Source organism: Lactuca virosa, chromosome 6, assembly GCF_052849685.1.
Source record: "Lactuca virosa cultivar CGN04683 chromosome 6, Lactuca_virosa_CGN04683_v6, whole genome shotgun sequence".
Classification (NCBI taxonomy): domain Eukaryota; kingdom Viridiplantae; phylum Streptophyta; class Magnoliopsida; order Asterales; family Asteraceae; genus Lactuca; species Lactuca virosa.
The window spans coordinates 250,189,537-250,261,625 of NC_136431.1; the positions used below are offsets into that span (position 1 = coordinate 250,189,537).

The following is a 72,089-nucleotide window of genomic DNA, read 5'->3' on the forward strand; positions in this document are numbered from 1 at the left end:
CCTGAAGACCTCCCGGGAATACCCCCTGAACGACAGGTCAAATTTCAGATTGACCTGGTACCCGGAGCTACACCAATTGCCAAATCACCGTATAGATTAGCCCCTGCAGAAATGTAAAAGCTCTCCAGCCAATTGAGTGAGTTACTAGACAAAGGGTTCATAAGACCGAGCTTCTCTCCTTGGGGAGCTCCGATCTTGTTTGTCAAAAAGAAAGATGGTTCCTTTCGCATGTGTATCGATTATCGTGAACTTAACAAGCTCACTGTCAAGAATCGATACCCTCTTCCTAGGATCGATGATGTATATGACCAGTTACAAGGAGCCAGTTACTTCTCGAAAATAGATCTGAAGTCAGGATACCATAAACTGCGAGTCCAAGAAGAAGATGTTCCCAAAACCACCTTCCGAACTCGTTACGGGAACTATGAATTCGTGGTAATGCCCTTTGGTCTAACGAATGCGTCTGCAACATTTATGGACCTGATGAACCGAGTCTGCCAACCCTATCTTGATAACTTCGTGATTGTGTTCATTGACGACATACTAGTTTATTCTCGGAGCAAGGAGGAACATAGCCAACATATACGGAAGGTTTTGGAGACTCTAAGGGCGGAGAAGTTATACGCGAAATTCTCCAAGTGCGAATTTTGGATCCACTATGTGGATTTTCTGGGGCACGTGGTCAGTGAAGAGGGAATACACGTGGAACCATCCAAGATCAAAGCAATTGAGGGCTGGGCAACCCCAAGAACCCCGACGGAGATCAGGAAATTCTTGGGCTTCGCTGGTTATTACAGGAGGTTCATTCAGAATTTCTCCAAGATCACCAAGCCACTCACCGCTCTAACCCAGAAGGGTGTACCCTTCACCTGGGATACGAAACAAGAAGATGCCTTCCAAACCCTGAAACAAGCCCTCTGCAGTGCTCCGGTGTTGTCTCTTCCAGAGGGAACGGAAGATTTTGTGGTATATTCTGATGCATCGAATCAAGGGTTAGGCTGTGTGCTTATGCAGCGCGGGAAGGTTATAGCCTATGCATCCAAACAACTGAAGACCCATGAAATAAACTATACCACTCACGATCTCGAGCCGGGAGCTGTGGTCTTCGCTCTAAAGATTTGGAGGCACTACCTCTACGGTACGAAGTGCACCATTTTCACAAACCACAAAAGCCTCCAACATATCCTGAACCAAAAAGAACTAAACATGATGCAGCGACGATGGGTTGAGCTGCTGAATGACTATGAATGTGAGATCAGGTACCATCCGGGCAAGGCCAATGTGGTGGCCAATGCCCTAAGCAGAAAGGAATACTCGGGTCGCCGGGTAAGAACACTAACGATGACCATCCATTCCCACTTGTCTTCGCAAATCAAGGAGGCTCAAATGGAAGCCTTGAAGCCGAAGAACATCGCAAACGAAGCCTTGCATGGGGTGGACAAGAATCTCACAATCAAAGAGGACGGAGCTTACTATCTCATGGACCAGATCTGGACCCCAAAATTTGGAGGATTCAGAGACGTGGTGATGAATGAAGCACACAAGACAAGGTACTCCGTCCATCTAGGTTCCGACAAAATGTATTTAGACCTCAAACATCAATATTGGTGGCCGAATATGAAGGCAGAAATTGCTACCTACGTGGGCAAGTACCTGACTTGTGCCAAGGTGAAGGTAGAATATCAAAATCCCTCAGGACTCCTTCAACAACCGGAGATACCTGAGTGGAAATGGGAGAGAATCAAAATGGATTTTATAACCAAATTTCCCAACACCACATACGGATTGCATGCCATCTGGGTGATTGTCGATCGGTTGACCAAATCCGCCCATTTCCTACCAATTAAGGAAATGTATAAAATGGAAAAGCTGACCCAGATCTACATAAAAGAGGTTGTGAGATTACATGGCATGCCAATATCTATTATCTTGAACAAAGATAGTAGGTTTACATCCCAGTTTTGGCAGACGCTACAGAGGTCGTTGGGAACCCAACTCGATATGAGCACCACCTACCATCCCCGGACAGATGGGCAAAGTGAGAGGACCATCCAAACCTTGGACGATATGCTCCGAGCCTGTGTGATAGACTTTGGAAAAGCATGGGATACCCATTTGCCCCTAATCGAATTTTCGTATAAAAATAGCTATCACACAAGCATCAAGGTAGCTCCCTTTGAGGCCCTTTATGGACGAAAATGCCGATCACCTCTCTGTTGGGCGGAGGTAGGAGACACACAATTGGAAAAAGGGAAGGTACCAAACAACACTCTAATTGGGCCCGAGATTATTAGGGAAACAACTGAGAAGATTGTTCAGATCAGGGAACGACTCTAGGCATCTCGAGACCGACAGAAGAGCTATGCTGACAGACGACGGAAGCCCCTAGAATTCCAAGTCAGCGATCGCGTACTGCTAAAGGTATCTTCATGGAAAGGGATGATACGCTTTGGAAGGCGGGGAAAATTGAATCCAAGATACATCGGACCATTCGAAATCCTTGCCAGGGTTGGTTTGGAGGCTTACAAGCTGCAGTTACCACCAGAGCTCAGCAATGGACACCCTGTCTTTCATGTGTCAAACCTAAAGAAATGCTTATCTGACGAGACTCTCGTTGTCCCGCTTGACGAAATCGAGGTGAATGAAAACCTCCAATTCGTATAGGAACCATTTGAAATCATGGATAGAGAAGTGAAACAAACAAAGCAAAGCCGCATTCCCATTGTGAAGGTCTGATGGAGCGCCAAGCGAGGACCATAGTTCACGTGGGAATGCGAAGATCAAATGATGCAAAAGTACCCCCATCTTTTCCCTAGTTCTTGAAGGCTGCTCGAGAACAAATTTCGGGACGAAATTCCCTCTAACGGGGGGATGATGTCACAACTAGCAAAATTAGGGTTGAAAGGAGTGATTCATGTGTAAAACCATTTCCTCTGTGTAACTTTATAACATCAAATTTGCAAAATTCAAACTACAATGTTATTGAGTTCATACTTACATACGTTGTGATTCAAGTCGGAAAAAACCTCGTACAAGTCCAAAAACTTGATCCTATATCTAAGTCCAATCAATTTTGGGCCTTAGCCCAAGAATTCTCGACCCAAAACCCCTATTGGACCAAGACTTTTTCATTGGTCCCTATTGGGCCGATAACTCCTTCTTTGGGCCTTATTGGACCGAAAACCTTTTATTGAGCATTAGTGGGCCGAAAACCACTATTGGGCCTTCCATTGGGCCGAAAACACATCAATGGGCCTTGTTAGGCCGAAACCCTCTGTTGGACTCTCCTATTGGGCCGAAAACTCCTATTGGGCCAAGTCAAAACCTAACACCACTCTTTTTGGGCCACCCTTTTGGGCGAGAACCCTAGGGTTCGGTTAAGTAAAAAAAAAAGGAAAAGGATGGGGATTAAGGAGTTGCCACCTCCTTATTACCCAACATACTCCCATGCCTTTAAACCTCCATGCAACCATGCAAATCCCATCAACCTTGATGAAGGTCAACTCTCTTTTCCCTCTCTCTTCCTTATGTGCGACCGATCACACACACACACACTTCACAACTTCAATTTCCTCACTTAGCTCTCAAGCACATCCTCCTTCTTCTCTCCAAAAATCTTGAGTTCATCATCATCAAAAATCGATTCTAGGATTCTTGGTAAGTCCATGTTAAACTCAAAGTGTTTTATTTCATGTTTATGCTAAGAACATTCCATTTACACACTCATTTTGTTGTGTGTTAGGCCTTTATAACAACACTTTCGAGTGACCACTCCAAGACAATCTAGGCTCAAAATTTCCTTCTTATCCTTCTTCTACATCTCGAAAATCAACCAAGGTGAGCTTCATACCCACTATTTTCGTGATTTTCATCCTTTGGGGGGGGGGGGGAATACAAGTCAAGTTCTGTTTAAATCTTTGGATATTTGCATGCACTTGTGTGTTTATGTAGCTACTTGTGATTGAAATGTTGATTACCTCATGCTAACACTCCATAAACTCGAGATTTACAAGTTCTCAAATAAAAGTGGGCTTCATGTATGTTAAAAATCAAAGAGAATGTTAATAACATATTTGTGTTGTAAAAGTTTGTAAAGTCATGTTAAAACACCTAAAATGGCAAAAATATGGGTGTTACACTAAAAAATTGTTAACTTTTGGACATATGCATTTTTTACACTTATATTTATACAAATATTTGGATGTAACAAATTTCAAGACTTTATGTGTATTTTGTGGACAACGTGACATATTAATGTCACAACAAAATAGAATATATTATTTTACAAAATTCTCAAACAAATTTTGGTACGGTGAACAAATTACAAAACTTGTTATTTTACTAAAAATGATTTTTCTAGTAAAATACTCGTAATATGTTGTCATCATTTTAAGGGTTTAAAAACTTATAGGATTATGCTATTTACACAACATATATTTCAAGTAGATAATCTCATTAATGATTATTTATAAAAAGTGTTATAAATAATTTAACCAAAACGGTATACAAAACAGAAATATTACGACAGAAATATTTGCGTGTCATAATCTGTCCATCATAAAGCTTTTAAAAGTACAAGTTATAAGCTGTATGTCATAAAGCTGTAAAACGCGTGTCATAAAACTCCAGTCACGAATTTACACTAGTAATGTTATTTTCATTATTCAATAATGGGAGTCAAAGTTCGCGAAAATCTGTCAAGTCACTTGTGAGACTTTCCTTCGCCGTATCTACCTCGCTGTATCTACCTAGCGTACATCGTAAGTCCTGTAGTTATAACCAGAGTCTCCTGGAGGGAGAACGAGGTAATTGTGTATAGATCTATATGGAGCTGACACCCCCACACCTGAGTTGTTCGCTACAGCTAGACGAGGCCAGTCTAGGGTGACAAATATCTTACCGAAACCGACGCCTGAAGAACCTCATGACAGACATTTTAGTCGTATCAAGCATGGTTGTAATGACTCACATAGGGATTAACAATGTTACTTTGGATTTACGAAATTATACACTTCACTGGTTTTATAAAATATAAAACTATGCTTCACTTTTGTACCTTACTATCACCACTCCAATCTTAGGGTTCTAAGACTACAACTTTTCATAAAACATGAAATATGGGATTTTCTGGGAACACACACTCTTTTTAAATACAAACAAAAGAAAACAAAGGACACACATGCAATTACTCACAGTTTTAGAACGAGACATACAAACCATTTTTCACGGAAAATATTGGATTTTTTGGAGTTTTACAAATTATTACAATCAAAGATGTTACAAAGCTTTTTATACAAATATGCTTATGAACTCACCAACTTGTTAGTTGACGCTTTTCATAACGACTTGTATTCTTAGGGACTCAGTGAGCAGGTATTTGGGCTATGGATTTTGGATATTTGCTACATTTTGGAGCATCATATTTTATGTCACTTTTGTGTACATTTGTGAACATATACAATATGTAAACAATGTATGTTGGTATCTTTTAATGTATGATGTTGGTTGCTGTGTTTCATTCATATTCAATTGTTATGATACTATACAATGATGTCATCCGCTCCCAGACGTTTCCGCCGTCCTGGTTCGGGGGTGTGACAGAAGATGGTCCTGTAGCGTGAGCTCCTTATCGATTAGCGCCTTCAGAAATGGAAGAGCTATGTAAGCAGTTACAAGTGTTGAAAGATCAAGCTTTTATACGCCCTAGTTCATCACCGTGGGGTTGTTAAAACCGCTGTCGTTCACGATTTCAACAAATAAAAATGTAAATAAAACTGCTCTTTTGCACTAACAGGTAGTACGGGTAAGCAGGGTCGGATCCTCAGGGACACGTCCTAAAGTCTTTGCCTCTTCGCGAAAGGCACAAACTAATTTTTGACAAACGAATAAAACATAAAATGGGGGGGGGTGTTTAATCTTGAAAATACTAATAGAAGTCGAAAATCATAAAAGAATAACTAAATTTAAAGTGGTGAAAATTCAAATAAGAGAAAGCAATTCCAGTTTCGCGGTGACTCCCCTGATCATATAATTAACCTTTAACACAATATTTGACTGTGCACTTGTTTAAACTGGTATTAAAGTTCATTAACAAGCTCTAATGACCTTTATTACAAAAATCATTTAATCAAAATAAGTTCTTTGAATTAAATCTAACTTTTTACCAAATTAACCAAACAAGCTCTTGATTAACAAAGAAAAGTTGCATTAGACACAGTGTAATTTCCCAGTAAAGTCCAATACCTCTCACAAGCTCGGAGGCGTTAAAACTTGTTTGATCATTTCATATTAGAGTTAACCCTAAACTCAGAATTAATCTAATATTTGTCACTTTTACTAATTCGTCTAGACAATTACGAATCTAAATAATTAGATAACTAGAATGATTCACAAACAATTCAAGTGGCCAACAGAAATTGAAATCAAAATCAAACACTCAATTAAACACAAAATTGATCAAACTAAACAGTAATCACAGTCAAACATAGTGCCTAATGATTAATCATACGAAAAGGTTACGTCTTTGCGAAACTGAAATCTGAGTTTTTGGCCTGACATGGCTAAAAACGGATTACAAATAGTAGAAAATAGAGTCTAAATGATAAATCTTACTAAAATAATGAAAAGAAATTGAATCGTCCCCTTTAGATCTGCGTTCTTCACTTGAAACCCTCTAAAAATCGCCTTAGAATCACCAAGAATCGCCAATTAGGGTTACTAGACAAGTCTATGGTTCTATTTATACGTCCAACTATAAAAACGTTGTGCATGCGATCGCATAGGGACAACCTGCAATCGCATGTATTACCGAAAACGTGTCACGAGCCTTTTAAATGAAGTACGATACCATTTCGAGACTTTTTGGCCAACCTGCGATCGCATGGGCACAACCTATGATCGCATGAAGTGGGTTTTCTCATCCTTGTGAATTGTTTTGCATGAAAAATCTCCGAAACGAAGCTGCGACCAAACCTGCGATCGCAAGGACAAAGCTGCAATCGCATAGGGACAACATGCGATCGCATGTTGTCATTTTCGTGTCTTTTGATCGTCGTTCCTCCTTCCAAGCAGTTCTTGATCATTCCTCGGCAGCCTTCCTTAGTCTAGACTCCAATTAAGCTCTGAAACATCCATTAACGCATCCCGAACACACGTAATCATCCATGTGCTCCAAATTACCCTGAAAAATCATAACAAACGTGAGCAGTACGGGCATTCTACAAAATAATCACGAAACACACAACACATAATAATAATCGGGAGTTAGTTAGCATTTTATGACAAAATACCAAGGAAATCGTGCTAAAAGATGCATATAAAATGCATCTAACAGGGGTGCACCTATTTTATTTGTTAAGAAGAAGGACAGTACCATGCATATATGTATCGATTACCGCGAGTTAAATAAGATCACAATAAAGAATCGGTATCCATTACCACGTATTGATGATTTATTCGATCAATTAAAAGGTCCTTCATTATTTTAAAAAATAGATTTGAGATCGGGATACCACCAGCTGAAAGTGAAAGAGTCAGACATCTCGTAAACGGCTTTTCGAACCCGGTACGGTGATTATGAATTTTTTGTAATGTCGTTCGGATTAACGAATGCACCGGCAACCTTTATGGACTTGTTGAATAGAATTTGTCATCCATTTTTAAATAAATTCGTAATTGTTTTTATAGACGATATTTTGATTTATTCAACAAGTCAAGATGAGCATTAGGAGCATTTGCGACATATTTTAGAGACGTTACGTAAAGAGAAGTTAAATGCTAAATTTTCTAAATGTGAGTTTTGGCTTCGAGAAGTTCAATTTCTAGGCCACATTATTAGTGAATATGGCATACAAGTGTACCCTGCCAAGATCAAAGCAGTAATGAAGTGGGATCCTCCAAAGACTCCATCAGAAATTTGTAGCTTCCTCGAACTAGCAGGTTATTACTGACGATTCGTAGAGAAATTCTCTTCAATTGCAACCCCATTAACAAAACTAATGAGAAAATATGATAAGTTTAATTTGACAGAAGTACAAAAACAAGCATTCTGGCGATTAAAGGAAACATTGTGTCAAGCTCCGATATTAGCCTTACCACGAGGTGAAGAAGATTTTGTTGTTTATACTGATGCTTCTTGAATTGGCCTTTGATGTGTTTGAATGCAGAGAGATTGAGTAAATTCCTATGCTTCGAAGCAATTAAAACCGGCAGAACAATTATACCATGTTCATGATTTAGAACTTGTTGCGGTAGTTTTTTCTTTGAAAATTTGGCGACACTAACTTTACCGAGTGAAGTTCCAGATTTTTACCGATCATAAGAGTTTGAAATATTTATTTGATCAAAAGGAGATGAATATTCGACAACTAACATGGATGGAGTTACTTAAGGATTATGAATGTGAGATTCAATATCATCCTGGAAAAGCTAATGTGGTGGCTGATGCATTAAGTCGAAAAGAAAAACCAATCAAAATTATCTTCGCACGAATGGGAATTACTAGTCACCTACCATATTTGATTAGAAGAGATCAAAAAGTAGCTTAAAGATTAGAGGATTTGAAACAAGAAGATATGGTTAATTATATTAACCAATTAACTAAGAACTCACAAGGCGTAAAGACATTTATGAAGCGTATTTGGATTCTAAAATATGGCGAAGCGCGAAAGTTAATACTTGATGATGCTTATTGTACGCGTTATACAATATACATCCCAGTTGTACAAAAATGTACCGAAATTTGAAGAAGATATATTGGTGGCCCGGGATGAAAAGAGATGTTGGAAAATATGTCGAAAATTGTCTAACTTGTTTAAAAGTGAAAACAAATCACAAAAAACCTGGAGGAGAAGTCCAATCGTTAGCTATTCCTGTGAGAAAGTGGGACGATATCACTATGGATTTTGTTAAAAAATTACCACGAACCACAAGACGACATGACTCCATTTGGGTTGTGGTCGATTGCTTGACCAAATCTGATCGATTTATACCCATAAAGGAATACTTATCTGTTGATCGATTAGTTGATGTATACATCAAAGAAGTAGTCAAGTTTCACGATATACCGACTTCTATCATGTCAGATCGATATAGTTGATTTACATCTCGATTTTGGAAGAGTTTCCAAAAACATATGGGGTTCTAAGATACTGATGAACACGACATATCACCCTTAGACTGACGGGAAAAGCAAAAGAACAATTCAAACATTTGAAGATATGCTACAAGCTTGTATAATTGATTTTGGTGTTAACTGGGATGAGCACTTACCGTTGGTAGAATTTGCATATAATAATAGTTATCATTCTAGTAATCAAATGGCACCTTTTAAAGCACTATACGAAACACCGTGTAGGACTCCCACATGTTGGACAGAGGCTCGAGAAAGACCACTAACAAAACTAGAGATTGTAGAAGAAAATAAAACTAAGATCAAGGATATTAGGGAACATAGGAGAGTTACTCAACTTTGCCAACAACAATATGCGAACAAGAGACAAAAGCCGTTATAATTTAAAGTTGGTGAGATGGTGATGTTAAAAGTTTCACCATGGAAAGGTATGATTCATTTTGGTAAACAAGGGAAATTGAGTCCTTGATATATTGAACCTTTCCAGATATTACAGAGGGCCGGAAAAGTTGCGTATCAATTATATTTACTGTGACAACCCGAAATTTTTTTGCTTTGAAAGCCCAGTCAGTCAACTCAACAGAGTGTCAGACTCATTGGTAATGAGTTCTAGCCTGGTTAAAGGTCATTCTAAGGAGTCTTAAGCCTAGTACACTTAAGGAATGAGTGTTAGAATGTACCTGCTAGAGACACTGTACAACAAATCCAGCCTTAACCTCATCATAAGGAGTTCACGGCCACAATGCCAATGAGTTTACGGCCGTAAACTCATGTGGCCGTAAACTCAAGTCCATATATATGGCTCTTGATCATTTCTAGCCATTCTTTCACTTCCAAACTCAAGAACTTCCATTTCTCTCTCAACTATCATCCCGAGTTTCATCTTAGATCATCAAAAACGTAAGTGTTCCTTCCTTGATTTGTTGTTAGACTTCATCTCCTAGTTACACTCTTTGATTTCATCCATGAAAATCAACTTTTCTTAGATCTTCAAGTTTCACCAAGAACACACACTAGTGTTCTTGTCCAAGATCGACCATTTCAAGCCTCTATATCGTAAGTACTCTTCCCTATACTTGATATCTAGTTAAGACTCATGCTTAGAGCCTTGAAATCATCAAGAATGAAGGACCAAAAGGAGTTTACGGCCATGCCATCTCCCATGGCCGTAAACCCCTATAAGTATGCCATTTGAGCCTTAAACTCTTCCTAAGGCTTGGACTTGAGACTAGAACACTCCCTTGTGCTTTGTAAGACCTTGAATCATCACCAAACTCATCATTTAGAGAGTTTACGGCCCAAGAGTAAACACCCTTGGCCGTAAACTCCAAGTACGGTCAAGTTTTGGACCTTAAACACATCTAGACTCTTGCTAAACCTTAGAACACTTGAACCCTCGAGACTCCTTACCTTTAAGACCCTAAATGTGACCATTAAGAGAGTTTACGGCTATGAGTAAACCCCCTTGGCCGTAAACACCTCAACACTCTCCATAGAGTTGGTCTTTCACATCCTTGTGTAGAGCAAAAGTCCCTCAAGCTTCCCTAGCCTTCAAACACCCTCATATGCATCTTTGACCATGAGTTTACGGCCGTAAACTCCCTTGGCCGTAAACACATGGCCGTGAACACCAAACCATGGCCATAAACATCCTTTAGGTCAATCACATGTGATTCCAAAACTTGGTCAAAGTGTTTCCTAGTCCCGTGAGGTGTTTCCTTGCATTTGGTTGCTTCCAAGCGCTATATTTATGTCAGTATATGCCAATGTATGTCATTTAGGACTTGTTGTATCTCGGGACTTCATTCGTGGAACTTCTCATCCTTACACGCGTACTCGTTGAATCACCCACATCAGGTGAGTTCATACCCCATAATGAATCTTTTAACTGTTTTTAAATGCTTTTAAGGAGGGGAATACAAGTTGAACACAATGATAATTGTGTAAATGTTTGCTATAAACATCTTTCAAAAGATTGCTTATGTCTTTTATAAGTGATCAAAACATTTCAAAAACTGTTTTAAAGTTATGTTACTTTATAGTTTTACAAAACTCCGTTTTTAAAGTACAGGCATAACTTAGTAGATAAAAGACTCTTTTCAATAATAGTTCAATTAAAACACTAGTAAACTATAATAAGTATAGTTTAGGAAGACACTACTCATTACTTCCAGTACAATGAAGCATACAAAGATTCATTTCATACATGAGTCAGAACACACTATTTTGAGAAGCATTTCACACTATACACTATACAAGAGAGTATACTATACACTAGTATGGAAAAAACATTACTACACTATAACTTACTATACAAACACTGTTATACGATAAATTAATGTGACACACTATTTAAGGATACAACAATACAGTGTTGTATCATATTGTAACCAGAGTCTCCTGGAGGGAGAGCGGGCATCTTGTGTATAGATCTATACGGGACAGACACTCCCACACCCTGACTGCTAGCTACAGTCCCAGCCGATAATGCCAAGGGGTGACAAATGTCACCTCACTACATATGACACCGGAGGGTCATCTTTTATTCAGTCGTCGATCAGCATGGTTACATACGGGTTCACATTTAAACCTTTAATTAACCAACTTGGGATTAAAGGCAAAACGACTCCCCGAGGTGTATTGTACATTTAATACTACCCGGAGTCTGTATTTTATCACTTATTAGCCAGCAGTGTCACTGCTGAGGAAAAACATTATTTTCCCTATTGCATTTACTTTGTGATCTTCTCACATATTCATTAATGTATAAACTATATTTAGTTAATGATAGTCTCATTTGGGAAAATACACACTCATACAAGAAACAAACATACATAACATTTGATGCCTTGGTAGAAGGTTGCGTTTAGTAGAAAGGACCATAATGCTAACCTTATGATTCCTTAATGTATACATCAAAGGATACATATATATCAATAGGATCCGACAGATAATAGGATGTGTGCTCTCCGCTTCATTTCCTGTTCCTTGTTTGGTTGTGGGCTTGGAACAGATTCACCCAGTCTATTATCTATTCGATTCTAGATATATATGTCCAGTATACATTGAGTCATCATAAGGGTACCAGGTATGGGTCAAGTCATAGGACACAGAGTCAATGCACAGTTTTCTAGTACAAAAAATACTTTCCAAATCATAACTTTTTGTATACAAAACTAGAAACTTACCAGTTGAGGGTTTAATCCATTTTATTAAACCAGTATAAACTTAAAGGAGCTTAGGTGATTAACTCTATAATACATTAGTTTATACATCATGGTTATATATCATTAATACCCAATAGGTAGTTGGATGTGTGCTTTCCGCCTTACTTCTTGTTCCGTGTTTGGTTGTGGGCTTAGGGTAGATTCACCCAATTAACTCTCTATCCGATATTAGATCATATATAGCCAGTAAAAACTAAGTGATTATAGAAGTAATCACTGTGGTCACCATTTTCTTATAAGAAACAAGGGTTTTCTTAAAGAATCTTTTCATTAAATATAAAGGAACCTTTACAATTAACTCCATGAGTAACAAGTGAATACGCCAGAGTTATATACAACAATAATCTAACAAACAATGGGATGTGTGCTATTCGCCTTACCTCCTGTTCCTTGTTTGGTTGTGAGCTTAGGGCAGATGCGCACAGTCGATTGTTTGTTTACTCTGAGTTTTATATCACTTGTATCCGTTTAGTACTCATAGAAAGGATTGTAGGATCATTTTTACGTATCTTTCATCAAAGTAGGAAATATAGGATTTCCTAAGAGGAACAAGCGAACTTTTCTAAACAGAACTTACAACTTACTACATTTTTCAACTACATTTTCAACAACATTTTACAACAACTTTCTACAACGTACTTACATCACTAAAATCTTATGAAGTCACCAGCTTAATTGCTGATCAACTCTTTCAAATAACTTGTATTCTCAGGAGCCTAGTAGACAGGTACTCGTGCTGGGATTCAGAAGATGGAGCAGTATAGCTTCAAGTATTGTTTGTTATTTGCTTATGCATTCTATGTTTTGTGAACACACACTTTGTAAAAACTTTCTTTCTAATGAAATGGTTGTTCATTACTTTGCTTACTATGATGCATGTCTTGTGATACTAAACATGACGTCCTCCACCCCAGAACGTTTCCGCCGTTCCGGTTTTGGGGGGTGACATTTACTACAAGAATTACCAGGTATCCATAATATCTTTCATATCACTTTTTTAAGAAAAACCTTGTTTGATAATGCACAAATGGTACCAATGACTAAGATTGAAGTGGAAAAGAAATTGAGGTATTCCGAGTAAACCGAGAAAAAATTAGATCAGAAAATAAAGAAATTAAGAAATAAAGAACTTGTATTAGTGAAAGTACAATGGCGTCACCATAGAGGTTCTGATGTAACTTGGGAAACAAGGTGAAGTGTAAAGTCCCAAATCCAAGGAACCAAACCAGTGATCAAACAATGAACAATCAAAATGAATAAGAATGGAGTAGAAGAAGGATTTAATCAAGCAATGCACACGTTTATTGATCAAAACGTCAAGTACACCTTGAGACCGAACACAGTTCACGGCCGCAAACACTAAAGCAACAGGACCAAAACCCTACCAAGACTTATACATAAAGAAACCTAGCCCCAAACCAAAGGGGAGATTGTTAGGTTACATTTTATGGTTTGGGCTAGGTTTCTTTATGTATAAGTCTTGGTAGCGTTTTGGTCTTGTTGCTTTAGTGTTTGCGGCCGTGTAGGTGTTCACGGCCGTGAACTTGTTCACGGCCATGAACTGTGTTCGGTCTTGGTCCTTTATATAGTGTCAGAATGTGTCAGTGCTGAGGTTAGCGAGTCAAACAGTCGTGTGTGTGTATCTCAAGGTGTAAAGTCCCATATCCAATTGTAAAGTCCCAAATCCAAGGAACCAAACCAATGATCAAACAATGAACAATCAAAATGAATAAGAATGGAGTAGAAGAAGGATTTAATCCAGAAATGAACACTTTTATTGATCAAAAAGTCAAGTACACCTTGAGATACACACACATGACTGTTTGACTCGCTAACCTCAACACTGACACATTATGACACTATATAAAGGACCAAGACCGAACACAATTTACGGCCGCAAACACTAAAGCAACAAGACGAAAACCCTACCAAGATTTATACATAAAGAAACCTAACCCCAAACCAATGGGGAGATTGTTAGGTCACATTTTATGGTTTGGGCTAGGTTTCTTTATGTATAAGTCTTGGTAGGGTTTTGGTCTTGTTGCTTTTGTGTTTGCGGCCGTGTAGGTGTTCACGGCTGTGAACGGTGTTCGATCTTGGTCCTTTATATAGTGTCAGAATGTGTCGGTGCTGAGGTTAGCGAGTCAAACAGTCATGTGTGTATCTCAAGGTGTACTTGACGTTTTGATCAATAAACGTGTGCATTGCTTGATTAAATCCTTTTTCTACTCCATTCTTATTCATTTTGATTGTTCATTGTTTGATCACTGGTTTGGTTCCTTCGATTTGGGACTTTACACGAAGTTTAGAGAAAAACACCCTTATCTTTTTTGTTAACCAATAATAGATTTTAGAGACAAAATCTTTTGAAGGAGGGGATAACTTGTAATGCCTGTTTTTGTGTATTTTTAACTTAATCTATGTTATGCTTAAGTAGAGATATGTTATGTTGTAATTACTTGAAATTGAGTATTAATGTATGAAAGTTTAGACATTATAGAATTATGATTATATGGAAGTTGTGTAACACATTTGAATGAGAAAAACTAAATGAACGATTCTCATGACGTGAGCAATGAAGCTCACGACATGAGCGAGAACGGTAAAACGAGATACACAAATGAACAATGAGGGCCTTCTACTTTGGAATGTCACGACGTGAGGGAAGATAAATCACGACGTGGGAAAGTATGTTACCTTATATTATTAGTGACGGATCCCATTTTGTTGTATTAAATAAATGTCACGAATAAATCTCACAACGTGATTCATAAAGCCCACGACGTGAATAATAATCTCAGGATGTGAAAAATAAAGTTCACGACGTGACGACGCATAAAAGGTTAAAATGAGTTTCATCCTTAAACAGGGTAATTCAATTCCAGCTCTCTAGAAACACATACTATAGTGGCGATTTACACCTAGTAAACCCTCCTGAGTCCGGTTTTGAAGAGATTAAAGGCATAGAACTCCAAATTGTTGAATCAAGGTAAGAATAATCATCTATATCATATTTGTTGTGAAATTAAGGCAAAGTTAGAAGGTTATGGTTGAACCCCTATATGAAAAGTTTGAGTTCAATTGATGAAATTAGGATGTTATACGACATATTATAACTTGATTTCAGCTTAATACCATGTTATTGAACCTTGTATGTCAATTTTGGTTCATGAGGATTCGGGTTCATGAGTAAAGAAATATGACTTAATGAATTAAGTCTTCTAATGTTTAGAGTTTATGTAACAAGTAAATTAAACTTGATATGAGTATCTATTGATTTATATACTTATAGATTCTATTCATGATGAATAAATGATATAGTTTCACAATTGAGAATTAATGTTTATGAGTTGAAATGTGTAATGAATTTTGTTAATAACATATATGAGATAATTGTGATTAGGAAATCGAGAAGAAGGGACGAGCATGGAAGTTCCAAGGTTGGGATATCATCCAAATAATCCATAAAGAATAAGGTGAGTAAACTTTGATTTCCTCATATATTGATTTTGGTGATTAATGGTATGCTTAACTAAATTCCATGAAGGTATAATTATATTCTCATGTTAAGAATATATGTGATTTTAAAAGAGAGTGATTGATAGAGGATGGAGTTTGATACTAGTAACCCATGAGAGGTGATTGGGTGGTGTCATGTATGAGAAGTTAATTGAGATGATTTGATGAAATCTTGATAATATACAAGATGAGATTGAACGAGATAATAAATTTTTGATATGAGATAGTATTGCTAAATGGAGTTGATTAAGAATACATGAGAAATATGTATTATACCCACGAGGGGTATATGATTTTTTTTATATATATAAAAGATGATCTTGTGATTATAATATCTTATAGATATAAAGAAAAAGTTACTCATTAAGCATTGAACTTAATTTTATGAACTTCTTAATGATTTTAGGTACAAGCATTATGGATATGGGAAAGAGCCTAATGGAGTAGCCATAGTGTGTTTCTTTTGATAACTAAACTTTAGAATGTTTTGTAAAGTTGTAAACCCGGCTCGAACCCTAACATGTATAGCTATCTTTTGTTGTAAACGATAACGACTTGTATGATGGATTTTATGAAGTACATATTTAAAAAAAAAATTGTGTACTTTATTTTTTGTTGGGTGTTACAAAAATGAACGTAAACTTAAGCTTAAACAAGATCTAGCAAAGCAAGCCTCAAGGTATGAACTTTATACCTTCTAGAGATAATGAGGTGTAGATTCTGGATCCAAGAACTTCAGTGCACCACCATTTCTTCAATGATCTTCCTTCACCACCAAGAACACTAAAAAATCACTCAAATGCTTCAAAACTCACACTCAATAGCTAGGGTTTTAATATTAAGGCTAAGAGGGATGGAGGTTAGTCATAAGAAGGTCCAAAGGGGAATAAGATGCTTATATAGTGGACACATCCCTAAAAATTTAGGGTTTGGGAACAACACGAGTACGCCCAGCATACTAAGGTGTATGCCCAGCGTAGTCACGTGTACGCCCAAAGTACTTAACCTCCTTCACGGACCTTTTTAGAGACTTACGCCCAGCGTACCGACAGACTCCCTTTTTCAAGCTTAACTTCAAACAACCATAACTTCTTCGTTTCAACTCCGTTTTCGATGATCTTTATATCTACGGAAAGGTATCATCGAGCTCTCTAATTATATCTTTACACTTATGACTAAATATATCTCGAACTAAATTCCTTAATTTATGCAAGAAGCCTGAAACACAACCTTTCCCATTTTACCCTTCATTTTCCATTGAACAATCCAAGGTCTAGATCACTTATCCAACATCATACACCTCCAATAGAGTCTAAACTGAATTATATAGAATCCCAAGGCCTTTATATGGTTGCATTACGGTTCTCAAATCTTTAATTAAGAAACGTCCTCAAACATGATGTTACAACTCTCACCCATTTGAATTTGATTAAGCCCCCAAAATCATTCCTTACCACTTCCCCTGCAATACCAGAAATCATCTCATACCGAAGACCGATCACCACACTGCTATCAAAGCCAACCTTAGAAGAATCAAATAACCTAACTAAGAATGAACCATAATATTCTATCCTTAGACAATAAAAGAATAACCAACCGTTATGCCTGGAAACTAGAAACTCGACGCAATGTTTAACTTCCAAACAGATAGGACTATTCCAACCACTCCCGTAATCAATCAACTATGCAACCCGAACTGAACAAAACCATCTTATCTGAACTATTCCACTGATATCCGGAAAAACATAAATCTCGACCATCCACCGATGCTGGAAATCCTGTTTCGAATACCCAATCGACTCCCAACTTTAAGATCTGAACCGATAAAGGTTATCCTGACCCATATGCCAATACGAATCCATCAGTCATCCATTCCAAATAAAAGAAAAATCAACCAACCAACGCACGAACGATCACCAACTCTGCTTCACTCCAGTGATTGCTACAAACCAAACTGTATTCTCACATTACATTCAGCACCAACCCAACCCATGATCTACCCAAGTATTACAAATGTTGCGGCCCACTCACAACTTTCAACCAAACCTGGGATGATCTAAATCATCCTAGAGAATTCCACGAGCCAAGTCATAGACTTCCATCACTGTCACGACCGCCTACCAACCTAATGAATGCTACGTCTGCTCCGCAGTCTTACAACACTTCTACAACCGCATACTAACCTAGTGAATTCTGTGGATGCTCCGCAATATTACATCACTCCCACAACCACATACAAACCTAGTATATGCTAATGATGCTCCAGAGTCTTACATCACTTCCACTACCGCATACTAACCTAGTGAATGCTACGGCTGCTCCGCATTCTTACAACACTTCCACAACCGCATACTAACCTAGTGAATGCTATAGTTGCTCTGCAGTTTTACATCGCTCCCACAACCGCCATGGGCGTAGCCCATGGTCTTGCCAATTACACAGAAGAATGCCTAACCGAAATCACTACGAGTTAAAACCCCATCCTACTATACTCTATCAGGTGTTCGGGTCATGCTTCAAACCCTAAAGCCTTCATCGGAGAAGAACACACAAAGAGGTCGTAACACAACCCTTGACCTGAACCTAGCCATGAATCCATATCATTTGCTACACAGCTCACCACTGAGCAAAGAACACTATTCCTTGCTTAACCGGGAACCCTATCGCAACTAGAACTGGCTCTCTAGTTATCTTAGGATGATACCATGATGAATGGACTTCCCAATTAATCCTTAATCAAAAAATATCTTATCCGCGCCACCTGATGAGACGATCAAGGCCTCGCCGACCAACGGTAGTTTGCTCCACACTCACAACCTGACCTATCTTGGATTCTCCTGACCTCAAGTAAATTTGGCACTCCCACAAGATATACCAATCCAAATCCCCGACGTGGATACATTCTGATTGATTATTTCCCCACCTTGATTCATCTACATTCTGATAACCTCATAATCACTGGATTACCGAGCTATCCCACAGTCTTCCAACCCAACCACCACCACACCGAGCTTAATCGACTAAGGTCCCATGATCAAACGATATCGGGTGCCCACACCCCAAACTAGGTGAAGCACTTTACTACTCTCGACGAAATATTTATGTATCCATAGTACCTTCCTTTGATACTATTCCACATCCTTGTACAATCCCATTTGATGACAATGAACCCATAGACCCACAATCAGAACATATAGATGATCACGTCAATGCTCTACTTACTACCGAGTCAATCCGAGTCTGCTATAAACAATAATTCCAAAATCCAACAATATAGGATAATCGTACTGATATTGCAATATTTATACATACTTTTAGGCAATATTTGAATACATTTTGACTAATAATTTGGTTATTTGCATAGATAAATGATACTTATAAGATTAAATTGTATTTTGTAGCCAAAAGAAGTCATTTTGAAGAATAAGGACTGAAAATGACAAGAACCAGAACTTTGGAGGTTAAAAGCTTAAGAGATGAAAAATTCAACACAGAGGCGTACTCACGACGTGAGAAGCAAAGGTTCACGACGTGAGCATGTGATTCTAGAAGATAAACATCTGGAAGCAAAATAATTCATGTTAGATATGGATACATTCGAGCTCACGACGTGAGGAGGGCAAAATCAGAAGCTATAAATATCCTTGATCCTCACGATTTTGGGAGGTTGGCTGGCTAGAGGAGAGTTTCAGAAGTCGTTTTCCAGAAGTTTAGAGGATAGAAACTTGGTAACAGCTCCAAGGAAGAAGGAGAAAATCATAATTAGATTTCTAGTTTGGTATTTTACTATGCTTTCAATTATGAATTGTTTTTGTTTGATTGTTAGTATGAGTAGCTAAATCTAGTTGCTTCTGTTAGCTAGATAAAGTTGGAACTCATGGTTAGGTTATATTAATTGAGACTTTTCTAGTTGGTTAATGTCTTGTGTTTGATTGTTTATACCTAGCATGCTTAATTTGATACTAGATTGCTTTAACTCATATTTTGTGTAGTTTAGTGACCATTAATCTGCATGAATTTGATTACCTAGTAATTTAGTGAACATTAGATTATTAGAGCTAATATTGAACCAATCTTAGATAAGTAATTGAAGTATTGAATTTGGCCGTGTTGGAGAACTCATATTATGAACATAATTGTGTTTGTTAACTCAATCTTACATAACTCCAATATATTTAATAATTGATTATGTGTTAAAATATGTATAACCATGCATAGCTCTACATGACTTAATTTAATATTAGTAAATTTGGAATTGAATTGCTAACAATACATTAATTGGTAACCAACGAGAATTGTCATAATTAATAGTTAAACCATTAAGGGAAAGTGGATTCAAACTAACAGAAGTGTTCTTATTACTTGATTGAATTGTGTTTGAGAATTTAAGTTTGTCTAAACTTTGCAAAATTAGATAAAAACCATTTAATTTGCTAGAATTTTAGATTAATTTAATAGTAAGTAGATTAATTAATTAAAACCGTTCCCTGAGTTCGATACCCTACTTTTGTGCTATACTATACGCGAAAGGGTACACTGCCCTGGGTCGAATAGCTAGTAGATTAGGAGGTAAAATTAGGTGTAGCTGTTTTAGACGCATCACGTACCCACAAGCCAAGATATACCATAAATAGAACTTGACGATAGGTTGTCACTTCCACTGACCTCCAACCTGTACAGCTCAAAACCTTCGAAGCATCCCAACAATTGACGAGAAACAACCAACGGTCGAGAATGCACTGACAACAACCCAACAATCCAATTTCTACTAAACTAACCCACGTGGAAGTACACATAACAAATTCTGAAGTTGATTGACAGATCAACCACTGCTTATCGTAGACGATAGGTATCAATATATACCTTGAGTTGACAAATCCTTCAACAACCGATACTCAACCCGAGTGACCTAACCACCTCTTGATCAGTTCATCAGCATTCCCGAAAGGGACCACTAGCTACAACGAGCTCCTTGGCCAACAACGTCCTGCCATGAAAACAACTCATGTATTCCCGAGCACCTACATCTGATGTCAATCTGCTCTGCACCCTCGTATCAAACCAAAGTCTCTCATACTCGAACCGCCGGTCCTTATAACCCATTCTTCTAGAACCATGAACTTGAACAGATCGATGATCTTCCAAGTAGCATACCCAATTCTCCCTTTCTTGGGTTCAAACTATCACCCAAGAACCCCATGCATAATCGCCTCTATCATCAAGAACCCCATGCATATGCACAAGTAATAACTCTGATAGTCCATTCATAGCACTTGTTCTCTATCCAGGAACAAATGGATTACTATACACTTCGCATCTAAATCCCTAACCATCACTTCATCGCGAGAATCAATCATAAAACAAGATGCATGATCTTCACAGTCGAGATACACTGTAGATAATGAAAGTTTTCGTTCCCGATTCACTTCTTCTGATAACCTGGAACCACCTGCTAAAACACGCTCTAACTAAACTCAAAGAATGCATATCCTTATTCCTATCTTTTACAGTCTCTACGAAAATGACTCTCTTTCCACATATGAAATTTTCTCGAGGCGATCAAACCACAAGTATCCTTTCGTGCATCTTCACCTTTGTTGCACATACCGTAACCATCTAGTTTCCCTTATTGGGTCTTCCTCCAAGTTCTAAAATCATATGTTCGCTCTCTCTTTCCCCCAACACAAAAAACTGGAATAAAAGAATCGTTGTCATAGAAAACGACAACATAAGCCATCGACCGATCACTCATCCTCAGGCTGAAATCCTCAAGCCGCGCATCCTAATCGCTCCCTTCTTGAGTCCCGTGACTCCGACTAGCACTTCCTAAAGCAAGGCCCCCAATACCTCAAATCAACTACTCATATAGATCTGCATCATTCAACCCCAAACTGACATGGCCACTAAGGCCGAAACTGATGGGTTTTGAGCATTCTAACACTCCTATGGTGTACATGCAACCCTAGAAACCTTGGATCTATGTTTGACTAAGATACATGCAAATAATTATTTTTCCAAGGTTCTTATCCTAACTAGCAACTAGCATGGCATGGGGTACTTGAATCAAATAAAACTAGTAGAATTACTTACCTTGTAGTAGTAGTTGATTGCTTGGAGTTTGAGAGCCTAGCACCAATAATGTGGATGCCTCAAATGGAAGTCACAAATCACCACAAACTTGGAAACTTGAGAGAATAGTCACAAACTTCTTGAAATCGGCCCTCTTAGTTTACACACATCAACTAGTGCTATTTTAAGAACCAAAACCTCATTTATATAGTGTGGTGGATTAGGGTTACATCCATGTAAACCCTAATACCCATGTCTTTTCATTTCCATGAGATCCATGGGTTAAAGCTCCATGGAGTATCCATGGACTTTCCATGCAAGCCTAGCCCATTCCAAATAAGCATTAGCCCACACTATATAAATACAAGAGTCCATATTTAATTAGTCATACTTTTGATCTCTAAATTAATTCTAAATTAATTATAGATCAATACTAATTAAATAATATAATTTTATATTAATATATTAGGACTTATAATATATTAATAAATCATAACTTATACTATTCTCAAACGATTATCCATAAATTGTTTGGGTGAAGTGCAACCCAAATGGACCATGCCGGGTCGGGTCAAGTACATACCAAATATAGTTATAGACTTAGACACTATATCGAACAGTCTCCCACTTGGATAAGTCTAATAACTATAGTTGCAAGTATGACTTCAGGAACCGATCAGCAATCGTAGCTCTTTAAACTCTGTTGAACTATGAAGCTCCATTTTAGATAAGTGATCATATAATCCTCTGTTCTAGATATCAGCCGGACAAATACATGGAACATGGTCTTGCTTATTGTCCAACATTTGTTTCCTGATTTCTGATTTGTTTGACATAGAACTTAACTGAACACATCAATTTAGTTCTGACCGGGCCCGGTACATAGGTCAAAACAAAATCATCGAGGGGCCCAGATATCGCTTTTTAATCCTAGAAGGAACAGATAAACTTCGACTCATATGTTTGCTCTACTACTTGTTGAACTACACACAAAGGCACGGTTTATAACATCAAGTTACCAATGCGTTTTCGTGCAATCAATGCATGACCAACTCATAGGCAACAAATCATATCTCTAGGTTTGAAGACTTATATGATATTACCGTCTCACGATCACTCGAGATAAATTCCATGAAGTGATACAAGTGAGCGTGGGTTGAATCCAATACTCAGAACTTATGAGCACTCATGAGTGCTGTAGGCCCGCTTTGTCTAACATCTTAGACCTCTACAAGCCAACCCATGACAGTTTTGATTCATATCTACTTCCAACATATGACCGACTGTGGAGAGTTTGAATAATATGATATAAACCATAACATAATTATTCTGGAAGTCAAAACATGCAAAAAGAAATAATAGTGAACGATTGACAAGAGATAGCAACACTTTACTCATAAATAACAGCTTTTATTTATCATCAAATGTTAATTACATTTTACAAATTTCAAGATTATCTAACTACTAAAACTAATATCATCCTTCAGCCCTATGCTCCGAGCATGCTGGAGATGCTTAGCCCGAGTCAGTCCCTTCGTGAGGGGATCTGCTGGGTTCTCATCCGATGATAACCTCTTTGCCACGAGGATTCCTTCTTCTATTCGATGTCTGATGAAGTGATATTTTCTGTCAATGTGTCTGGATCTCCCATGATCTCTTGGTTCCTTGGCTAAGGCAACCGCACTATTGCTGTCACAGAAAATCTCGATTGGCTCCTTTATAGCTGGTACAACTCCAAGGTCTCCGATGAAGTTCTTTAGCCATATAGCCTCCTTTGCTGCCTCGCTTGCTGCTATATACTCTGATTCACAAGTGGAATCAGCCACTGTCTCCTGCTTGGAACTTTTCCAAGTAATTGCCCCTCCGTTTAGAGTAAAGACCCAGCCCGACTGAGAGCGGAAATTATCCCTGTCAGTCTGAAAGCTAGCATCACTGTACCCTACAACTCTCAAGTCCTCACTGCCACCGAGGGTAAGGACCCAGTCCTTAGTCCTCCGTAGGTACTTGAGGATATTCTTTACCGAAGTCCAGTGTGACTTGCCAGGGTTCCCCTTATACCTGCTAACCATGCTCAAAGAAAAGGCTACATTAGGTCGAGTACACGTCATAGCATACATGATCGATCCTACAGCTGAAGCATAAGGTATTCGACTCATTTCTGCTATCTCAGCCTCAGTACTAGGGCTTTGTGTCTTACTAAATCTGGCATTACTCTGGATGGGTAACTCTCCTTTCTTGGAGTTATGCATGTTGAACCTTTTCAACACTTTCTCCACATAGGTGCTTTGACTAAGTCCAATTAGTCTTTTACTCCTGTTTCTCAAAATCCTTATCCCTAGGACATAGGCAGCTTCTCCAAGGTCCTTCATAGCGAAACACTTCCCAAGCCAGGACTTTACTTCCTGCAGGGTTGGGATGTCATTTCCTATGAGTAGTATGTCATCCACATACAGTACCAAAAAGCTGACTATACTCCCACTAGCCTTGATATAGACACAAGATTCATCTTCACTCCTTGAAAAGCCAAATTCTTTGACGTTCTCATCAAAGCAAAGATTCCATCTGCGAGGTGCCTGTTTTAATCCATAAATGGATTTCTCGAGCTTACACACTCTACTGGGGTACTCTGTACTGACAAAACCCTCTGGATGAACCATGTAAACATCTTCAGCCAACTTTCCATTAAGGAAAGCGGTTTTGACATCCATTTGACATATTTCATAATCATGAAATGCAGCAATGGCTAACAGAATCCTAATAGACTTAATCTTGGCCACTGGTGAAAAGGTCTCATCATAATCAACTCCCGGAGTTTGAGAATAACCCTTTGCAACCAGTCGTGCCTTATAAGTGTGTACATTACCATCCATGTCGGTCTTCTTCTTGAAGATCCATTTGCACCCAACTATCTTACGATCAGGTACAATGTCAACCAAGTTCCAAACTTGATTGTCATACATGGACTGTTATTGGAAGACATCTGAGAGAGAAGGAGCTAGTAGGGTTTGAGCCAGAAGCATTGTTATTGGAAGACATCTGAAAAGAATAGGGAATAGATTAGATTAGATATAGAGATAGTCCTTAACAAAACACCCAAATGTAATATTAAGGCTAGGACCCAACACAATATTTTATAACTTAGAAGAGGGATGCCGTAATCTAAGCTATAAGATATTTGAAGGTAGGTGAATGACGATTCACCAATTTCCACCATGAAAAACGAAATATTTAATTAGGTTTTAATTGGTTTAGAAACTCCTAGATTCTTTGAGATTAATTGAACATTCTTCAATGGCATGTTTCAATCTCGAGTGTGCCCTTCAAGTTTTGTGACTGGGATGCCGAGGATCACAAAACAAGGTGTGAAGTAACCATGCAAATTACTTGGTACCCTTAATGTATTACCCCTCAATCGATGTGCCGGTTAACCACACACGCTCCATCGATACTATGATAAACATTAAGTCACCCTTTACCTACCTTGTTAAGTTCAAGTTAGTGTGCCGGTTAACCACACACGCTCCACTAACGACTTAAACAAAGTGTAAAGTGTAATTTCATGGATTAGCACCTTATTCACATTTTCCTAAAATAACTAAGATTGGGAATTCAATAAAGTTTAGTTACTTTAGTATTATCATTATACTTTTAATGAGAATTTATAAGTCCTTGTCCTACCCGTTCGGCTAACGACCCTCCACCGATCAAGGAAGCGGTGGGTGAGAGTGGACACCCATTAAGTTGCCATTTTATAGGCAACAACCTTATACCCCCCTTATAGACCGGTTTCGTGAATGAGGCGTACTAGCGGTAAGACGACTTGATCTTATACATATATAAATATTATTAAACTTATAATATTATAAAGTATAAGGGTTGAATTTTGACTTTTAAAATTCTAGGGGTTGGAACTAAAGTTTTTAGTATGACTTTACATGTTCCAAAACTTGAGGGCAAGTTTTGTAAACTTTCAAAACTTTTCATTTCTCATAACTTATGAGTTAATGGTTATTAAAAATGAAGACTCTTCATTTTTTGTAACCTATGTGTTCTTTTAATGGTTATTTATAAATGTGACTTTTGGTTATCCATAACTTAAGAACTAGTTATGGACTCCATTAAAACACATAAAGATCAAGAATTAATCTAATCAATTATTAGCAAATAATTTCTATGATCTTCTAAACTCATATGTTTATGAGTGTTCATATCAAAAATTTCAAGAATCGTAAGTACATATACAAAACTTGAAATTTTGATACGAGCTTTTGAACAAAACTTCGATTTTTCAAGTTTTTTTTTTTTTTGCATCAAGTATCAAATAAACAAACCAGGCTCTGATACCACTGATGGGTTTTGAGCATTCTAACACTCCTATGGTGTACATGCAACCCTAGAAACCTTGGATCTATGTTTGACTAAGATACATGTAAATAATTATTTTTCCAAGGTTCTTATCCTATCTAGCATGGCATGGGGAACTTGAATCAAATAAAGCTAGTAGAATTACTTACCTTGTAGTTGTAGTTGATTGCTTGGAGTTTTAGAGCCTAGCACCAATAGTGTGGATGCCTCAAATGGAAATCACAAATCACCACAAACTTGGAAACTTGAGAGAATAGTCACAAACTTCTTAAAATCGGCCCTCTTGGTTTACACACATCAACTAGTCCAATTTCAAGAACCAAAGCCTCCTTTATATAGTGTGGTGGATTAGGGTTACATCCATGTAAACCCTAATACCCATGTCTTTTTATTTCCATGAGATCCATGGGTTAAAGCTCCATGGAGTATCCATGGACTTTCCATGCAAGCCTAGCCCATTCCAAATAAGCATTAGCCCACACTATATAAATACAAGAGCCCATATTTAATTAGTCATACTTTTGATCTCTAAATTAATTCTAAATTAATTATAGATCAATAATAATTAAATAATATGATTTTATATTATTATATTAGGACTTATAATATATTAATTAATCATAACTTATACTATTCTCAAACGATTATCCATAAATTGTTCGGGTGAAGTGCAACCCAAATGGACCATGCCGGGTCGGGTCAAGTACATACCAAATATAGTTATGGACTTAGACACTATATCCAACAGAAACATTCACCAGACCCATCTTCTTCCTGGACAGCCATAACCGAAAAGCTAATAAATACCAAAATGTTGCAACAGATTCATGGTGACAAACCATGTTCCTACCCTCAACCAACTCCTTCAATTTTCTGAGACTTTCCTTATATGCCCGTTCTTTCTTCCCCCCAACACAGAAAACTGGAAGAACATAATCGTCGTCATAGAAAATGACATCATAACTCATCAGTCGATCACTCATCCTCAGCCTCAAATCCTTAAGCCACTCATCCTAATCGCTCCCTTCTTGAGTCCCGCGACTCTGACTGGCACTTCCTCAAGCAAGGCCCCCAACACCTTGAAATCAACTACTCATCTAGATCTGCACCATTCAACCCCAAACTAACATGGTCACTAAGGCCCAAACAATCACCAGGCCCGTCTTCTTCCCATACAGCCATAACCGAAAAGATAATAAATACCAAAATGATGCGATGGATTCATGGTGCCAAACCATGTTCCTACACTCAACCAACTCCTTAATTCAAGTTCAGATCCTGCGTTTTCAGTAGTAGGGGCCCAATACTACCTACCACACCTATTCGTACTTTCTTTAGAAGCATACTAAATCCTCTAAGTCACTTCATCATAATGATACCTTCCAAAATCTGCAAAACAACGCACCTCTCGTAGTAAAGCGCTTCCTAGGCCCTTCTAGGATTCCCACCTCACCTTGCCATCAGCTGCTGAAGGACTCCCATCAATGTCAACTAACTGCTTCACGAATATAATTACATGCAACAAAACTTAAATAATCCTTCGACTAAAAGACCCAACCCTAAAACGGTTAGACTCAGACGATAGCTGCGCAATAAGGCCTGATCAATCACTCTGATATTATTTAACCTTTCCAGCATGTAACTTAACATATTAATGCAATAATTAACATACATCACTATGAGTTCCACAAAGCACAAATCAAGCAACATTCGAGCATCTAAACTAAAAGCATTGCATAATCAGGCAATCTTATCTCAAAAGCTCCTAAAGATCTCTAGTCACTAGCATGCATCACTAGCAACTCACACAACAGGAATAAAGGCATCTCTCCTAATCAGGCATCCTACCATGCAACACTGAGCAAATCCTTAGCCCTAATCTAGCATGCAATTCTCATATACTCATATTAAACATCAATCATAAAACACATATGGGTATTTTGGGAAATACTTACTGGAGCTCGGCTGATTTTACACATCACACTCCCTTTTATCTTAAAAACCCTTTTAGAAATCATTTTATTTTAGAAAATTTTACCAATTCCTCAGTTTGAGTTCAGGCACACCCAAGAATATTCCTGAATCCCTCAAACCAAGGCTTTGATACCAACTTGTAACGCCCAAACTTTCAACCCAAAAGTTTCAATTAAAAATTTAAGTGTTTATTCAATTTACAACTACGAACATCTTAGATAAAACCATTTAACTCAAAACATTTATCAAAGTATCGTCAAAAGTTATCATGTGTACAAATCTCCCATGGATGTGATGCAATAGAGTCGTGCCCCACCTTTGATATAAGAAAACATAAAAGCATTTAAACCACAAATCGTAAGCACAAAGTTTAGTGAGTTCCCCAAAATATCACATACCACACAACACAAATAACAATTATGGGTTATCAGCTACCCTGGAGACTACCCGAAGTCTCATTGGGTAAACAGCACGCCCTATGGGTTATCAACAACCCTAGAGACTACCCGAAGTCTCAGTACACACAATAACATATATCACAGTAATAGAAAATAACACCCAGCTGCTCAATGCGTATATACTACCACACAGGCAAGTATAGTGAGAAGACTCATCTCGCAAAGAAGATTGGTAGAACTCACACCCGAACTTCTGGAATTAGACTCCGCCTATTAATCACACCAAATAACCCTAATTAACAATTAAGGTAATTTTTCATACTCAACTAATCCCAAGCCAAGTCTAATCCACATGTTGAGAAAAAGACCATTTTTACCCTCCCAAGACCAAAACCCTCACAAATTGACCAAAAGGCACACATGGTCAAAAAGTCAAAGAAAGTCAAAGGTCAACATTATGACCTTATGTGCGCTGTACTCAACTCTATATTGGGCGTAGAGCACAGCATCAAAAATACGGTCTCCTAGCTGACTACGCTGGGCGTAGGCAAAATTATGCTCAACGTATTGGGCCAAAACTCAAATCCCACTTTTAAGCTCTTAATAATTAAGACACTTTGCCTTATCCTCAGATCTAACCCTAAACGACATTCTAATCCATAAAGTCTCCAAATTTATGCCTTTGCATCGCTAAAGAGATTTTAATCCCAAAACCCTAACTGCTAACATCACCAAAAACTCCATGAATCAGGCTTGGATGAAAGAAAAGGTCTAAGCTTGCATTTTTATGACACCATGCACTCTAAAACGTCTGAAAGGATGGATCAAATGGTCTGGAGTAACCGATTATCACAAATACCAAGGTTTTGGGACAAAATAAACACAAACATATGCTTAAACAAGATCTAGCAAAGAAAGCCTCAAGGTATGAACTTTATACCTTCTGGAGATGAACAATGAGATGTAAATTTTGGATCCACAAGCTTGAGCGCAGCCACTTCTTCAATGATCTTCCTTCACCACCAAGAACACTAAAAAATCACTCAAAGGCTTCAAAACTCACACTCAAGAGCTAGGTTTTCGATATTAGGGCTAAGAGGGAGGGAGGCTGATGATAAGAAGGTCCAAGGGGGAATAACATGCTTAAATAGGGGACACAACACAAAAATTTAGGGTTTGGTAATAGCAAGAGTACGCCCAACACACTCACGTGTACGCCCAAAGTATTCAACCTCCGTCGTGATCCTTTTTAGAGACTTACGCCTGGCGTACACTTCGTGTACGCCCAACGTACTGCCAGACTCCCGTTTTCTAGCCTAACTTCAAACAACCATAACTTCTTCCTTTCAACTCTGTTTTCGATGATTTTTATATCCACATAAAGGTATTGTTGAGCTCTATAATTCTATATTGAAACTTATGACTAAATACATCTCGAACTAAAATCCTTAATTTATACAAGAAGCCTGAAACATAACCTTTCCCATTTTACACCTCAACTTCCATTGAACAATCTAAGGTCTAGATAACTTATCCAACATCATACACCTCCAATTGATTCTAAACTCCATACCATAGAATCCCAAGTACTTTACATGGTCGTATTACGGTCCTAAAATCCAGAATTAAGAAACGTCCTCAAACAGGATTTTACACTAGTGTTGATAAATCAAAACCTTACATGTTTTAGTTCTAGTCTTTGATTGCGTTGATATAAGTTCCGTGTAGATGATTATTATATTTGCATGAACTTGATTACCTAGTGGTTTATGATCATTAAATTTCTAGAGCTAGGGTTGGAAAAATATTAGATTAAGTAATTAAAGTTAGTAACTTTAATTGTGTTAGAGAGCATAATTTATCCATAATTTGTGATTGGTTGCTTGACTTGATCATAGAAAAGTAACTATTAGATTTATCATACATAACCAAGTTTATCTTAATATCGATTTCGTGTTTACTTGTACTTCATCATAACATAGTAGGTCATAAATTGGTAACAACTTCGAATTTGATCATAATAACTAGTTGTATAATAATTTGGTAACCATCAATAGTAATTTAATAAGAAATCAACCATAGGAAAAAGGGGAATTCGTATCTAACGAAAGTACTCTTTAATATTGAATTTGAATAGTTTTCTTTGCTTAGTTTAATAGTGATATTTGGTAATTGTTTAATTTAAGTTCTTCTGATCTTGCAAAATTAGTAAAACCCAATTTAAAGTTTGTTTCTTAATTTAACTTTTAGTAATTGTTTTATTAGTTAAATTATATTCCCTGTGTTCACACCCGACTTACCTAAACTACTCTATAATCCGACTAGGTACACTGCCTATAGGTGCATAAATTAGTTAAGTTGGTTAGGTTTATAAATTTAAAAGTTGATAGGTATATTTTTTCACATCAAGTTTTTGGTGTCGTTGCCAGGAAACGACTTATTTGATTTTTAATTTAATTATTTTTATTTATTTGATCCTTTTTGGGGGTAAAAATCGCAAAAGTTATTTTTCTTCATTGTTTAAAATTTTCTATTTATTTAGTAGCCACGTCGTGGGCAAGAATGGCCACGCCGTGGTCACCGTTTGTGTAGGTTTTAGTTTTTGTTTAGTTCGTTTTTATGGGGTTTTTTTTTTGCTTTGTTTTCAGTAATTTATGACTAGAGGATCTGGAAATCCAATAGGTCCACCACTTCAAGATCCAGAATCATCATTCCATAAAAAGAAAGATAAGAAGGTTGACGAATCGAGTAGCACTTTTCAATCAGAGACGTTCGAGCACTTTGAGAAAACTCCTAATGAGAAGGGCAGAGGGAATAGACTAGAAATAGAGAGAAAATCAAAAGAAGACATAAAAAGAAAGTAAGAAGAGATGGCATACATAACAACGATGACAATGGAGGAATACAAAAAGAAGATGCGTAATGACAATGATCCTAGTCTAGTTCCACCCACGATTCTAGTTGCAACTAATTTTGAGCTCAAATGCTATATCCTCTCGATGCTCAAGGATATACCATTTCCGGGAAAGATTATGATGATGCTTTCAAGCACATCGATGAATTTTTGGACATTGCAAATTATTTCAATGTTCCAAATGTTTCAAGAGATGCAGTTTTACTAAGAATACTTCCCGTGACATTTACTGGAGATGCAAAATTATGGTTGAATTCGTTAGCATCTGGAACAATTAGAACTTGGGTCGATCTTCGTGAAGAATTCATAGAGCAATTTATTCATCCTTCAAAGATAGCCAACTCAAAAAGAAGATTGCTAACTTCCAACAAGAAATTGGAGAATCTTAATATGAAGCTTGGGATAGATACAAGGGATTACTTAAAAATTGCGCTCAACACTGTGCAAGAGGTTTATATCTTCTATTATGGGGTGAATGTTACTGTTGGATTGGATGTCTAAGCCCATAACTATTATTGGTATATACTTGAACCGAGAGTAGCATGGTCCATTTGGGTTACATATCATCAGGACAATTTGTTAGGATAGACTCTTGAGAGAAGGTTATGTATGATTTATTAATATATTGTGAGGTCTAATATATTAATATGAAATCATATGTTTTAATTAGTATTGATCAAGAATTAATTTGGAATTAATTTACTAATCAAAAGAGACTAATTAAATATATGGGGACTAATTATGGTAATTAGTTATATTTATATGTGTTGGGCTTATGATCCATGTTGGACCAAGTTTATGTATGGATACATAAAGAGTTAGACCACATGAACCATGGATCATAAAACCCATGGATATGGATTTGGGTTATACCCATGACCCTTGGAATCCTATATATAAATAGGTGAGTACATAGCCAAAAACGTAACAAAATGTATTCTTGGAGTATATGGACGGTTTTGGTGTGTATGAATTCTCTCTAAAGTTTCATCCTTTGTCCATGATGTGTTGTGACTTCATTTGAGGCTTCCACACTATTGGGGCTAAGCTCTTAAGGCCAAATACATCAAGACTTTAAGCTACATAAAAGGTATGTTACTCTAACTAGTATCTTATATGGTATATGACAATTGCATGCTAGTTATAGGATCAATGTCTTGGAAACCCTTTGCATGTATAATCATTGAAAACATAGATCCAAGGTATTTAGGGTTGTATGTGCACCATAGGATGTTGTAGTATACAAAACCCATCAGTGGTATCAGAGCCAAGGCTTGTTTTTCAATTATACTTGATGCAATTGCTGAAAAAAATCGATTTTCTAGTTGTCTGGACTGTGGACTCGGCAAGTCTACTGATGGACTCATCGAGTCCATGAAGAAATTCATCATACTCGTCGAGTAGGTTCATACACTCGACGAGTAGGAGGCCCAGAGTGCAGATTTTCGACTTTTAAGGCTGGAATTGAACTATGAACATTACCCTAAGCTGTTTTTGAACTTATAAACCTGTTTTTGATGTGGTAATGATCATTCTAATCCAATTCAAAAGATAATTGTCAATAGATTCATGTTTTGTATTAGTTTAATGGTTAGGCTAATTACATGAAAATTGTTTGATTTGAATTGTCTTGTTCATATGAGTTTAATCTAGATCATAGTTTTTCTTGACATGTTTGTTTGTTTATTAGATGATCTAAATGACCTTTAATGGATTCCATAACTTGTCCTCAAGTTATGGAAAACCAAAATTTTTTTGTGTTAAATCTTCATTAAAGCCATAGGTTACACAACTTGAAGAGTCATTTTCTCATAAATAGTTTTATGAACTCCATAACTTGTCCTCAAGTTATGGATGTTCAAGAGTTTCTTCATTAAAGTCTTTAAAACCTATACTAAACTCATATGTTATGGATTCCAAAAGTTTTTGAATTGTTCAAAACTTGCCCTCAAGTTTTGGAATTTGTAAAGTCCCCCCCCCCCCATGAATACTTTAATTCCAAGTTAAACCCTTACAATTTTAATAGTTAAAATTCAACCCTTATACTATTATAATATTTTAGGTTTAATATTTATATATATATATATATATATATATATATATATATATATATATAAGAGTAAGTCAGTCTTACCGTTAGTAGGCCTCATTCACGAAGCCGGTCTATAAGGGGGTATAAGGTTATTGCCTATAAAATGGCAGTTTAATGGGTGTCCACTCTCACTCACCGCTTCCTTGACTGGTGGAGGGTCGTTAGCCGAACGGGTACGACAAGGACTATAACTTTCATTAAAAGTATAATTATAAATACTAAGTAACTAAACACTTATAAATTCCCAATCTTAGTTACTTAGGAAAATGTGAATTTGGTGCTAACCCATTTGTACCTTACCAAGTCGTTAGTGGAGCGTGTGTGGTTAACCAGCACACTAACATGGACTAGTAAGTGTGGCAAAGGGTAACTTAATGTTTATCATAGATCGGTGGAGCACGTGTGGTTAACCGGCACATCGATTAGGTGATAAAGTTAAGGGTACCAAGTTAATTTGCATGGTTATTTACACCTTGTTTGTGATCCTCGGCATCCCACTCACAAACTTCAGAGGGCATAATCGACATTTAAACATGCCATTGAAAAGTTCAATGGATCTCACAGGATCTAGGAGTTTCAAGTCACATATGACCTAAAATTCTTTTTCGTTTCTCGTGGTTTAATTGGTAAATCGTCATTTACCTACCTTCAAATATTTTATAGCTTGGATTACGGCATCCCTCTTCCAAGTTATAAAATATTGTGTTGGGTCCTAGCCTTATTATTTCATATTGGGTGTTATATTTGATGGGTTTTGAGCATTCTAACACTCCTATGGTGTACATGCAACCCTAGAAACCTTGGATCTATGTTTGACTAAGATACATGCAAATAATTATTTTTCCAAGGTTCTTATCCTAACTAGCAACTAGCATGGTATGGGGTACTTGAATCAAATAAAACTAGTAGAATTACTTACCTTGTAGTAGTAGTTGATTGCTTGGAGTTTGAGAGCCTAGCACCAATAATGTGGATGCCTCAAATGGAAATCACAAATCACCACAAACTTGGAAACTTGAGAGAATAGTCACAAACTTCTTGAAATCGGCCCTCTTAGTTTACACACATCAACTAGTGCTATTTCAAGAACCAAAACCTCATTTATATAGTGTGGTGGATTAGGGTTACATCCATGTAAACCCTAATACCCATGTCTTTTCATTTCCATGAGATCCATGGGTTAAAGCTCCATGGAGTATCCATGGACTTTCCATGCAAGCCTAGCCCATTCCAAATAAGCATTAGCCCACACTATATAAATACAAGAGTCCATATTTAATTAGTCATACTTTTGATCTCTAAATTAATTCTAAATTAATTATAGATCAATACTAATTAAATAATATAATTTTATATTAATATATTAGGACTTATAATATATTAATAAATCATAACTTATACTATTCTCAAACGATTATCCATAAATTGTTTGGGTGAAGTGCAACCCAAATGGACCATGCCGGGTCGGGTCAAGTACATACCAAATATAGTTATAGACTTAGACACTATATCGAACAGTCTCCCACTTGGATAAGTCTAATAACTATAGTTGCAAGTATGACTTCAGGAACCGATCAGCAATCGTAGCTCTTAAAACTCTGTTGAACTATGAAGTGCCATTTTAGATAAGTGATCATATAATCCTCTGTTCTAGATATCAGCCGGTCAAATACATGGAACATGGTCTTGCTTATTGTCCAGCATTTGTTTCCCGATTTCCGATTTGTTTGACATAGAACTTAACTGAACACATCAATTTAGTTCTGACCGGGCCCGGTACGTAGGTCAAAACAAAATCATCGAGGGGCCCAGATATCGCTTCTAATTCTAGAAGGAACAGATAAACTTCGACTCATATGTTTGCTCTACTACTTGTTGAATTACACACAAAAGCACGGTTTATAACATCGAGTTACCAATGCGTTTTCGTGCAATCAATGCATAACCAACTCATAGGCAACAAATCATATCTCTAGGTTTGAAGACTTATATGATATTACCGTCTCACGATCACTCGAGATAAATTCCATGAAGTGATACAAGTGAGCATGGGTTGAATCCAATACTCAGAACTCATGAGCACTCATGAGTGTTGTAGCCTCGCTTTGTCTAACATCTTAGACCTCTACAAGCCAACCCATGACAGTCTTGATTCATATCTACTTCCAACATATGACCGACTGTGGAGAGTTTGAATAATATGATATAAACCATAACATAATTATTCTGGAAGTCAAAACATGCAAAAAGAAATAATAGTAAACGATTGACAAGAGATAGCAACACTTTACTCATAAATAACAGCTTTTATTTATCATCAAATGTCAATTACATTTTACAAATTTCAAGATTATCTAACTACTAAAACTAATATCATCCTTCAGCCCTATGCTCCGAGCATGCTGGAGATGCTTAGCCCGAGTCATACCCTTCGTGAGGGGATCTGCTGGGTTCTCATCCGATGATACCCTCTTTGCCACGAGGATTCCTTCTTTTATTTGATGTCTGATGAAGTGATATTTTCTGTCAATATGTCTGGATCTCCCATGATCTCTTGGTTCCTTGGCTAAGGCAACCGCACTATTGCTGTCACAGAAAATCTCCATTAGCTCCTTTATAGCTGGTACAACTCCAAGGTCTCCGATGAAGTTCTTTAGCCATATAGCCTCCTTTGCTGCCTCGCTTGCTGCTAAATACTCTGATTCACAAGTGGAATCAGCCACTGTCTCCTGCTTGGAACTTTTCCAAGTAATTGCCCCTCCGTTTAGAGTACAGACCCAGCCCGACTGAGAGCGGAAATTATCCCTGTCAGTCTGAAAGCTAGCATCACTGTACCCTACAACTCTCAAGTCCTCACTGCCACCGAGGGTAAGGACCCAGTCCTTAGTCCTCCGTAGGTACTTGAGGATATTCTTTACTGCAGTCCAGTGTGCCTTGCCAGGGTTCCCCTGATACCTGCTAACCATGCTCAAAGCAAAGGCTACATCAGGTCGAGTACACGTCATAGCATACATGATCGATCCTACAGCTGAAGCATAAGGTATTCGACTCATTTCTGCTATCTGAGCCTCAGTACTAGGGCTTTGTGTCTTACTCAATCTGGCGTTACTCTGGATGGGTAACTCTCCTTTCTTGGAGTTATGCATGTTGAACCTTTTCAACACTTTGTCCACATAGGTGCTTTGACTAAGTCCAATTAGTCTTTTACTCCTGTTTCTCAAAATCCTTATCCCTAGGATATAGGCAGCTTCTCCAAGGTCCTTCATAGCGAAACACTTCCCAAGCCAGGACTTTACTTCCTGCAGGGTTGGGATGTCATTTCCTATGAGTAGTATGTCATCCACATACAGTACCAAAAAGCTGACTATACTCCTACTAGCCTTGATATAGACACAAGATTCATCTTCACTCCTTGAAAAGCCAAATTCTTTGACTTTCTCATCAAAGCAAAGATTCCATCTGCGAGGTGCCTGTTTTAATCCATAAATGGATTTCTCGAGCTTACACACTCTACTGGGGTACTCTGTACTGACAAAACCCTCTGGCTGAACCATGTAAACATCTTCAGCCAAGTTTCCATTAAGGAAAGCGGTTTTGACATCCATTTGCCATATTTCATAATCATGAAATGCAGCAATGGCTAACAGAACCCTAATAGACTTAATCTTGGCCACTGGTGAAAAGGTCTCATCATAATCAACTCCCGGAGTTTGAGAATAACCCTTTGGAACCAGTCGTGCCTTATAAGTGTGTACATTACCATCCATGTCCGTCTTCTTCTTGAAGATCCATTTGCACCCAACTATCTTACGATCAGGTACAATGTCAACCAAGTTCCAAACTTGATTGCCATACATGGACTGTATCTCGCTATCCATAGCCTCTTTCCATTTAGCAGCCTCAGGGCCTGCCATGGCTTCCGTGTAGCTGTTAGGATCATCCAGATTTACCAGTGTGTTATCACTGATAAGTGTCTCACCTTCTGCAGTAATATGAAAACCATAATAATGCTCAGGTGCATTCCTAACTCTAGTGGAACGCCTCAGAGGTATAGATTCTTCAGTCGGCTCAACAGGAGTTTCCTCCTCAAGTTGAGGGCTAGGATTTGAGGTTCCTTCACCACTTGACTCTTGAATTTCCTCAAGGTCAATTTGCCTCCCACTGTCTCCTTGGCTCATGAATTCTCTCTCTCGAAAGAATCCTCTTCTTGCTACAAAGACCACATTATCACTGGGTCTGTAGAAGATGTAACCAAAGGATTTCTGTGGGTAGCCGATGAAAATACACCTTTCGCTTCGGGGTTCGAGCTTATCGTGAGTCTCACGTCTCACGAAAGCCTCGCAACCCCAAATCTTGATGTGGTCTAGATTGGGAATTTTTCCAGTCCACACCTCGTGAGGTGTTTTGGCAACCTTCTTTGTAGGGACTAGATTAAGGATATGGGCGGCGGTCTCTAAGGCATACCCCCAAAATGAGATTGGTAGCGAAGCTCGACTCATCATGGAACGAACCATGTCCAACAAGGTCCGATTGCGCCTCTCAGCTACACCATTCAACTGTGGTGTCCTAGGAGGTGTCAATTGTGAGACAATCCCACATTCCTTAAGATAGTCAAGGAACTCAGTACTAAGATACTCACCACCACGATCGGATCGAAGCATCTTAATGTTCCTGCCCAACTGATTCTCCACTTCTTGCTTAAACTCTTTGAATTTCTCAAAGGTTTCTGACTTATGCTTGATTAGGTAGACATATCCATATCTACTAAAATCATCAGTAAAAGTCACATAGAACCGATTAGCATCTCTTGTGGTGGTTCTGAAGGGTCCACACACATCTGTGTGTATGAGGTCCAATAAACCTTCACCCCTAGCACAAGTGCCAGTAAAAGGTGACTTTGTCATTTTACCAAGCAAACAAGATTCACAACTATCATCTGACTTTAGGTCAAATGACTCCAAGACTCCATCCTTTTGGAGTTGGCCTATGCGTTTCTTGCTTACATGTCCAAGACGACAATGCCATAAGGATGCTTTATCTAAGCTAGTGGAAGAGTTAATACACAATACATTATTTCCTAGACTATCTACAACAGATACAGTTTCATACACGCCATCACAAGGTAATGCTTTAAAATAAAGAACATTATTAAAGAAAGCATCAATACTACCATTATTATTATCAAAATAGAAGGTAAAACCTTGTTTATACAATGCATAAAAGGAAATAACATTTCTTGCCATTTCTGGCGAATAATAACATTTATTCAAATCTAATGTAAACCCACTATTTAGCACTAAGGAATAAACTCCTATCTTGGTGACAGGTGAAGCTTTCCTGTTTCCCATGATCAAGTTTATCTTTCCCTGCTCCACATTCTCACTTCTTTTTAGTCCCTGCAAATCACAACATATGTGAATACCACAACCTGTATCAAGGACCCAAGACTTAGAATGAGGTGAGTTATTAGACAATATAGTGTATATACCTGCATGGTTGGGTTTTACTTTCCCATCCTTCAAATCTTGCTGGTACTTTGGGCAGTTTCGCTTCCAGTGTGACTTTTCATGGCAATAGAAGCATTCAGCCTCATTAGGGTTAGCAGAAGGAGTGACAAAACCTTTCTTGGTTTTGCTTGAAGAGGAGCCTTCAAGGATCTTACCCTTGGTACCCTTAGAAGGGTTCTTTCTCTTCTTCCCTTTGCCATGCCCGATTGCCAAGACATTGGCCGCAGTTGGAGTAGGAGTAGGAGTAGTAACAACCGACTTACCCTTTAGACCACTTTCGGCGGTCTTCAAGAGTCCTTGAAGTTTGCTGAGGGTGACTTCTTCCTTGTTAATGTGATATGTCATGCGGAATTGATCATAACACGATGGCAAGGAGTGCAAAATGATGTCTATTGCTAACTCCTCAGGGAAGTTCACATTCAGCTTCAGTAAACGGTCCACATACCTTTGCATTTTCTGCATGTGGCCCGTGATGGGTTCACCATCCTTCATTCGGGTTGTTATCATGGAGGAGATTATTTCATATCGCTCTTGACGAGCACTTTGATGGTAGAAGTCCATCAAGTCCTGGTGCATCTCAAAAGGATAATAGTCCTCATAGGACTTTTGGAGCTCGGCTGTCATGGTGGCCATCATGATGCATGCCACTTTTGTAGCATCTCTTTCATGTACCTCATATTCAGCAAGCTCTTCAGGAGTAGCAGTTGGCTCGGGTACCTTCAGCTCCTTGTCGAGAACATATTCTTTGTTCTCATACCGAGTGACCATCCTGATGTTTCTGATCCAATCTGTAAAGTTGGACCCATCAAAGATGACTCTCCCACAAAGATTCATGAGAGAGAAGGAGCTAGTAGGGTTTGAGCCAGAAGCATTGTTATTGGAAGACATCTGAAAAGAATAGGGAATAGATTAGATTAGATATAGAGATAGTCCTTAACAAAACACCCAAATGTAATATTAAGGCTAGGACCCAACACAATATTTTATAACTTAGAAGAGGGATGCCGTAATCTAAGCTATAAGATATTTGAAGGTAGGTGAATGACGATTCACCAATTTCCACCATGAAAAACGAAATATTTAATTAGGTTTTAATTGGTTTAGAAACTCCTATATTCTTTGAGATTCATTGAACTTTCTTCAATGACATGTTTCAATCTCGAGTGTGCCCTTCAAGTTTTGTGACTGGGATGCCGAGGATCACAAAACAAGGTGTGAAGTAACCATGCAAATTACTTGGTACCCTTAATGTATTACCCCTCAATCGATGTGCCGGTTAACCACACACGCTCCATCGATACTATGATAAACATTAAGTCACCCTTTACCTACCTTGTTAAGTTCAAGTTAGTGTGCCGGTTAACCACACACGCTCCACTAACGACTTAAACAAAGTGTAAAGTGTAATTTCATGGATTAGCACCTTATTCACATTTTCCTAAAATAACTAAGATTGGGAATTCAATAAAGTTTAATTACTTTAGTATTATCATTATACTTTTAATGAGAATTTATAAGTCCTTGTCCTACCCGTTCGGCTAACGACCCTCCACCGATCAAGGAAGCGGTGGGTGAGAGTGGACACCCATTAAGTTGTCATTTTATAGGCAACAACCTTATACCCCCCTTATCGACCGGCTTCGTGAATGAGGCGTACTAGCGGTAAGACGACTTGATCTTATACATATATAAATATTATTAAACTTATAATATTATAAAGTATAAGGGTTGAATTTTGACTTTTAAAATTCTAGGGGTTGGAACTAAAGTTTTTAATATGACTTTACATGTTCCAAAACTTGAGGGCAAGTTTTGTAAACTTTCAAAACTTTTCATTTCTCATAACTTATGAGTTAATGGTTATTAAAAATGAAGACTCTTCATTTTTTGTAACCTATGTGTTCTTTTAATGGTTATTTATAAATGTGACTTTTGGTTATCCATAACTTAAGAACTAGTTATGGACTCCATTAAAACACATAAAGATCAAGAATTAATCTAATCAATTATTAGCAAATAATTTCTATGATCTTCTAAACTCATATGTTTATGAGTGTTCATATCAAAAATTTCAAGAATCGTAAGTACATATACAAAACTTGAAATTTTGATACGAGCTTTTGAACAAAACTTCGATTTTTCAAGTTTTTTTTTTTTTTTTTTTTTTTTTTTTTTTGCTTCAAGTATCAAATAAACAAACCAGGCTCTGATACCACTGATGGGTTTTGAGCATTCTAACACTCCTATGGTGTACATGCAACCCTAGAAACCTTGGATCTATGTTTGACTAAGATACATGCAAATAATTATTTTTCCAAGGTTCTTATCCTATCTTGCATGGCATGGGGAACTTGAATCAAATAAAGCTAGTAGAATTACTTACCTTGTAGTTGTAGTTGATTGCTTGGAGTTTTAGAGCCTAGCACCAATAGTGTGGATGCCTCAAATGGAAATCACAAATCACCACAAACTTGGAAACTTGAGAGAATAGTCACAAACTTCTTGAAATCGGCCCTCTTGGTTTACACACATCAACTAGTCCAATTTCAAGAACCAAAGCCTCCTTTATATAGTGTGGTGGATTAGGGTTACATCCATGTAAACCCTAATACCCATGTCTTTTCATTTCCATGAGATCCATGGGTTAAAGCTCCATGGAGTATCCATGGACTTTCCATGCAAGCCTAGCCCATTCCAAATAAGCATTAGCCCACACTATATAAATACAAGAGCCCATATTTAATTAGTCATACTTTTGATCTCTAAATTAATTCTAAATTAATTATAGATCAATACTAATTAAATAATATGATTTTATATTAATATATTAGGACTTATAATATATTAATAAATCATAACTTATACTATTCTCAAACGATTATCCATAAATTGTTCGGGTGAAGTGCAACCCAAATGGACCATGCCGGGTCGGGTCAAGTACATACCAAATATAGTTATGGACTTAGACACTATCTCCAACAATATTAAGGACTTAAATCAACTAACTTGAATTTCTCCCATTGTAGATGCCTGGTTCAGACAACTATGATCTTCCCAAATCCCTTGAAACAAGCTTTCCTAATGAAGATGATGTCCCGTGGTTGGATCATGGAAATCATACTTCTCTTCCTCCACCTCCTCCAATTATTCTCCTTAACCCACAAGTTCTTGAAAAGTTCAAGTTCACTCAATTCCTATTGGCAGGCAGTGTCTATATGTGCTCACATATTAGAGATGAAGTCATATATAGACGGGCCGAGAGAGTTGGGTGTCAAAGTCTTGAGGAAGTTGGTTGTTCACTAGGTTCTTCAATCACTTCCTAAGTCACATACTGAGTTCCTTTGGGACTACTATATGACAGACCATGACATGACCCTTAATGATCTTACCTATTTGCTTGATGCTGCTGAATCAGCAATGATTTGGAGCACTGGTAAAGCAAATTTGATTGGAATATTGACTTCCCAAACTTCCATGGACATTGACAATGGTAACATTGGAAACCAAGAAAAGCTTTCTCTTCCCAATAGAAAGGGGTCGGCCATAGTCAACTCGGTTGACCAAATGGTAAAGAGAAAGGCTAAGTCTGAGATAGTCCCGTGTACCATTCCCAAAGAGTCCATATGTTTCTATTGCCAAAGAAAGGGGCGTTGGTTGCGAAGCTGCCCTATTTACCTAAAAGATCATAAGGATGATAAAGTCAAAAAGGTTTGACTCTACTTCGGGTAAAGTCCACTATCTAACTCTATTAAGTTCCTATTTTCATATTCATATTACATGATGTGACTAGGTCGCATTTTGATGTTTTAAGAATCAAAGAAAAGTGAGGAAGCTTAAAAGAAGAATATGTTGATTCTGATCGCAAAGAAGGATTTCGATCGCATGGTTCAGTGATCAGAATTTTGAGTTGTTGCTTAAGAGTTGGGATAGATTGCCTAGGAATAAATAACAACATTGTTTTCATATGCATTTGCATTGTAAGGATAAGTTTTTTCCGCAAGTGTTAAAATAAAGTAAAAGGTTTTAATTTTATTTAATTTTTAAATATCCTTACAATGGCATTTATGAAAAATTGTTGTGTATATGATTCCATTGATAGCAATATTGAAAAATGGATTTGATTCTTTCGTTTGTGGTAGTGTCATAATTTACCAAATAAGGAAAGATTCTCATCACCCAAGTTTCAGTTGGATAGAAACTTGGAATCATGCAACTTGTATTGTATGATGAATGAGAATTTTCATCTTTGGGAAATTAAGACTAATTCTTTGTTCACATGTTCATGTGAGTCAAGTGAAGGACTATAGGATCGGGTACACTTGGTTGTACGCTGGTCAGGTCCACCACAAAGAACGATAAGGCTATTCGTCATGATTTACTAAAGTTTAGTAAATATGGTTATACTTACAAGTTTAAGTCTAATTCTGAAACATTGGAAAAGTTTCAATGTAAGGCAGAACGAATAAGAAGAATCAAATTAGGCAGAAAGATAAAAGTTTCTCCAATCTGAAAAGATGGGAGAGTACTTGAGTATCTTGCTTTATGATTATCTTAGTGATTATGAAAACATATCACAATTGATTCTCTAAGGACATATTAGTGCATTTGTTTGGCTAAGAAAAGGAATCGCGAATTGTTGGAATGATTAAATCAAAAGATGAATCATACTTCGTTCCAAAATTGAGACTTAGAGTAATACTCCAAGATTGTAACTTGAGTGACATAATCCTTAGAAGGTTTATAACACTTGTCAAATGTAGAGTAAAATGTTTTCTTACTCTTGTACATTTGAAATTGGAAAGTTGTGATGTTTTGGATAAAACAAAGACCAACTAAGGCCAATTGTGTGAAGTGTTTGTCTTGATAAGAATCTACACTAACTCTTGAATATTTGCTTTGTCAAGAAATGGTTCTTGACAAGAGAATCTTATATGTCAAGAGGTCAGTGGGAGTCTTAAAGATCTTGAAAAGTTTCAAGAACTAATCAAGAATAAAACATGTTGTTTATCACTAGAACACAACTTGAGGTTTATAGCCCATCGTGTTGACATATTCTTGTTTCTGTGCCCATTCTAGTTAAAGTTGACTATGCATGTGAGTTCTATGAGTTCTCAGTTGTTTGCGTAACTACTTGGAAGCAATGGTAGGCCCTTGTGCTGCCAGATGGCAAGAAGTTAAGATTGAACAAGTTCAGTCCATATGAGTTTGGATTTGTCACTAACTTCCTCTTGTGGTTATGACAAAATCACATGGATAGGAACACATACACCATAAAATCTAAGTGTCATAAGGTTTCTCTCTGATTCATGAAAATGATGGTGAGGAAACGCTTTCATTAAGTAGATTTTAAGTAGATAACAATTGTGATATTTGCATTCTCAAAGTCGTTAGTGGAGCGTGTGTGGTTAACCGGAACACTAACATGGACTTGTGAGAAATGGAAAAGATCTAAACAATTGAGACTATGATTACAGCATCCCTTTTCATAGTTCTAAAAATTGTTTAGACACACATGTGAACTATCTAAGGAAAGGTGTATGATATTGATAAAGTCTTATCAAAGCATCTCGTATCAGAAATCTGAACTTTGGTAAGAAAGTCAATAAAGTATTGATTTCTAGAAGTCCAGCTGATTTCTGGATACATGTCAAAGCTAGTGGGAGTATAAGTGTTATGCTAATAATCATCATGTTGGTGGGAGCATGATTATTATGTTTAGTATTGCAAGTTAGCAATGTTAATTATAGAAAACAAAATTTTCAATTTGCAAAATGTACTTTGTAGGGTTTGAAAAGTTGTTTTGCTATAATTAAGGGAGATGAAATTATACTTCATTCCAAGTCTAAAAGCTTAGATTGTGAGATTTTAATCAAATTTGGTCATGATTACATTATTTGCGTTCTAAATTTCGATTATGATTACGGCATCACTTTTCATAATCTGAATTATGAGAACATGACAAATTATAAGAAATAGTGTAGCAAAAGACTGGTCAAGTATCATGTCTTTATGTGAGACATCATGAATCGTGTCTTGTATGCTTCAGATATAGGATCGATTCATGTGCTATAATACTTATCCGTTCTAAATTTTCCAAATGCTTAGGGAATTAAGAGGGGAAAAGGACTAGAACTGGATATGACTAAAATGATTAAGCAATTGTCAAGGACAATATGAGGTTTACCAAAGATTGGTTGCTCATGGACAATTGGAAGTATATTGTTAATTTTGGAAGGACCATATTGACATATTCTGAAAGGAGGCAAGTGAGTTGTGAAAAAAACAAGTGAGTTGTGAAAAAATAAAAATAATATAAAAGAAAAAAAAGTTGCAAAAGCTTGAGTGAATATGAATCTACAAAGCTATGAAGATCAAATAATATGAAGAAAGTTCAAAAGTTCCAAAAATCGAAGACTCAAGAATAAGGCAATTTTCCAAGCTATTATTTATTGAAAATTTTGTTTTATAGGTTATTTTATCATATGTATGCTTGTGATCTTAACAAAATTTACCTTGAGGTTTAGAAAGATCTTTGAGGATATATATTTGGAGGGATGCATAAAATAAATGTTGTTCAAAATAACTGGGAAGTGTTTATGAGGATTGTGAGTATTTAGGATTTGGGAAGTTTTAGGAATCATTAGTCACAAATATATGCATCGCGGTCTCGATGTAATGGATAAGCTCAAAACGAATTGTCTTGTGTGATGTTGCTAGCTTGGGTTTTGATGTGATGATATAATAATAAAAATCAGTTTTGTTTGTGGTCAAGAAAAAGTCAAGTGTGGGGTATTTTGATATGTGTATATTTATTCATATGCTTTATGAATTGTCTTAATATTTTTAGCTACAATTATGCTTATTTTAGGACAAAAGACACTTAATATGTTTAAAATCAATTTTGTTGCAGCAAAGACATGCTCAGGATGAAAAGGAAGCAAATACAAAGCTGGAAGAAGGATATGGTGGGCTAAGTCAATGAAATCAAGAAATCTGAAGCCCACGGCATGGGGAATTTCTGCCATGCCATGGTGAGTAGAATATTCGCGATTTGAGAATTTGCCTTAGGGAATACGCGTGGAACAAGATCGCCATGCCATGGAGCCTATTTGCCACAGCGTGGGAGGAAAAATTATTGAAACTATAAATTTCGAACATTAGGTCGAATGGAGGGACTTCTGACCAATTTCTGGAGAAGAGCTGCGACAAATACCCTATGGAAAACCCTTGGAGGATCAAGATTCAATTGGAGCTTAATAGTTTAAGAGATATAGAAGAAAACAACATTGATTCTTTCGGGTTTCTAGATTTAATAATGTATATTCATATTTTCATTTATTTTAAGTGTTTTCTCTAGCTATGATTATGGGCTAAAAACCTTTTGCTTTCGTTGGTGATGATGAACCCTTTGAACTATGTGTTGATTTTAATCTTATGACTAATTATTGTTGGTTTTTCCAGTGTTGATAAATCAAAACCTTACATGATTTAGTTCTAGTCTTTTATTTCCTTGATATAAGTTTTGTGTAGATGATTATTATATTTGCATGAACTTGATTACCTAGTGGTTTATGATCATTAAACTGCTAGAGCTAGGGTTGGAAAAATTTAGATTAAGTAATTAAAGTTAGTAACTTTAACTGTGTTACAGAGCATAATTTATCCATAATTTGTGATTGGTTGCTTGACTTGATCATAGAAAAGTAACTATTAGATTTATCATGCATAACCAAATTTATCTTAATATTGATTTCGTGTTTACTTGTGTTTGATCATAACATAGTAAGTCATAAATTGGTAACAACTAGGAATTTGATCATAATAACTAGTTGCATAATAATTTGGTAACCATCAATAGTAATTTAATAAGAAATCAACCATAGGAAAAAGGGGAATTCGTATCTAACGAAAGTACTCTTTAATATTGAATTTTAATAGTTTTCTTTGCTTAGTTTAATAGTGATATTTGGTAATTGTTTAATTTAAGTTCTTCTGATCTTGCAAAATTAGTAAAACCCAATTTAAAGTTTGTTTCTTAATTTAACTTTTAGTAATTGTTTTATTAGTTAAATTTTGTTCCATGTGTTGACACCCAACTTACCTAAACAACTCTATAATCCAACTAGGTACACTGTCTATAGGTGCATAAATTAGTTAAGTTCGATAGGTTTATAAATTTAAAATTTTATTGGCATATTTTTTCACATCATATCTCTTTCTACCTTTTCTTAGGTATTTAACAAATACACGTCTCATCTTGCCATACATACACTTGCATACATATGATTATAATACATATAATCCTATTTTTTCACATCTACATCTTGCAAGTATTACTCATAATACCTTTAACATCTCCTTTTATATATATATATATATATATATATATATATATATATATATATATATATATACTTTAGTTATAAATACATGCTCATATACATGAATTTAAATGTATAACCTCATATATACACTTTGTATACGTACATACTTTGATACATGTTTCAAACGTAGATTCACCATCATACATACACACGCACACACACACACATATATAAATATATATATATATATATATATATATATATATATATATATATATATATATATATATATATATATATATATATAAACATTCACACATAATCTAAAAAGAGAGTGATATAGCTCACATTGTTAGTTAGTGAATATTAACTACCCTTGACTATCTTCCTCAATTGATGTATCTTGATACATATTCTTTGCACAAGGCCTATCCATACAACATGTCAAGCCTTTAGAACATGTATTAGCCTATTAAGAGCTTAATGAATCTCTTTGTCAAAATGACTACTTAATGTATCATATTTCTAACATCTCATTTTCTACTTCTACTTCAACCATAACTAATGAATTTGGCATCTCATACTACCTAATTCATTATAATATATATCTAACACATCAATTCACCACTCATTAGTTAGGGTTCTTAACCCTAACTTCACATATATCGATTTTAAACAAACACAAAGCTTGTTCAAAGATTCTAAACACTCTCAATAACATCCAAGCTAAGATATAGACTGATCAATTCAACCAAACTAAACATTTCACCAAAATAGGGAAATCTTACATTAATATGGAGAGGATTAAAATCCTAGAAATCCACCATCTCTAGCTTGTCTGGGCACCATTTTGGATGCAAAATCGCCCTCTCCAGCTCCCCAATCGATTTCCCTTTTGAAATGATTGAAATGAGCTCTAACAGGTTTGAAACCCCTATTTAATCCTCAAGACTGTGTCGTGGTGAAGGGCTCACCACGTCATGGCTAGCTCTTAGGCCATAGTAAGCCTCTTTTCGAGTCCTGGTGCCAATCTCCCATAGAAACCAACTTTCATCACTGTATCATGGTACTGCATAATACCATGCAGTGGGAAAGTATGTTGCATTTCCTTCACGACGATAATATAAACCATCCTCTGTCAACCTCACCGCACTGTGGTGAAATCTTCACCACATCGTGATGACTATAGATCAACATAATTCATTTCTTATTACATTCCAATCTTGGGGATAATTTTTATCCCAACTTCTAATGTACATATCTTCTTCATCTTAAACTCGTTTTCTATGATCTTTATATCCACGCGAAGGTGTGTATATGCTCTACAAATTTGTTAATTCATTCTTTCTGAATTAATACGGGTCTTAATCTATTAACACACAAAATTGTCCCAAAAATCATTAAAAAACCCTTTTTATCCTTTTGCCCAAAATACATCTTCTCATGCATTTCTTCTCTTAAATTTACTCATCTAATATCATTTAAGTGACTGAAACTTATCCTGAACATTTTTATGAAGTAACAACTTCATAAAATTACCAAATTCTCATAAATGAACATTTTGCCCTTTTGGTCAACACTTAACTAATAGTCAAATCTCTATAAATTTTAGGTCCTTAAATTCAATTAGTTATATATGTAAAGATTTTATATATATATATATATATATATATATATATATATATATATATATATATATATACATGTGTGTGTGTTGGGGGGGGGGGGGGGGGGGGGGGATGAAGATACAAAACAATCTTATGTAAACTTAGGTACTAAACCTTAATTCTATGTTAGTTTTGGCTAATCCATATATTATCGGTAACAATTTACACATAGAATGGATTCTACCATTAGTCGATTATAATCGAATCAACCTTTAATTCCCTCGAGTGCGAATTCAACAAGGTGGCTCTCACTTCACACACCCAACCCTAACAATGTACTCTAGTACCCTTGTCTCAAATATTGAGATATGATTTTGTTATAGTTATTTACTTTGGTTTATTTATGTTTTTGTTGGTTTTAAAATAATGTGATATGATTGCATATAAATGGTCTAAAACGACGTAGTATTGACGTTTAGTACACAAGCTTATAAATGGTTGTTATGCATATTCACTTTTCTATATATATATATATATATATATATATATATATATATATATATATATATATATATATATATAGAGAGAGAGAGAGAGAGAGAAAGAGAGAAAGAGAGAAAAATACTAAGGTATTACAAAAGCCTGGAAAGATATTGGTAAACTGGAGAGCAACCATACGAGTATTATGGTGGTTCGTACATGTACGGAGAATTCGAACGAGTGTCACACTTAGAAAGTTAGAAAAACTAATTGCACATGGTGTAAGGACGAGCGGATGTCTGCAAAGGAAGTGGATAGATTGTGTAATGTAAGAATTGAAGGACTTATGTCTTTCCGATGATATGAAATCATATATGAGGATGTGGAGTCATACAATCAAGGTAGTCAAGTAGTATAAGAGTAACTTTTAGAGACCTTTTTTCGTACATGTTTTCTTTTATGGCGGTATTTTGTTTGTGCTTCTAGTCATATGAGTCTAACCTTAGTTTTCTCTTTACTGTCTTTGAATATTTGGTAGTATATATGTTCCAAGTTTTATAGCTATCGTTTTCTACATGATTTATAGCAAGTATATGCTTACGTTGTTTGTACTTGCAGCCCATTTAGGCTGCCCATTGTATATTTTTGTATTACTATGAGTTTCTCATTTGTTTCCTTTGAATGTTTGATGATTCTGCTTAAAGTGTGATGACTAGTGTTTGCTTCATACTACACTCTTCTATTTTGCCGCATTGTATGTCCATGTTTTATTATTTCTATTTGCTTAGGGGTCGTTTGATTTGCACTTACCCGGTCTAGTCAGAGCTGACTGCTGACCCGGTCAGTAGTCAGACTGTTTGATGGGCCTCCATTGTGGCTGACTCGGTAAGCAGTAAATGACCAAGGGGCTGACTCGGTCCAAAAAAAAAAGAGGCTGACCGATAGAACAAGCAATTTCCTCTCCTGCGCCCTAACAAAAATCACCGATCGTTCTTCCCTTCCTTCAATATTCAGCGCGACAACAAGCAACAAGATTTATCCTCCAACTTCCGGCCACTTCACCTCCTGCGCCGACGACGACACAGCTCCGGCGACGACGACACAGCCCCGGTGAGGAGCTCGACTGCAGGTAATGTTTCTTTGTTTTTTTTCTGAAATCACAAAACCCTTCATGTTTGCTGTCAAATTGATGATTTCATTCTGAAATCAAAGTTTGAAATTACTTCTTTCATTATTCTTGGATTCAATTAGATCGAAGGGTTAGCATGAAATCAATTCATAATGTGTTTTTGTTTATGAAATCTGATTTTATCTATATGAAGGAATGAATATTTGTGTATGAAATCTGTATGAACTAATGTGTGATTTTAACATGAACTAATGTTTGAATAAAATCAGATTTTAGGTTGCTGAAATGAACTTATGTTGAATATTATGTTGAATATGTTGTACATGCTTGTGTGAAATCATAAATTAAAAAGTGTTATATGCTTATGAGATCAAAAGTTAATTGTATGAAATCAAAATATATGTTGTATATGCTGTTAAGAATGTGATGAAATCACATTTATGCTTGATTTATTTGTAAATGTGTGTTATGTGGATGATTAGCTATTTTCCCCCTTTTTATAATAGACATGACAGATAAAAGAATTAGGGTTAGTTGGAAGTCGGAATTGGTGGACAAAACTTTTTTGGAAGCATGTATACAAGAATTAACAAGCAATGGCCGGGAGGGTAGTGGCCTAAAAGCAAGCTCATGGGCTGTGGTCGCGGAGAAATTGAAAACAGATCATAATTTTGTTGTCGAGAAAAAACAAATGAAAAACCGATACGACTATCTAAAAGCAAAGTATGCAGTGTGGTTAAAACTTAAAAACAAAACAGGAAATATTTATGATCCTGTAACGAATTCTTTTAACATGACTAATGAAGAATGGGAAGCGGAAGCGAAGGTACATATATACATATTTTTTAAATTAGATTATTTTTTTAATACTTTAATAATATTTATTAAATTTTCAAACAGTTGAACAAGTATGTAGATAAGCTGAGAAATGCACCCCTCCCTTGCCCTGAACTTTGTACCCAACTATTTGAAGGGGCGACCTCGACCGGTGTTCACAGTTGGGGGCCATCTTCGACACTACCTCATCCCAATGAAACATTCAGTACACATGATTTTGAGGATACAGAGATGGAAGAGCCAGCACCTCATGCAGATACCCCAAGCTCAACAGTACCTCAACCTACTAGTGAGGAATCATCTGGGCGGACAAAAAACAAGGGGGGCAAACGAAATGGTCCTAAAGAAACCACACTTGATGATGAGTTGAAAGAAGTTGGAAAAGAAATTATCAAGGCTGCACAAGCATTCACGAAAGCAAATAATCTTGACAAGGAGATGGATGCTTGTACGGCGAAGTTGACAAGCTTGGAGTGGGGAGAATATGATCCGAAATACACTACTGCTCTTATGTTATTTGCTGAAAGTGCTGGTAATAGGAAAATTTGGTTGCGGCTTAACTTGTCAACTTGTGAGTCGTGGGTAACAAATGCGGGAAGAAAGTTTGGATTAGTTGGTTGACTTTAGTATGTTATGGTTCATTGTTTGACATTAGTATGTTATGGTTCATTGTTTGACATTAGTATGTTATGGTTCATTGTTTGACATTAGTATGTTATGTTTCATTGTTTGACATTAGTATGTTATATGAATTTATATGTTATGGAATGTTATGCTTTTAGTATTTACATGTTACAGTTTGTTATGTTATGGATTGTTATGTTATTGAGTGTTATGTTATTGATTTAAATGTAATTTGTATTTGATATCTAACAGGACACATGAATAAAGAAGGTGAATTTTTATATTTCCTTATATTCTCGTGGTATTGGTTGATGTTGGTCCGACAAAGGCAAAGAATAGTTAAAAGAATAAGAGCTAGCGAACAAGTAGCAAAGGGGTTTGTGTATACGCAAGATTTGATACACGGATGTCCTATACAATGTTACGATATGATACGTCTTTCACAAGATGCATTTGTACTATTATGCAATCACTTTACACAAAGAAATTGGTTGCAATGTAGTAGGATGATAAGCGTTGAAGAGAAGATGGCTATGTTTTTACATGTTATAGGACATAATGAACGTTTTCGAGCCGTTAAAGAAAGATTTCATCACTCCACACAAACGATTCACCAATGTTTTCATGAGGTCTTACGTGCAATGATGTGTTTTTCACGAGAAATTATAGTACCAACCTCGTTTAATCCAACAAGAAATACCTCAGAACGACATAGACGGCTAATGCACATATTTCCCGGAGCAATAGGTGCACTAGATGGAACACTTATACATGCAGTTGTGTCTGTTGATCAACAAACTCGTTATAGGGGAAGAGGAAAAGGTGAATGTTATCAAAATGTAATTGGAATTTGTAATTTTGATATGATATTCACCTTTGTATGGGCTGGATGGGAGGGCATAGCACATGATTCTAAAGTTTTGAAAGAAGTTGCATTTAACCCGACTTCCGGATTTCCATTCCCTCCACCAGGTTTGTAACTTTACTATACGTTTTATTATCTATATTATTTATATGATAAATTTGTCAATCATATACAGATAAATATTACCTTTGTGATGCCGCATACACCAACACCCGTGGATTTATGGCTCCCTACCGCAATACTAGGTATTGGTTAGCCGATTTTCGAAGAAACAGAGCTTTAACAAACAAAGAAAAGTTCAATCATGCTCATGCACAACTTAGAAATATCATTGAACGTGCTTATGGTGTATTGAAGGCGAGATTTCCAATTTTCAAACAAATGGCTCCTTATCCTTTTCCAGTGCAAAGAAACATAGTCATTGCTTGTGTTGCGGTCCATAATTTTATAAGGAAATGATGGGTTGTGAGCATTCTAACACTTCCTAAGTGTACATACATCCTAATAACCTTGGATCTATGTTTGTCTAATAATCATGCAAAGTTGAATTCCAAGGTTATATTCCTATCTAGCATACATGGGGAACATTTTTAACTTGAATGAAAGATAGAATAACTTACCTTGTTGTTGATTATGATCCTTGAAACCTTGTGAGCCTAGCACCCCAAGTGTGATGCCTCAAATGCTTCACACAACACCAAATGCAAAGGAGTAAACTTTGAGAGAATCTTACACTTGCAAAATCGGCTCTAGCCCTCTTGTTTCTTATGTGTCGCCAATTTTGGTGGAGAACGGGTTTCTTATATAGTGTTGACACATCTAAGGTTACACCATGTAAACCCTAATGTGTCATGACTCTTCATTTCCATGACCCATAGGTTTGTAACTCCCATGGAGCATCCAGGGAGCATCCTATGGGTGGAACCCAACTTGATAATCCATGGAGCCTCTTAGCCCACTATATAAGATATGGAAGATTTACATAATCTACCCATATATTTAATTAGTTATCTTTTGATCACTTAATTAATTCTAAATTAATTCTTGATCAAACTAATTAAATAATATTATTAATATATTAGAACTTATAATATATTAATAAACCATAAGTGTTATTTCTCTCATTTTAGTTTATCCAATTGCATGGTGCCATGCAACCCAAATGGACCATGCCGGGTCGGGTCAAGTACATACCAGAAATAGTTATGGACTTAGACACCTTATCCAACAGTCTCCCACTTGGATAAGTCTAATAACTATAACTGCAATACTTCAGGAACCGATCGGCAATCGTAGCTCTTTCAAGGTCTCTCGGAACTGAGAAGATGATGATACGCCATTTAAGATAAGTGATCATATAATCCTCTGTTCTAGATATCAGCCGGACAAATACATGGAACAATGTCTTACTTATTGTCCAGCAGTTTGTTTCCCGATTTCCGATTTGTTTGACAAAGAACTTAATTGAACACATCAACTTAGTTCTGACCGGGCCCGGTACATAGGTCAAAACAAAATCATCGAGGGGCCCAGATATCAGCTTCTAATCCAAGAAGGAACATATAAACTTCGACTCATATGTTTTTTCTACCACTCATTGAATTATACACAAAAGCACGTTTTATAACATCAAGTTACCAATGCGTTAACGTACAATCAATGCATAACCAACTCATAGTAACAAATCATATCTCTAGGTTTGAAGACTTATATGATATTACCGTCTCACGATCACTCGAGATAAATTCCATGAAGTGATTCCAGTGAGCGTGGGTTGATTCCAATGCTCAGAACTTATGAGCACTCATGAGTGTTGTAGCCATGTCCAACAACTTAGACCTCTGCAACCAATCATGACAGTCTTGATTCATACCTACTTCCGACATATGACCGACTGTGGAGGTTCGAATAATATGATATACCAAACATAATTATTCTGGAAGTCAAAACATGAAAAAGAAATATAGTAAACGATCGACAAGAGATAGCAACACTTTACTCATAAATAAAACACCTTTTATTCATCATCTAATGTCAATTACACTTTACAAATTTCAAGGTTATCTAACTACTAAATCTAATATCATCCTTCAGCCCTATGCTCCGAGCATGCTGGAGATGCTTAACCCGAGTCAGTCCCTTCGTGAGGGGATCTGCTGGATTCTCATCCGATGATACCCTCTTTGCCACGAGGAATCCTTCTTCTATTTGATGTCTGATGAAATGGTATTTTCTGTCGATGTGTCTGGATCTCCCGTGATCCCTTGGTTCCTTGGCTAAGGCAACTGCACTTTCACTATCACATAAAATTTCCATTGGCTCTTTAATAGCTGGTACAACTCCAAGGTCTCCAATGAAGTTCTTCAGCCATATCGCCTCCTTTGCTGCCTCGCTAGCTGCTATATACTCTGATTCGCAAGTTGAATCAGCCACTGTCTCTTGCTTGGAACTCTTCCAAGAAATTGCTCCTCCATTTAAGGTAAAGACCCATCCTGACTGAGAGCGGAAATTATCCCTATCAGTCTGAAAGCTAGCATCACTATACCCTACAACTCTCAAGTCTTCAATCCCACCGAGGGTAAAGACCCAGTCCTTAGTCCTCCGTAGGTACTTGAGGATATTCTTTACCGCAGTCCAGTGTACCTTGCCAGGGTTCCCCGGATACCTGCTAACCATGCTCAAAGAAAAGGCTACATCAGGTCGAGTACACGTCATAGCATACATGATCGATCCTACAGCCGAAGCATAAGGTATTCGACTCATTTCTGCTATCTCAGCCTCAGTACTAGGGCTTTGTGCCTTACTCAATCTGGCGTTACTCTGGATGGGTAACTCTCCTTTCTTGGAGTCCTGCATGCCGAATCTCTTCAACACCTTATCCAAGTAAGTACTCTGACTAAGTCCAATTAGTCTTTTACTCCGGTCTCTCAAGATCCTTATCCCTAGAATATAGGCAGCTTCTCCTAGGTCCTTCATAGAGAAACACTTCCCAAGCCAGGACTTAACTTCCTGCAGAGTTGGGATGTCATTTCCTATGAGTAGTATGTCATCCACATACAATACCAAAAAGCTAACTATACTCCCACTAGCCTTGACATATACACAAGATTCATCTTCACTCCTAGAAAAGCCAAATTCTTTGACTTTCTCATCAAAGCAAAGATTCCATCTGCGAGGTGCTTGCTTTAACCCATAAATGGATTTCTCAAGCTTACACACTCTATTAGGGTACTCTGTGTTGACAAAACCCTCTGGCTGACTCATGTAAACATCCTCAGCCAACTTTCCATTAAGGAAAGCGGTTTTAACATCCATTTGCCATATTTCATAGTCATGAAATGCGGCTATGGCTAACAGAACCCTAATAGACTTAATCTTGGCCACTGGAGAAAAGGTCTCATCATAATCAACTCCCGGAGTTTGTGAGAAACCCTTTGCAACCAGTCGTGCCTTATAAGTGTGTACATTACCATCCATGTCGGTCTTCTTCTTGAAGATCCATTTGCACCCTACAGTCTTACGACCTGGTACATTCTCAACCAAGTTCCAAACTTGATTGTCATACATGGACTGTATCTCGCTGTCCATTGCCTCTTTCCACTTGGCTGACTCAGGGCCTGCCATGGCTTCCGCGTAACTGTTAGGTTCATCCAGACCTATCAGTGTCTCATCACTGATAAGTGTATCACCTTCCGCAGTAATATGGAATCCATAGTAATGCTCAGGTACATTCCTAACCCTTGTGGAACGCCTTAGAGGTACAGACTTGTCAATTGGCTCAACAGGAGTTTCATCCTCAAGTTGAGTGCTAGGGTTTGAAGTTCCTTCACCACTTGACTCTTGAATTTCTTCAAGGTCAACTTGCCTCCCACTCTCTCCTTGGCTTATGAACTCTCTCTCTCAAAAGAAAGCCCTCCTATCTACAAAGACCACATTCTCACTAGGTCTGTAGAAGAGGTAACCAAAGGATTTATGTGGGTAGCCGATGAAAATACACCTCTTACTTCGAGGTTCGAGCTTATCATGAGTCTCGCGTCTCACGAAAGCCTCGCAACCCCAAATCTTAATGTGGTCTAGTTTGGGTACTTTACCAGTCCACATCTCATGAGGAGTTTTGGCAACTTTCTTTGTGGGAACTAGATTAAGGATATGGGCGGCAGTCTCTAAGGAATACCCCCAAAATGAGATTGGTAGCGAAGCTCGACTCATCATGGTACGAACCATATCCAACAAGGTTCGATTACGCCTCTCAGCTACACCATTCAACTGCGGTGTCTTGGGAGGTGTCAATTGTGAGACAATCCCACATTCCCTAAGATAGTCGAGGAACTCTGAACTAAGATACTCACCACCTCGATCGGATCGAAGCATCTTAATGTTCCTGCCCAATTGATTCTCGACTTCCTGTTTAAACTCTTTAAACCTCTCAAAAGTCTCTGACTTATGCTTGATTAAGTAGACATATCCATATCTACTGTAATCATCAGTAAAAGTCAAATAATAACGATTAGCATCCCTTGTGGCATGTTTGAAGGGCCCACACACATCCGTGTGTATAAGATCCAACAAACCTTCACCCCTCTCACAAGAACCTGTGAAGGGTGACTTTGTCATTTTTCCAAGTAAGCATGATTCGCAACTATCATCTGACTTTAGGTCAAATGACTCCAATACTCCATCCTTTTGGAGTTGGCCTATGCGTTTCTTGCTTATATGTCCAAGACGACAATGCCATAATGATGCTTTATCCAAGTTATTATCATTAACAGAATTAATACACAATACATTATTTCCTAAGTTATCAACCACATATACAGTTTCATACACACCATCACAAGGTAATGCTTTAAAATAAAGAACATTATTAAAGAAAGCATTAATCGAACCAACTTCATTATCAAATGAAAAGGTGAAACCTTGTTTATACAATGCATGAAAGGAAATAATATTTCTTGCCATTTCTGGCGAATAACAACATTTATTCAAATCTAAACTAAACCCACTACTTAGCGATAAAGTATAAACTCCAATCTTGGTGACAGGTAAAGCTTTCCTATTCCCCATGATTAAGTTTATTCTTCCATGCTCCACATTCTCACTTCTTCTTAGTCCCTGCAAATCAGAACAGATATGAATACCACAACCGGTATCAAGGACCCAAGAGTTAGAATGGGGTGAGTTATTAGATAAGATAGTGTAAATACCTGCATGGTTGGGTTTAACTTTCCCATCCTTCACATCTTGCTGGTACTTTGGGCAGTTCCGCTTCCAATGTGACTTTTCATGGCAATAGAAGCATTCAGCCTCTTTAGGGTCAGAAGAAGGAGTGACAAAACCTTTCTTGGTTCGACTTGAAGAAGAGACATCAAGGGTCCTAGCCTTGGTACCCTTCGAAGAGCTCTTCCTCTTCTTCCCTCTACCTTTCCCGATTGCCAAAACCGGGGCGGAGTTTGGAGTAGGAGTGTTAACAACCAACTTACCCTTAAGACCTGTTTCTGCGGTCTTGAGGAGTCCCTGAAGTTTGCTGAGTGTGACCTCTTCTTTATTTATGTGATATTTCATGCGGAATTGATCATAGCACGATGGTAAGGAGTGCAAAATGATATCTATTGCAAGCTCCTCAGGGAAGTTCACATTAAGCTTCAGCAACCCATCCACATACCTTTGCATTTTCTGCATGTGGCTCGTGACGGATTCCCCGTCCTTCATCATGGTTGTTATGATAGAGCATATGATTTCATACCTCTCTTGTGGTGCACTTTGATGGTATCTTTCCATCAGATCTTGGTGCATTTCAAAAGGGTAGAAGTCCTCATAGGACATCTTCTTTTCATCAGTGGTCTCATCAATCTCCTTAAGCTCCTTGTCAAGGACATATTATTTGTCCTCGTAGTGGGTAATCATCCTGATGTTTCTGATCCATTCATTAAAGTTGGATCCATCAAAAGTGACTTTCCCACACAAGTTCATAAGGGTAAAGGAGCCATTAGGATTAGAGCCAGAAGCAGCATTGTTTGAAGACATCTGAAAGAAGAGGACAAGATTAGTTTAGATATTAAGAGAGTCCTTAATAAAACACCCAAATGTAATATTAAGACTAGGATCCAATCACAATATATTATAACTTAGAAGAGGTATGCCGTAATCCAAGCTATAACATATTTGAAAGGTAGGTGAATGACGATTCACCAATTTCCACCATGAAAAACGAAATATAAATATTAGGTTTTTAATTGGTTCTTAGAAATTCCTAGATTCTTTTGAGATTCAATGAACTTTTCAAAGGCATGTTTCAATCTCGAGTGTGCCCTCCAAGTTTTATGACTGGGATACCGAGGATCACAAAACGAGGTGTGAAGTAACCATGCAAATCACTTGGTACCCTCAAGGTTTATCACTCAATCGATGTGCCGGTAAACCACACACGCTCCACCGATGCTATGGTAAACCTTAAGTCACCCTTTACCTACCTTGTTAAGTCCAAGTTAGTGTGCCGGTTAACCATACACGCTCCACCAACGACTTAAACAAAGTGTAAAGTGTAATTTCATGGATTAGCACCTTATTCACATTTTCCTAAAGTAACTAAGATTGGGAATTTAATAAAATCATTTAGTTACTTTATAATATTCATCATACTTTTAATGAGAATTTATAAGTCCTTGTCTTACCCGTTCGGCTAACGACCCTCCACCGATCAAGGAAGCGGTGGGTGAGAGTGGACACCCATTAAGTTGCCATTTTATAGGCAACAACCTTATACCCCCCTTATAGACCGGCTTCGTGAATGAGGCGTACTAGCGGTAAGACGACTTGTTGTTATACATATATATATATATATATATATATATATATATATATATATATATATATATATATATATATATATATATATATTAGTAACTTATAATATTATAAAGTATAAGGGTTGAATTTTAACTTTTAAAATTCTAAGGGTTGGAACTAAAGTTTCAATCAAGACTTTACATGTTCCAAAACTTGAGGGCAAGTTTTGTAAACTTCCAAAACTTTTCATTTCTTATAACTTATGAATTAATTGAGTAATAAAAATGAAGACTCTTCATTTTTATAACTCTTGTGTTCTTTTAATGGCTTTAATAAAAGTGAGACTTTTGGTTTTCCATAACTTGAGGACAAGTTATGGACTCCATTAAAACACATTATGATCATGAATTAAACTACCATGAAGGTTACAAACAATTCCTATGATCATCTAATCTTCATAAGTTCAAGAACATGAATATGAACACTTTCAAGAATCAGAAATTACACTTAAAAAAAACTTGTAATTTAACGATTTTTTTTTCAAGTTGTTTACACACAAAAAAAAAACAACAAACAAACCTAGGCTCTGATACCACTGATGGGTTTTGAGCATTCTAACACTTCCTAAGTGTACATACAACCCTAATAACCTTGGATCTATGTTTGTCTAATAATCATGCAAAGTTGAATTCCAAGGTTATATTCCTATCTAGCATACATGGGGAACATTTTTAACTTGAATGAAAGATAGAATAACTTACCTTGTTGTTGATTATGATCCTTGAAACCTTGTGAGCCTAGCACCCCAAGTGTGATGCCTCAAATGCTTCACACAACACCAAATGCAAAGGAGTAAACTTTGAGAGAATCTTACACTTGCAAAATCGGCTCTAGCCCTCTTGTTTCTTATGTGTCGCCAATTTTGGTGGAGAATGGGTTTCTTATATAGTGTTGACACATCTAGGGTTACACCATGTAAACCCTAATGTGTCATGACTCTTCATTTCCATGACCCATGGGTTTGTAACTCCCATGGAGCATCCATGGAGCATCCTATGGGTGGAACCCAACTTGATAATCCATGGAGCCTCTTAGCCCACTATATAAGATATGGAAGATTTACATAATCTACCCATATATTTAATTAGTTATCTTTTGATCACTTAATTAACTCTTGATCAAACTAATTAAATAATATTATTAATATATTAGAACTTATAATATATTAATAAACCATAAGTGTTATTTCTCTCATTTTAGTTTATCCAATTGCATGGTGCCATGCAACCCAAATGGACCATGCCGGGTTGGGTCAAGTACATACCAGAAATAGTTATGGACTTAGACACTTTATCCAACAGGAAATACGATATTGAAGATGAATTATTTACGAAATTTGAACAAAACACTATGGTTACTCCTAATGTGGGTGGTGGAGGAAGTGAGGGCCAAAACATAGAAGGCATAGAATGGGGTTCAGAAGCCGTTGACTATATGACTACTTTGCGTGACCAGATTGCTAATCAGTTATTTTCAAATGGTTGACGTTAAATGATGTACTTTTTTTATTATGTATGACAATTTGTATTTGGATTTTGTATTACACTTTGTATTTGGATTTTAATTGATGTATGTTTAATTTGGATTTTATATGATAATTTGTGTTTTTTTAATTTTTTTATCCAGCACAAGAAACAACACAAGGGTAATATGGTCATTTTTTTTATTCAGCACAACCATTCAGATAAATAATCAAACAACATAAACTCAGTCAGATATGGACTCAGTCAGCATTTCTAACCCAGTCAGCTCTAACACAGTCAGTAACTATCAAACGATTTGCTTATACATACTATGGGCCCACTTATTTATTTTATTAAATTATTCAATATTTTTTTATATTGATTGATGGTGTACTAACGTTCAATGCAGGTGATTTTAGTCGATGAGTAGACGTTTTGTCTTTTCATATTTTGTTTTTCACCTTTTTTATCTACCATCTTAATTCTTCCCCTTAACCCATTTTTATAGGACCTGGCGTGTGTATGTGTGCGTGTGTGTCTATATATATATAACTTTAACAAGGAACAATTTTAAACCATTAAATCAAGGAACCAGTCTTATCCATAGATTTTCATCACTTAGGGTGAACGTGTATGCATCAGATTATAACAAAAAAAATCACTTCTTTTTTTTCATTTTTTTTATTTCTATGACTAACCTTTTATCGGAAAAAACCAAATATATCAAAATTTATAAATTTTTTATCCTCTTTCCATAGACATCCATATTGATATACAAAAAAATTAAGTTTTTTTTTTTTAAAAAAAAAACTCCCTTTATTTTGTTAGATTTTTAAATATTTAGGTTTATTTTTTATCGAAAAATAACATATATATATATATATATATATATATATATATATATATATATATATATCAAAATAGACCTTTCATTTTTACAATCAAATCTATCTTTTAAATTTTCAAACTCTTCCATCAATTTTGAAGAACACACAAACCCAAATACCACCCACCGCCGCCGGCAGAGTACCGTTGCTAGAAGATTGTCGTCACCTCCCTTCTGCTATGTTCTCCTACCTTGCTCTAATCTATAACCGCATCAACTCGGACGACATTACCTTCTCCGACGACTTCACCTTCGTCATCATTTTCCTTTACTTCTCCAAATCTACAACCTTATTTATCTATTTATTTATTTATCTCTAGTGAACCACCAGATCTCATTAGATTTGCATCAGATCTCATCGTCGTCACCTCCCTCTCGTCAAAGTTCGCCTTTGTGCATTTTCACCTTCAACATTACCTTCTCCGGCGACTTCACCTTCGTGAATTTTCAGATTAGATCTGAAATCGTCGTCGACTCTCTCTCGTCGAAGTTCGTCTGCCTTACTCTGATCATTATTGGGCATCTATTCCAGTGACGTTACCTTCTCCAGTGATTTCACCTTGTTCGTTCTCCACCTCCACTTCGCCAGATCTATGACGACATTCTTCTAATGTGTTTGTGTATTTTCATGTTAGATCTAGCTAACCAACACCTCTACCTGTCTTTTACCATCAGATAACCACCTTGTCGCTTTATCGGACCACCTGTCTCTTACCATCAGATAACCACCTTGTCGCTTTATCGGACCACTGGAGGACCATATCTCGATAACGCTAAATCTATTACCTAACACCATATCTACATCAGATATGATGTATTCGATGCATTTCATGTATGGATTTGGTGTGTGTGGAGCATTTCATGGTGGATTTGCATCAAATATTAATTCTATAGATAATCTTCTATTAACATCAGTTACGTTTATTTTTAGAGATAAATATTGTTTAAGTTTTGTTCTCTGCTATCATATGCTATAAATCTCTATAATGCAAAAGAAAAGTTGTTTTTTTCTTTTCCTTTTCCTTTTGTTAAGGTGTGCTTTAATGTTTTAATCTCTCATTTTTTGCTTATTTTTGTTAATCTTAATTTTAGCTATAATTAAGTTGTGAATCCAAGTTTGTTTTTATATTTGTTATAATATTTGTATAAAAATGTTATTCATAACTAAAGTTTTATGGTTATTATTTTGTGAGTTAAATATAGAATGTATGTTATTATGTTAGTGTCTTCTCAAATAATGTGAATTTAGTTTTTTTTTAAGTTGTGAATTGTAATGAGTCTCTAAACTACTATCTATTACAATCTCCAAACACCACCAGGTGTAAGATTTGACATGTGAATGAGTTATTAATGTACTTTATTAAGCTGTGAATTTTATGTATTAAATTATAATATTGACTGTATTAAGCTGTGAATTGATTGTATTAAGTTGTGAATGGAATGTATTACGTTGTGAATTTTTTATGAATTTTATGTTTGATTTTGAAAAATGAGATGAAGTAAACATTATACACATATTTGGTTTTCTCGAATTTTGAATAAAATATGTAAAAAATAAACTATGAATATTGTGTAATTTAAACTTAAAAAAACACTAGCCTCCATATCTAAATATATAAATATAACTTTTAAGTTGAGAATATGGTTGTGAACATATAATTGTTGTGTATTAAAATGTGAATTTAATATATTAAGCTGTGAACTTTTTTTATTTAATTGTAATTAAACTGTGAATTGTCTGTATTAAGCTATGAAGTTTTTATGAATTTTGTATTTGCTTCTGAAATATGAGGTGAAAGAAACATTATACACAAATATGATTTTTTCTGATTTTGAACAAAGTATTTAAAATTTAAATTGTGAATATTTTCTAAATTAAACTTTGAAAGATGCATTAGCCTCCAAATCTGATGGTATAAATGTAAGTTTTAAGTTGAGAATATAGTTGTGAATGTATAATTTTTGTATTAAATTGTGAATTGATTGTATTAAGTTGTGTGTATTAAACTAAGATTTTTTTAAATTTTGTGTTCAAATTTGAATGATTTATGTATAAATGTTTTTATTAATTTCTTGTGAATAAATTTATTTTTTATGATGTATAAATAGAGAAGAATGTATTACTTTTAATAATTGTTTTGCATTAAACTTTAAATGGGTGAACTAATACGTTTATTAAACTGTAAATATTGTATTTAAGTGGTTAATGTATGATTTTATGTACATATCTGATTTGGAATAAAGAATGATTGTGATGGTGGCACACGTATTTGGTGACATCGTGTAGTAGTTGGTGGTGGTAGAGTTTGAGTTTGAAATCTCTGAATATTTGAATTTGTATAAAATGGATTGTATTAAGTTATGAATTTTGTGTATTATACTGTAAATACAGTGTATGAAATTGTGTATTTTATATAAATTTTTGGTTAAAATATGGATGAATGTATGTATGAAAATATCAGACTATAAAAGTTATGATTTTGCCCATTTCTTACCAAAAAGACAAAAAATCAGGATTTTAACATATGTAATAAGTATTCACAATATATATTTAATGCATTTATGAAATTAGGGTTCTTTGGGTTCTTAACCTTTTGTGGCTCTTATTTGAATCACTCCCTATATATATATATATATATATATATATATATATATATATATATATATATATATATATATATATATATATATATATATATATATATATATACTAGGCTTATACCTGTGCGTTGCGCATGAGCAATATTGTATGATAAAAATGTTGACAAATCATATATGAACATAAACTTTATATATATACAAAAAAAACTAACTATAAACCGTCGTCGCAACTTACAACAAATATTATATATTAATACTGAATATTCATCCAAAACTCGAACTAAATAACATAATTACCATTTGAAGTCAATTATATATAAACAAACCAACATTAAAAATATAAAGAAACACATTACATATATGATCTCAAAATTTAAAATATAAAAGAAAATAAAACGTACTAATAATAAAACAAAAGTTATCTATAAGAAACATAATAGAATATTTTTGTAGATTTTTAAAATGTTTTTATCTACTTTTTATATTATTTTTAGTAATAATTATTTTTTAATGATAATAAAGTTCTGTTTTGTTAAATGGTAGTATCTAAACTTTTTATGATGTTTTATTTTATGTTGTATTTATGCAAAAACAAAAATATAAAATTTTAGATATTTAACTACTAACTTGACAATAACATCACAACTTTTATATCAATTTTCTTATAAAATAATGTTAATCCCAAAAAGGTTCTACAAACCAAAAATTGTCAGATGTTTAATAGAGCAACATAATCATTTTTAGATATATAGATATAAAACATTATATGTGATATACATAGTTGCATATCAACTATAAACTCTTAAGTCATTCATAATCACTAATTTTAATGATTGTAATCCTAAAAAAATCAATGATAATTAATGAAACCAAACGTATAAGGTAATGTTTTACTAAATCAAATACACATGTATCATTCATGATGTGAAATAAAGCTAACTAACATTTAGGGATGACACACATGGATAAAATATAAAATTTGGTGTTAAAAAATAGAGTAGAACTAAGTAGCATTTACATACCAAAAGTTAAAAAAAAACTTTTGAGTTGAATTAAGTGGTTAATTAGTTGAAAGTTGAAGAGTTTTAGTATTAAAATATACTAATGTTAAAGTTAATTAGTAGGATGTTGAAGAATTTGGAGTTTCAAATGAATATTGTTTAGGACGTATACTTATCTTGAATCATATTAATTTGGATAAGCTTTATAAAGATAAGGATTATAAATATATAAAGATACTTAAGAAATACAAATGAGCTCTGATTAGTTGTTACAATTTCAGGATTGTAAGTTGTTATACATATGCATCTCTTATGTTATTTTGTTGTATATTATTCTTTAAGTTAAAGATCATGTTATTTTGTGTTTTTTGTTATATGGTTTTTAGCGTTGGAGTCATCTTGCATCTTCCATTATTTACATAAAAGAAACCATCAACACATGGATGTATCATATGAATCAATTCTTAACAAATGTTTTGAATGTAAAAGAAAATAGAAATTAATAAGGCTGATTTTTAATCTCTTTTTATTTATTTACATTTTTTACACTAAAATTGAACACCTCATCATGTTATCAAAATTTTCTAATGATTATGGTGATCGGTTGTGTCGACCTTGGTTGTTCATTTTTTCATGTATAATTTATAGGTATGACAAAGTAAATTCACATGTGTGTGAAAATGTTTGAAACAAATGAAAGAAAAAATAGAAAAATTAGTTGAACATCAAATCAAATTTATTAAAGAAAAACAATGAGGTGCTAGAATGTTGCAAACAAAATTGCATTTATTTTAAGATTGCTACATCAATTCGTCCTATTTAGAGGCCTAATCATTTTTAACGATGTTTTTAATCCATTAAAAGATATAATACTAAACATCACCCAACATAATTTTGATATTTTTCATCTTACTATTAAAAACTTTCTCGTTTCTATTAAGATGAAACATATACATTCGAATAAAATATTCATCAATATTATAATTATACTTTTCTAATTATATTAGTTACATACCCGACGACGGGACCCAATCAAACATAAAATATAGGATTTTGCAAACTCAGAACATACATCTTCAACTAAGTATAACAAATAAAATTAAATAAATTCATCTTCTTTCTTTTAGCTCCAAATTGAAAGACCCTAACTTTCGTACTAAAGACATTGTCACTCCAAAACATGCTACATGCATATTCATAAAAACAATATTTTACATTGATAAAGTGATTATAAACTACTGGATACAAACCGACTATTACAAAGTGTTATATATTACACAACTACCCAGGTTACTATACTTTTATACATACATGATCCCTAAATACAAAAGTAATATTATAACTATTCTAAACCTTCCAACAGTATACGACTATACTGTTTACTTATCTCCTGCAATTGTTAAACATTGAGAGGTGTAAGCGGTGACGCTTAGTGAGTTCAATAATAGATACAATATAACGTTATGCCATATATATACTTCAATATGGAAGAAGCAAAGGGAACAAGGAACAACAAAGGCATATGTGAATCATGCGACAAGCTTTCCATATCAATCAATAAGACATAACAATTTCAATACTTGATATACATCAATAACACTTCGGCCCAAATGGCACAGAAGACATACACTTTCTGATTAAACATTTTGGTAGATTTCTGGCTTTCAGCCCTGTCTAACCTTCTACCAGTGCCATAAAATAGAAGTCATTCTCTTACGAGACATATCAAAATCACTGTGAATCTAAGTCCTTTCACTAATCACATGGCCAAAGGTCCAACTTTGCTATCAAAATAGCGGAAATAATAACACGAGCTGATAACACTGAAAAGCACATAGCACATATAACACATAACATACAATTGTTCCTATATATTTAACTCACCGTCAAATAACCGAAGGAATAAATGATATTTTGGGCAGCACTTCAGCTCTAAATATGACTTTCTGAATGAAACCGGGAATTTTAGTTGAAAACCGGCCTTACACGGGCAGAGTTTCGACTTGAAAATATAATTTTCTCGGGAACTTCGGAGCGTTGGGACTTGCTTCGGGTGTCGGGGATGATACCGGGACTTCGAAGGGTGTTAGAGGGGCTTGAAAGAGACTAGAGAGTGAATAAGAGTGAGAATTTGTAACAGAAACCCGGAGGTCTCGATTTCTATTTATAGGCTGAAAAATCGACTCTCACGTCGTGAACCATGTATGTTCACGTCGTGACTTTGATTCTGGTCATCCCCTAGGCTTGTCGTGTGTCTTCTAGGCTCGAAACGCGTCGTTCACTGAGTTCACGTCGTGAACACTGTGTTCACGTCGTGAATGCAGTCAAATTCTCGAAGTTTGTGCTCCGAACTTCAAAAATCCATATATTTTGCATACGAGCTCCGTTTTTTACGTTCTTTATATCCACGCGTAGGTGAGATTATGCTCTACATCTTTCATTCAGACTCCGTCGGCTAGTTTTGATTTTATTTTTAATATTATATTAATATTATATTTTTAACGGGCCGAGACAGGAAAAGTCCGTTAAAATTTCATAACTTCTTCATCCGACGTCCGTCTTCGTCTGTATTTTTACCGTTGTACTACTATTAACGAGACCTTCGATTCTCGTTTAGGTTGTATCGGCTAAAAATCACTCGATCTTTATTTCGAGTTTTTAGCTGTCTACTGCTATACCGAAACTTAGAAAAATCATAACTTCCTCATACGAAGTCAGATTTAGACGTTCTTTTTATGAAAGTTCTCGGTTTAACGAATACCACGAGTTTCATTTAGATTACTAAGGCTAAAAAGTAGTTTATTAAAAAACTCACTTTTTACGTCATTCGGTGTCGTGCCGGTTTTGTCGCGGATCTTCGTTTGGTCATAACTTCGTCGTTATAACTCGGATTTCGATGAGGTTTTCGTCTAAATGTTTCTAACGAGATTCTTTACAAATTTCAATAATAAAATTCTACTTATTTCAAAATTTATATTCTCGTTAAATTTCAATATTTGTCTTTTGTTCGGAATCTCATAAGACTTCCAAAACATTTTGAATGATTCTAAACATAGTTTTACTTTAATTCTAGTAAAAACTATCCGTTAGAACTCAATAGTCAATATCACATAATATTTCATAATATTATTTACTTTTAAAATTACATAACACGATTTCAAAATGTGTTTGTTACAAATACCTCCTCCTTTTGAGGATTTCGTCCCCGAAATCATAACGCTTTAAACAAATGGTGATATAATATCTTCATAACTAGTAGCATTTCTAGCTATTAGTTGCTTAATCCCTTAATGAAGGCTGTTATATTTTTATCGACTACCTCAACCATCTCCTTCTTCAATTTTCCGACTGAAGTTTCGTCGCTACACAAGACATGGTTCACTTCACAGATTTATATTAATCGGACTCGATTCTTTACAACTACTAAGGTCTGAACGAAAATCATCTTCTTAGTCGTCACCGAAACGAAGGTAATGACATACTCGAACAAAAACGGAATCAATTTTCTAGCTTCTTGGGCACCTTGTGACTTTCCCTGATCCAAGTGTGAGTCATGTGCTTCCAGTAGTATAGGCCTCTACTACTATTCACACCTACTCATACTCGTCCCAAGTATTGTCTCGCAGTCCCCAAGTTCTTATCTCCTAAAATCACAAAACGATTTAACACATACTAATGTGTCCAAATAGTCTTAAAATTTCCCTAGACTCTACTAGGACTTATTCCATGCATATCTTCAACATAATTGTGCTTCAACTCGGTTGGTGATGGAAACGCCAGACGATAAGACAACTTCAGAAATTACACAAACCGTTCTATCATCCCGCCAATCAAATGTGTACATTCGGATGTACCCTACTCCTCTATACGTACTGTTATTTTATTAGATGCATTCTAAAGGCAAGATACCATTCTTACGATATCTTCCGATAGGTATCATTCACTATTATAAGCCTTCTCATTTCCTCCATTTACTCAGTTCATTATGAGTCTTCACCATGACGTTATGTTCACAAAAGCAGGCGTTCAGCATATCGGAACGAGAATATAGATAGAGGAAGGTTTTGACGTGTATTCCTCCTTATTACTTTGAAAAGTTACATGCCAGTTCTAATATCGTAATTAAACGTTTAGAATCCTGAGCACATAAAATTTCTAGATCCGGTCAGCAACAGACCATAGATCCAATCAAATAATACCATATAAGGCATATAATGCTATAACATAAATCATTTAACACATAAAAGCAATTTAGGCATCAAATTTTAAAGTAAGCTAGTGCTTGTGTCAATTCAGGTGTACTACCTAAAATATATTAGACACTCATCTCACAATCATCGCTTAGCATTCTAAGTTTAAGTCTAGAAATCCTACAAATTCCTAGATCACTTAGACTAAGTCTCTAAAATTTTTGAAGTAATTTAATATGTTAAAATACTAGGGTTTATCACTACCCAATACCCCACTTAAATCTTTCCTATGGCTTGTATCCATATACTTACAAATGACTCCATTCATATATTGAACGTTAGACAGTTTAAGTCTAAATATCAATCTGTGATATTTAGTTCGCTTAAACTAGTGCTCTGATACCATGATTGAAAGACCCTAACTTTCGTACTAAAGACATTGTCACTCCAAAACATGCTACATGCATATTCATAAAAACAATATTTTACATTGATAAAGTGATTATAAACTACTGGATACAAACCGACTATTACAAAGTGTTATATATTACACAACTACCCAGGTTACTATACTTTTATACATACATGATCCCTAAATACAAAAGTAATATTATAACTATTCTAAACCTTCCAACAGTATACGACTATACTGTTTACTTATCTCCTGCAATTGTTAAACATTGAGAGGTGTAAGCGGTGACGCTTAGTGAGTTCAATAATAGATACAATATAACGTTATGTCATATATATACTTCAATATGGAAGAAGCAAAGGGAACAAGGAACAACAAAGACATATGTGAATCATGCGACAAGCTTTCCATATCAATCAATAAGACATAACAATTTCAATACTTGATATACATCAATAACACTTCGGCCCAAATGGCACAGAAGACATACACTTTCTGATTAAACATTTTGGTAGATTTCTGGCTTTCAGCCCTGTCTAACCTTCTACCAGTGCCATAGAATAGAAGTCATTCTCTTACGAGACATGTTCTACATGGCCAGAGGCTACATACCAATATCACTGTGAATCTAAGTCCTTTCACTAATCACATGACCAAAGGTACAGCTTTGCTATCAAAATAGCGGAAATAATAACACGAGCTGATAACACTGAAAAGCACATAGCACATGTAACACATAACATACAATTGTTCCTATATATTTAACTCACCGTCAAATAACCGAAGGAATAAATGATATTTTGGGCAGCACTTCAGCTCTAAATATGACTTTCTGCGATGAAACCGGGAATTTTAGTTGAAAACCGGCCTTACACGGGCAGAGTTTCGACTTGAAAATATAATCTTCTCGGGAACTTCGGAGCGTTGGGACTTGCTTCGGGTGTCGGGAATGATATCGGGACTTCGGAGGGTGTTAGAGGGGCTTGAGAGAGGCTAGAGAGTGAATAAGAGTGAGAATTTGTAACAGAAACCCGGAGGTCTCGATTTCTATTTATAGGCTGAAAAATCGACTCTCACGTCGTGAACCATGTATGTTCACGTCGTGACTTTGATCCCGGTCATCCCCTAGGCTTGTCGTGTGTCTTCTAGGCTCGAAACGCGTCGTTCACTGAGTTCACGTCGTGAACACTGTGTTCACGTCGTGAATGCAGTCAAATTCTCGAAGTTTGTGCTCCGAACTTCAAAAATCCATATATTTTGCATACGAGCTCCGTTTTTGACGTTCTTTATATCCACGCGTAGGTGAGATTATGCTCTACATCTTTCATTCAGACTCCGTCGGCTAGTTTTGATTTTATTTTTAATATTATATTAATATTATATTTTTAACGGGCCGAGACAGGAAAAGTCTGTTAAAATTTCATAACTTCTTCATCCGACGTCCGTCTTCGTCTGTATTTTTACCGTTGTACTACTATTAACGAGACCTTCGATTCTCGTTTAGGTTGTGTCGGCTAAAAATCACTCGATCTTTATTTCGAGTTTTTAGCTGTCTACTGCTATACCGAAACTTAGAAAAATCATAACTTCCTCATACGAAGTCAGATTTAGACGTTCTTTTTATGA

At 36.1% G+C, this 72,089-nt stretch overlaps 1 non-coding gene across 1 annotated transcript; it reads right to left on the bottom strand.

The window, feature by feature from the left end:
• Nucleotides 1–31,937: 31,937 nt before the first annotated feature.
• LOC145123066 (small nucleolar RNA R71) lies at nucleotides 31,938–32,044 on the bottom strand. The gene has a single exon (XR_013714946.1). It is a non-coding gene; the product is annotated as a small nucleolar RNA R71 (small nucleolar RNA).
• Nucleotides 32,045–72,089: the final 40,045 nt, after the last annotated feature.